Source organism: Panthera tigris, chromosome D4 (assembly GCF_018350195.1).
Source record: "Panthera tigris isolate Pti1 chromosome D4, P.tigris_Pti1_mat1.1, whole genome shotgun sequence".
NCBI lineage: Eukaryota > Metazoa > Chordata > Mammalia > Carnivora > Felidae > Panthera > Panthera tigris.
The window spans coordinates 68240336-68312424 of NC_056672.1; the positions used below are offsets into that span (position 1 = coordinate 68240336).

Consider the following 72089-nt stretch of genomic DNA (forward strand, 5'->3'; position numbering starts at 1 on the left):
TGTCCTTGGATTTGACCATAACTGAGTCACTGAAGGTCCGAGTGAGAGGAGAAGGCAAAAGCAGACAGACAGGCACTGAGGACATTGCCATCCCAGACCTGTGTTGTGTAAACAAGCTGTCTGCTTCACAGCCAAGGAATGAGCCCGGACGTGGGTCGGAATTGGAGACTTGACAGCTAATGCCCACAGCCTTTGACTGTGGAGTACTGTGTTCAAATGGGGCACATTGCCCACAACCAGGACACGGGGGAGAGGCAGGATGGTGGGGAAAGAATGCGGCTTTGGAATCAGACACAACTGCTCCCTGCCGCTTACTCAGCTTTGTGACCCTGGATAAAAGTCGCCTGTTCTTTCTGAGGCTCAGTTTCCCTGTCTGTGAAATTGACACGATGGACCTCAAATGCTTCAGGACAGGCTAGCACATACATACAGCTAATATTTCCCCCCCTTGTTCCCTCTACGTGGAGGAGAGAAATCTGTGATCTCTCCAAATGAATTAATTAAATGGTAGTCAGTAGCCACCATTTCTTGAGCTCCTTTTCCTGAGGCACTTTGTTCTTGCAACACCGTGAGATAGATGGTATTCCCATTTTATAGATCTGGGCACTGAGACTCAGGGATTATAGCAGAGATAGTGACTTTGCTCTTTCTACTGCCCTGTCACTGAAGACAGAAAGAAATAAAGCAAAAAGAACTAAACAAAGGAACATACGGGCGCGGGGAGGGGTAAATGTCAAGTCTGAAAGTCTGGAAAGTACAGTCTTTAACCCCAGTCTAGCCTTGGATATTAGAATTTTCATTATGGTCTACTTGCCCGCCTGTATTATTCATTTGTATGTTCATGCATCAACGTATCTATGAGTAATGAGTTAGCAAACATTTACTATGAATTTCTTAGGTCCTAGAGCCTTGCTAGTTTCAAAATGTGGTTCCCAGGCTGGAAGCCTCAACGTGGCCCGGGAGTTTGTTAAAAATGCAGAATCTCAGGGCTCACCCCAGGTCCACTGAGTGGGAATCTGCACTTTGGCAAGATCCCCAGGTGATCGATAGCATACACTCAGGATTGAAAATCACGCTACTGACGCTTCCACCCTGGCATAAACATTTATGGAGGCCCCTCCTCTTCCCAGGACCCCCGTCTTCCTAGTCCACACAAGGAACAGCGGGGCGGTCTCAGAGCAGGCTTTGTCCTGAGCTTCAGTGCCTCTGTGATTGCGTACAGCCTGGGTTATCCCACCACACCGGATACGTGGGGTATACCCTTGGCCCTGACGGAATGGGAGGTGCCACAAAAAGGCTGCCACCTTAGAAAGTGTTTGGGGGCCCCTTATCCCCTTTTTATCCGCTGCACCCAGCTTGTGGCCACAGGGCTTCAGCTGATGTTGGAGCAGCAGTATCCGAAACCCGAGACCTCTCCACGTGCTTTCCAGATACTTCTCATATCACCGCAGCACCCACAATTAACCCACCATTAACCTTAGCATCAAAGTTGTCCACACAATTATTAGGCTGGAGTAGGGATTCCATGACCGTAGGATAACTCTGCCCCCTCTGTCCAACTGTGGACAGAGATCGTCTGTGGGGATTCTAGAGTCATAAAATATGGAAAATGGAAACAGCCATCACTCACTTCCTGTCCCATTTGAAAGAAGTTGGCTATTTAATAGGCACCAACTGAAGATTAGGCAGAGGGGCCAGGCACGCATTAAGTTCGTTCCCATGAACACTCGGGAAGTTCTGACGATATTTCCCATCGTGGAGCATCTGGCACATGCCAAGCTCCGGGAGGAGTGATGGCACAACCCTTGTGACATTCTCATGATACCTTTGGGTAGGCAGCATCATTCCCATTTTCAGCAGAGCGAACTGAGGCTTGGAGAGACTACGTAACTTGACCAAAGTCACAGAGGCAATGAATGGTAGTGCAGGGCTACATTCATGCATTCTTCAAAACTTGGTGTGGGAATTTAAATCAGGGAAACCATGCACTTTTCACAACCAGGAGTGGGAACTGACATTCAAATGAAAGAAAACATCATCAATGAGCCTCTGGAATGTATTCCATAGGCTTTTATTCCCCTGTCCCTTCTGAGATGGAGGGAGGGGAAGGGGTAGGAAGGATGGGCAGAGTTAGTCAAACCTGGGGTTTGGGGATGAGCTTGGATACACTCATGTCCTGATTCCAGTATATTCAGAGCCATCCCACCACTGAGCTTCCTCACTTCAGCGCACCCTGGTTGAACTCACTTTGGACCAAGAAAGTGGCTGGTGCTGGATGAACTCACCATCTTAGTGTTTGCCCCACCTCCCACTCTCAGCCAGCAAGTGCTAATGGCAGAAGTGCTCATGGCTAAAGCCTCTCCTGATTACCTGGCATGTGGCACAGGCAGCCCGACAGACCAGTATGGAGGCCTCACCACCTGTTTCCCAGCTGGGCTCTGCCTCCCTCGAGAGCCTGGCTTGGAAGCTTAGAGCCTTGTGTAGGACGAACGGAACTGTACTGAGGGCCTAAGCCTCACAGTGAAGGGCTGGCATCTTATTAACTAAACAAGCACGAAAGAGTTGCTGATTTCACATGAAGCTGCTGTATGTACTCTTCCTCTGGGAGTGCGTAGAGTAAACCCCAAGATGGAGGGTGGATCCCCCCCCCCCCCCACCATGGATCAGCTCTGTGATTTTTGTCCGAGTAACGTCTTTGAGTCTCAGGTGCTCTTGTTCAGTGGGACCTTCACATGAGATACACACTTCTTGTCTTGGTACAGGTTCTGACTGAGTGGGTGTTCAATCAATGGTTGCGATGATAGTTCCATTTCACTGCGTGAAGATTACTTGAATATAAGCATTTTATTGTATTCACTTATATTCATCACAACATTTTTCACTCGAAGTTGCAGAAATCCAACTTCAAACTAGCCTAAGCATAAATGAACAAACAAATGAAATTTTATGTATCTGGCAAGTTCAAGGATGATCTACCTTAGGGCTGGTTTCAGGGGTTGCAGCTGTGACATCAGAGCTCAGCATCTCTTTACCCCTTAACTCAGTGCCCTTCTGGGTATTGATTCTATCCTATGGACAGGGTCTGGACACCGAGACTCCAGATTCACATGTTTTCTAGTTTATTAACTTCCAATGCTCATGTATCATTCCAGGCAAGAATTTGTTTGGCCTTGCTTATATTAGACAAATACCCTGGACCAATCACTGGTGCTAAAGGCACAGAGCCCTGAGACTGGCTGATCTAGAGTCACATGACCAGCCCTGTGATCAGGAAGGAGATGCTGGCAGAGGTGGAGATGGTAACTCTAATGAGGTGACAAAGAACAAAGAAGGGAGCACTACCAAAGGCAGGGAGGGTGCTGGGCAGATGAGAAAAAAAGGCTATCCACCCCACCGCAAGAGCACTAGAGGAAGCAAGTACTCGCTCCTGCTTCTTCCTTACGTCTCACTATGAGTCAGTGTTAGTCCCGGGGCCGGTTGTTTCTAAAGTTGTTAAAGTGAACGCTGTTGGTTTAGAAATAAATATATCTTCCAAGCAAAGTACAATAACTGAGGGAGGAGCTGAGGGAAGGGGAGAAGCTGAGTTGTGCAAATCTGAACTGTAAGTAGAACCCCCCAGGCTATGTCTGTCACTTTGGTTTAGAACACGTGGAGCTCAGGGCAAAATTTCACTCAACCAGCTGGGTATCATATGGGTGTCCTTTGCTCTGCTTGTTTTTAGACCAGTGCCACGCACATCAGGATGGGTGGTATGCGGGATGCCTTCTCTCTTATTTTGAACGCCCTCTTTATTGGTTTTACTAAAACTTTCCAAAACAATGACAATAGCCAAACACCCAAAGCCAAGCCAATGTCACATGAATAGATCTTTGGCCCTATGAGCTTTCACCTTGCCTGCTCTTTCTTGGCCGACAGTCGTGTGCTGTGTTAGCATGAAGTTGGGCAGGTTGGGATTGGCTTTTGCAAGCCAATAAGGAAAAGGCCATTATGTTTCTTTTCTACCCTTGCCAGCCCTCTGTGGTGGCAGGAACCAAGGTCTTCCTTAGGAGCTTTTCCCTAATATTTCATTTGTTTGACAACTGCTCGTTGAACACCTGTTTTGTGTAATAGGCTTAGGAGATGAAGCGCACACGTGTAAGCCAGATGTGCATCGTCCTTCGTTTTCTTACTCTGCTTCTTCCAGTCCTCTCAGGTTTCCCCCCTGCCGATGTGAAGAAGGCTTCCGGCACCTCTTTACTCAGGATTCCTAAGGGGAGATGGAGGAGGGAGATTGCTTTGCACATCTCGGAGCAAACAAGTTACAACATTCTCCTGAAATATTTTCATTCCTCCATGTTGGTTCTGGTATGTGGCCATATGCTGGGGTCATGGGTTTTCTCTTTCCCTTTTCCCCAGCCTTGTTGGTCCCAGTTTCCTCCATCTCAATACCTGCTCCCTTCCCCCCCCGCCCTCCACACGCTCATCCCTTTCTCTTTTGTGAAGTAGAACTCTTCATCTCTGCCTCAGTTTTACCTCTAATCTTTTCTATGTAAATGACATCATAACAGAACATAACAAAAAGGTCCCAGTTTCCGGGATGTGCCCTCTTATAAAGCAGTATTAATCTGTTTATCAGGCCCCATTCAGAGCCCAAGGGCTATCGTGGTATTTCTCGAGTGTACTGGGAGCCCCTACCCCATGATGCTGGTTGAGAATTAAAATTCCTGGACCCTACCCCAGATAAACAGAAACAGAATCTCTCTGGAGAAAAGTCATGGTTCTCAACGCTGGCTGCATAGAAGAATCACCTGTGAAGCATTTTTAAAAATGGTCCCCAGGGATTCAGATATGTAGTCTGGATTTGCAATCGTTGGGGTAGAAATACCTGCATTGGTTACAAGCCACTGAAGTGACTCATACGCAGCTGAGCTTTGTATTGTGGGGATGCACGGGAGAAAAGATCATTTCCCACTGGAGTCAGAGGACAGTGGAGTGAGGAAAAAACTTCCTAGAGTAGGTGAGTGGTATTTGAAGTGGACCTGAGAAAATGGGTGGGGTTTTTATCAGCTGTGGACCAAAAGGGGAGAGCAGACGTTTCTAGTCACTACTGTTCAAACTCCAGGTTATTTAAAACAGAGGTGATGGCAGCCCAGCTTGGAGCATAGATTTAACCCTGAAATGGCATCGTCACCACCAGCTCCCTCAGAAGGTGCTGGGGCAGGAATGTGCACCAAATCAGCTGAGGCCAACACAGACAACAGTCACTGTGGAGATGGGCCGCTGATTGCCTTCCTCAACCTAATGCCTGTTTGCTTAACTAATAGCAGTGAGAGTCCCCATTAAGGGCTGTTAACACTCCAAAATGCCGTTTGTTGAGCCTGCCAAAGTGATAAGTGATGCTGGTATTTACTCTCGTTCTCAAGGCTGATGTTCAGAAGCTTAAAACACAATTTTGAAGTGGTTAGCTTTTAATGAAGAGACTAGTCAGGTCTACAAATACGCCAGTGGTTTGGAAACAGAATCGCTAACACTAAAAGTCCACAAATGCTTGTTGGCTCATAAAGGATTTGCTTGATTATAACCACAAGGCACACAGGAACACACACAATACCTACTCAGACGCACACATTTCTTTGTATCAGCATACACTCTTAAGATCAGTGTTCTCTTATGCTCAGCTCTGAGCTTACAATTCAAGTGTTTCATTTCCCAGCTACATGAGTGAATTGCCCATACCTGTGTTCAACAAGGAAAGGAAACACCGGGATTGCAGGAGACATGAAATGAATGAGAGATTGCTTATTCCACACGCATATCCTCGTAACGTGAGCAAATGCTGGCTTTCCTTGCTTTTTCCCACTCTGACTCCAAATGTATGCCCATGGAATTTGCCAGTTATTGGGTCAAGGGGACCTCTCCTCTGGTGAAGTATAAAACCATTAAACAAATGTTTCCTCTATGTTTGTGAGCGGCCTGCCTGCCTCTGGAGTGGCACCAAACACATTCTTGTGCCTTGACAATGAAAGGTTGTCTGTGACTCCTCGTAGGATTTTAAGAATCAACCAGTAGACTTCTGCATGTTTTGAGAGCCCCAGAACCAAAACTGGAGAGGTGGCTTTAGGGGATGGTAATAAATAGTCACATAATTCGTGTCCAAACGAGGACTTCTTAAGAGTGAAAGGATATACTATCAATAATTACGCCAGGACTATACGTAGGACACTTGGTCTTCTCAGAAAAAAAAAAAAAAGATTATATTTATTGAGCTCCTACTGTATGCTAGGGATTTAAGTCATCATTTAATAATCCTTCTATTTAATCCTCAGAGTAACTTGATTTAATAGATATTGTTATTCCCATTTTATAGATGAAGAGATGAAGGCTCAAGAAACTCATGTAAAATGGCTCTTCAGTCATGTCCTGGTTAAAGCAGACATGAGTAGAGAGTTGGACTGAGGTCTGACTCCAAAGTGCCCAACTTTGCACTATACAGTTTGGATTCTCATCCTGTAGTTCAATGTCATCTTTTTCTCCTTCTCCTACTCCCTTCTCCCCCTGGCCCTCCCCCTCCTTGTTTTCCTTCGTCTCCTTCTTCTCCTTTTCTCCTTCTCCTTCTCCTTCTCCTTCTCCTTCTCCTTCAACAAACTGGGTTCTAAGGAGATCTATGTTGCTGGTTGGCTGCCATACATGTTCCTGAAGGCAAGGAGAAGACCAGTGGGGAGAGCCACATAAAGAGTGGCTTCATCTTCATGGTTAATATGTTGGCTAACTGAATAGGCTTTCATTTGGGGGAGGGCTTTTACTGCTTGAAAGAAAGAAGAGAGAGAGAAAGAGAAGGGAAAGGAGAAGAAGGAAGGAAGGAAGGAAGGTTTCTAAAATTGAGACCCCTTGTTTTGAAATGATAAAGCTGAGCTCCAGAGAGAGAAAGTTCCTTACCCAACATCCCATAGCAAATCGTAGAGGCAACAATGATCTGGAAAACCCATGTCTTTTGATTTTCACTTCATGTTCTTTTTGCTACGCTTTGCTATATAAGAAACACATTTTGAGAGGATATGTTGTTGGTTGAAGCTATTTCCATATTTTACCTCATTTTGACAGTGGCAGTGAAAGCTGTTTTTAAATATTGACCAAGAAAAGCGTTCGCAGATTTCAGATACACGATGGGGGAGTGTATATGTTGAATTTTGTTGTGTTTCTTGGTAAAAAGAAAGGTAGTGTTATTGAATTTTGTTTTTACTTACCATGGTCCTGGACTATCTAAGGAAAATTAAGTGATTATAGTTCCAGGTTGCAAAGTGGAGAAAGCTACATTCACTTTTCAGTAAAGTAGGATTGGGGGAATGGAGTTGAAAAGGAAGCCACAGTCAACAGTAGGCCAACCACGCCCCTGCAGTAATTGCTGCTGTGCATGTTGGACAGCGGTTATGCTCCTGAGCAATAAATAAGATGAGGCACTGGGGTAGCCAAGGGCATGGCATTTTCTTCTCCACCTTGAAATTATCTTCCTAGTCCTTGCTCCTGAGCCTTGACTATGGTGTCTTTGGGAAGTAGGAAGAAAAGCAGTTGATAAGCCCATTCTCCAGCAGATTTCTCCAGACTTTTCCAGATCCTTTGCAATTTGGGTTATAAGGTCAGATTCTGGGGCTCCTGAGCTCTGCTGCCCATCAGCTCTGAGCTCTGGGGGTGATGCTTTGCTCTGGGCTGAATCTTGGTAGAGCGCACAAACAGTGGCCTCCTGAATACATATCCAGAAATGAGATACCTTAAAAATCCTTGGTTTTATTCTTCTATAGTATGCATTTTAAGAAATTCAGGAGCCAATAGGTAAAGAAAGGTATTTCAGAACGGGAACAGATATAAAGAGTGGGAAAATCATGAATGAAGAAGTGTGAGGTGCAAAGGGGAGAAAAACAGATTATATATCCCCCAAAGAGATTATCTGTTACAACTACTTATTGAATGACATGAGGGACATGTGATTTCATGCCACTCTTGGGAACTTATCTATTTCCCAAAACCATGAAGAAAGAAATGTATGTGTATGTACTCTTATGCCACAGTGGAACTTGGCTGGCTCTATGGGCACTCCTCAAGAAAAATCGCCCTTGGAAAGTGATTCTGGCTGTGGTTGGGAGCCCCAGAACATCTCCCTGACCAGAGAGCTCTCTGGGATTTGCAGTGGTTCACTTACAAATACAGAAAACAGAATCCATAGTGATTCTTCAGGTGGAGACTGAGAATTCTAAAGAAAGTTCAATTCATTAAAACTACTTTAAGTGTTCAGGATTATGGAAAAAGGGCTCGGCAGAAAAAAGGAGGGAGTTTCATTCTCTGCTGCCTTATGGCTAACCTGTACTTTGGTTTCTCATTACTGACCTTAAGAGCAATTATATATATATATACATAAATAATATTATGTATATAATTTCCAAGAGGGCTCCAGGAAAATCTTGCAAGACAGTTGTGGAACAGATGAAAAATACTGGATTGAAAATCTGAAGACCTGCATTTGGGTCTTGATTTGGTTACTTACAAAATCACTAAGTCTTGGTTTCTTCCCCTATAAAAAGGATTATACCGACCTCACAGGATTGTTGTAAAAATTAAATGAGATAATGCATGTAGAGATGTGTTATAAAATAATTTCGTATTAGATATGAAAGACTCTGATATCTTTAAGAGAGAATCTGATCCATGTAATAAATGTTATATTCAGCCAGTGCAAACCTTGAAAACAGATCTAATATATAAATTTATAGACACACACTGTTACCTAGCCATGACTTACGACAACCTGGAAGGTCATCTTTCAAGACCAAAAGGTCAGAGCTGATGACAAGGAGAGAGTGGACTCTGTTTCTTTCCCAAGCATGAGAAAGTATAGGCTGCATCTTCTGGAAGGAAGATGTGCTCTTTCCACCCAACTGTGACTAAAGGCAAGCAATGAAAGTACCCTGATATTTGCACAGGCTTTTTACAAGGAGCATCTGGGAGTCAAGTTGACTTGCATTCTACTCAAAGCTTTAAATTATTACCCGTTAGCATTAATGCCTCTGTTTCCAATGAGGCTATTCAGTCCATGGAATAAGGAAAAACTCCCCTTTTGAAATAAAAACTTCAGTCCTGGGGTGCCTGGGTGGCTCAGTTGGCCAAGTATCTGACTCTTGATTTCTGCTCAGGTAATGATCTCATGGTTGTGAGACCGAGCCCTGTGTCGGGCTCTGAGCTGGGCACGGAACCTGCTTAAGATTCTCTGTGTCCCTCTCCCTCTGCGCCCCCTCCACTCTCTCTCTCTCTCCCTCCCTCTCTCAAAAAAAAAAAAAAAAGGAAAAAAAAAGAAAACCTCAGTCTTGCAGAGAAAATTCACTAAAATGGTACATTCATGTTTTGTTTTGTTTTGAATCATCCCAATAATAGGTGGATACTATTTTCAAGTGTGGATGATTAATCTGATGTTCCTTTAGTGCTGCCTAAGATTGAGGTCCTAATGGTGGCCCCACTTCTTGTACCATTGGCCTTTGAGGCGCAGAATCGTATTTCATCTTTTTAAAGGACCCAGAACTCTCAGGAGCTAGAGAGATGGTTTGCCTTTGTTTATTTGTGTGGTCAGGAGGAGTAACTGAAGATTCCTCCTTCCAGGAATTCAGATGCCTGGATTTCTGGAATGATGAAAGAACAGAAGAGGAGGGATTAGTGGGCTGCTTTCTCCTACTGATCCCGAGTCTTACTGACCTCTTGGAATGTGGCTCAAGGGCAGAGTAGAGGGTGCTTCTGCCTGGGGACGTGCAGACTCCACACTCTGCAAGTGGAAGGATTGAATGATCATATCTGTGTTATAAACTCGTGTTTCCTCAAAGCCCAGCATCTGGCACAGGGTAGGCACTCATTAAATATTGAATGATTGGATAGTAAGTGAAAGAAAGCTTTTCTTAATGTCCCTTAAAGATGACACCCCATGAGGGGAATAGAAGGCACTTCTGTTAATAGGAATGTGCACTGTGTTTGCATGTCTTTATTTCATTCCACTTTGACTCAACTAGAGAGAGAGGGAGAGAGAGGGAGAAAGTGATATGCATGTGATTCCTACTGAATGGAAAAGGAAGCAGAGGATCATAGTGTTCAAGCTCCTCCCTCCAGGTCACAGCTGGGCAGGTCTCAGTTTCAAACCTAGGTCTGTCTGAGAAGAAGGAAAGCCAGCACTCTCTCTACTCTGCTGTGCTGATCAATGCCCACAGTGTGGAAGCAAGGAGGTCCATATTCATGAAGATGGGAAGTGAAGTGGGGATGTAACTAGACATCCAGTGGAAGGGCAGTCACGGCATTTTCTAGTTGCTTTGAAATCTGGGTTCACACATCTGGCAAACAGGGTTTGTTTGTTTTGTTGTACCTGTAGATGAAATTTGAGTATCCTCAAGCTCTCTCACTGGTGTTTTGGCAGGTGTAAAAACATTTCTTGGCCACTTAATATACGTTTAGATGCTGTTAGAATATTCCATGTGTATCCTGTTGTATAATTCTCATAAAAACTCAGTAAGCTATTACGATCCCCCATTTTACAGCTGTACAAACTGAGGTTCAAAAGAATGAGTTATTTCATTGAGGTCATACACTGTAATTGACAGAGCCAATGTGTGAATCTAGAAATGTCTATCGGTTAAGTATTCTTTTTACTTCTTAGTTTGATGACATTGCAATTGACAGAAGAAAGAAGAAGAAGAAGAAGAAGAAGAAGAAGAAGAAAGAAGAAGAAGAAGAAAAAGGAGGAGGGGGAGGAGGAGAGGGGAGGGGGGAGAGGGAGAGGGAGAGGGAGAAGAAGGAAAAAAAGGAAAAAAGGATTCCAACTAATTCTTTAAGAAGCAGACAAACTGTGCCAGGAGTTAATCTATTCAATTTCTAGGAAAAACTGATCATTATTGACAGAATGAAAAATACTGACATTGTTGTGGTTGATCAATGCTGGTTCAGTTTTTAAGGTTCCTTCTCACATGTTCCCTCATTCAGCAAATATTTATTGAATGGTTCCTCTGTGCCCCCTGGTTCTCTAGGCCCCGAATACAACTGAAAAGAGAACGAAGTCCAGCTTGCCTCCTAGGTGGGGAGAAAGAGACAATACACTGTTTTCATTCTATTATTTGATTGCACAGCTGTATTAAGACACAATTCACGTATAAAACTTATCCATGGTGGGGGACCTGGATGGCTCAGTTGGTTAAGCCCCTGACTCTTGGTGTCAGCTTGGGTCATGATCTCACAGTTTGTGAGTTTGAGCCCTGCATCAGGCTCTATGCTGACAGCATGGAACCTGCGAAGGATTCTCTCTCTCCCTCCCTCCCTCTCTGCCCTTCCCCGACTTGTGCTCTCTCTCTAAATAAATAAGCATTAAAAAATATTTTTAAAAATTCACCCTTGGTTTTTAGTACATCACAGTGTTGTGCAGCTGTCATAGCTGTCTGAATCCCAGTCAAGTGGATATATAATTTGTCAGGAGTGATAAATGCTCCGAAGAGAAACAAGTGGGGTGAGGGTGAGTGTGCTGCTGGTCTACCTGCAGTGGTCAGGACAGGCCTGCTGGACAAAGGGATATTTGAGCAGAAACTTAAATGAGGTGCGGGAATGGGACATGGACATCTAGGCACAGAAAAGTCCAGGTAGAGGAAACAGTCCAAGACCCTGAGGCACAAGCACACCCTGTGCTCGTGGAAGGGTAGACAAATCAATGACTAAAGGCCAGAGGGCAAAAGAGAAGACAGTCTCATCCATGAGTTGTAAGGGACAGTGTGTCAAAGTACCTAGTGCAATGCTTGGTATACAACAGGTGCTCAATAAATGAGAACGGTGGTTATGATGGTCATTATCCCTGTTCTCGTCTTAACGATGAGGCACCTTGCTTCCCGAGCACAGGAGCTCTGACTCACCTTTGCATCCCCCCAGAGACAAGACCAATGCCTTGCACTTAATACACAGTCGTTAAACATCCATCTGCTTGGTGAAAAAATAGAATTTAATCTTTAAAATAATAATCTTTGTTTATTATGAGAATAGGCAGGAATAAGTGCCTGGATGGGCTGATAAATCATAAAGACAAGTTAATATTGGCAATACTGTTAAGTAGTTCTACCGAAGAGGCATGGGTTTCTCTAAGGCCTTCAAAGTTCCTATTTCCTTAAGAGATGGAGTGAAGACTTTTGTTTTGTTTAGTTTTGTTTCTTTCCCCAGCCCCGGGTTTGAAGGCAGCTTTGTGATGGGGTTTCTTTATAATTGGGCGAGGGGGTGTCTGGGTCAAAGTGACAGCTAACTTGTGTTGCTATTACAACACATTACATAAATAACTCTAGATAATTGCTACCATCCATCAATTTGGGGAGATCAGTGGTGAGGGACGCTGCCAGTTTCTTGGAATGAAAACTAAAGCTGCAAATAGCCCATAAAGTCACACTCGCTAATCAATGCCAGTGTTTTTAAGGGAGGGCAAATTGGTCTAGTCACCAATTCAACCTTGAGAAGGATTCCCCTGTGTATCCTTCGTATTGCTTTGCAAGACTTTGCCCAATCCTCACTTAGAATGTTTTTTTCTTCTCTTTCACCGACTTTTCTTTTTTTTTAATCACAGTATTATTCTTAGCTCTGTCTTCCCGTACGTTGCAACCTGAAGCCTTTGCTGAGTTGGCTGAGGACAGGTAAGATTTCTAATGGGTTTAGGTTAATCTGACCACTATAGGCAGCTGAACAGAAAGAGCATCCTGGCTCCTATGCAGATCTGGGGAGTTCTAAATGTGCAGCTTTTGTCTACACGGGTCGAGTTAACCTGATTCTTTTTGAATTCTGTATTTCATTCTGGGTTGGCAGAAGACTAAAAACCAACCAACAAACAAACATCAGATAGCAGCACTCAAGGAGTGTGACATTCGCAGACAGAAAGGATTCTCAATGATCTCCTCTTGCTCTTGACCCCAATCAATTTAGTACCCTGGGTTGTAAGCACCATGAGGCAGAGGCCACCTAACTCCAGGCCTGGGACAATGTGTCTGGCACAAAGTGGTAGAATAATCTTATTGAATTGACCCTGAAGTAATGAAGCCACACTTTTGGTGACTGAAAATGAAATTGAACAGGCAGCTCCCACAGCTAAGTCTCTTTTGAGCAGAGATAAATGGTCAACAGCTTGCTTTGCAATAACCCAGGAAACTCTGGAAACTCTTAGAATATAGGGCCCTCGATTACTTCCCATGTGAATGGACCACGAGGTCTTCTCAGGGGTGGTGATGGGGGCGAGTGTGTATGCTCAACAGGTGTGCGTTCCAAACACAACGAAGAACTTTCCATTGCTGGCACAGGGTCTAGTTTTCTTTCTCCATGAGGAGTTTGCCCCTTCTGTAAAAAATCCTCTTTCCATCAGAGCATCCCTTTAGGTGCGAGCCCCTTACATCAGGGCGAGATGCGGGGCCTGTGAATTCCCTTTTGCTTCACTTTCCCTGCTCTAAGTCTCGCAGTTTGTCCCGATAAATGTTGGATGTTCTTCAGGATGTTAGACTCTATTATATTAGTCAGAAGTACTTTTGTGAATAATTAGTAGGAAATTAAAGGATTCAAGGGTGATTTGGTGTTTCCAGAAATCTTTAGAAGTTCTTTGACCGGGGAAAAGAATAAGTAACTCTTGCTAAAAACCCTCAAGCCAAGGGACATTGTTCTTTTTCATGGAACATTGCTACTTACAAGCATGCCATAAAATGTGTCATACTTTTGGGTCAACAGACACAGAGCATTTAAATTTTCTTGGGCCAAACAAGATGTTGCCGGTGACAGTTTTACCTTTTCTAGGTGCCAGTGCAAAGGGCTGATCCCATCAGTAACTCTCCCTTCCTGGCAGGCAGCCTACGGTAACAGCAATGATAGTGTTAGCAAGACTATCTTCTCTTTGAATGGCACTCTATGCCTCCCGAAACTTCATTCGTTTGCATGATCCTTTGGCCTTCATCACAAGCCACAAGGATGGTTGAGGCAGGTGCTACGATGGTGATGAAAGAAGCCGAGGACCACAGGGTGTGTGGGAAGTGACTCAAGGCTTCATAGTTAAGTGGCAATGCCAGAACTCAGGTCTCCCTGTTCCCCAGCTGGCACCCTTTCTGCTCTAAGAGGGTCTCTGAGGAGGGGAGGGTCGTGTATTCTCAACTTTAATTTCTATTCAGTGCTTGGTTCAATCCAGAGAGAGATTCCCTGTGCTCCCAGGAGTCTGTAGTAGCATTTGCCCAACCCAGACCTAAACAAAACCAAGCCAAACCCGAACAAATAGAACAAGCAACATCTTGGCTGACCTTGTCAGGCCTGCTTGCTTTGGGGCTCAGTTCCCCAAAGCAGGCCTTGGCTCCATGACCATCACCGCTCATCTCAGGCTTGTCCTGTGCCCTCACTTTCCACGGTGAGCACTTCTGTCCCTGGGGCTGCCATCTACAGGGTCTGGCCTTAGAGCCCCTTTCTTCTGCTCGGCTAATTTGTCCTTGAAGTCATCACTTCTCTGCCGGGCTTCTCACTTTTGTGCCTTTCCTGCCAACTGTCCCTGCTCTACCTCAAGGCCTGCGACTTCTTTCATTTGATGAGACTTTTGGGCTTCTCGCTGTTCTTTTCTCCTCCTTGGTCCATCTTCTCAGCTTTCCAGCATCTTCCTAAACATACGCCTGCTTTCTGATTCCCATCAGGGGAGGTCGCAACCTATGGAGCGTGGCAATGGAGTCCCAGCCAGCCAACCTCACCACCCTGTCTTTCACCATTGCCCTGAATGGAAACCCCAGCCACACTGTCCTGGTCGTTGCCTTCATTATCTTAACTACACTCCCTGCCTCTGGTACTTGGCTCACACTATTCCCCATGTAGAAATCTAACAAATCAGCTTTCAAGGATTATCGCGAGTACTGTCACCTCCAAGAAAACTTCCAGTCACAGCTCCTCCAGAAAGGGAGTCTTCCCCCACCACTGACAGCTGATGCGAAGGCCTCTCTTGTATGCAATATTTACGAATCTATCTGCCCTCATTAGGCTGTGAATTCCGTGAAGCTTAAGACTGGCCCTTAGTCATCTTTGTATGCCCTGCATCTGGTGTGAAATAAACACGCAAAGGTTTTCTTTTAGCTGAATTTGGCCCTAGGTGAGTTATATTTTGATGGCTCGACTATCTATACCCTCTCCTCCATGATAGGGTTATCAGGGAATATTAAAATATCTGTAGCTGGCTTGTTGATATTTATTTGTCAAGGTTAGCAAGAGAATAAGGTAGGAAAATGGATACTGGACTTGGGGTGCCTACCCTTTGTGGGCCCTCGACTTTTGGGCAAGCCTGAAGGAAACACTGGCTGGAGGAAAAGGGGGCTAACTTGAGGGAGCTTCCAGGAAGGGGACTGGGGTAGTAATGTTTCCAAATACACATACCACTGGTGGCACTGGTGGCATTATTCTCAGAAAGGAAAGAGGTGGGGCCTTGGGACTGGAAACTATCTTCTAGTTCTGTGTTATCCCTTGGGCAACAACCTTGGACAAGCCTCTTAGCTCCTCTGAGTTTGGGGGTTAATTATGGCTCTTTCATAGATTTATTGTGGGAGTGGTCCTTAAAAACTTGGACTGGGCCTTTAAGTCAAGGAAAGACGTCGAAAATATTTAAGATGGAAAATGAGTTTGGTAAGTTGGTAGTAGCAAGATCAGACACTTTGAAAGGCTATTTATCTAAGAGAAGTAAAAACATATGTTCACAAAAGACTTGTAGAAGAATGTTTTCAGTGGCTTTATTTATAGTGGCACAGAACTGGGAACAACCCAAATGTCCATCAACGGGAGAATGGACAAACTATGGTATCTTCATACAATGGAATATTACTCAGTAATAAAAACTGAACTACTGATATATGAAACAACAAGGATTAATCTCAAAAACATGTCGAATGAAAGAAGCCAGACAAAAAGAAAGAGATACTGTAAGATTCTGCTTATATGAAATTGAAAATCACAGGTTGAATCTTTGCCGAAAGGTATGGGACGATGGTTGTCTATGGGGCTTCAGACGGGAATTGGCTGGTAGAGCTGAGGGAGTAGTCCAGGCTGCTGATAATGTTCTCATTCTTAATTGATGTGTTTATTTTGTGAGTGTCGGTGTTTGTTAAAACTCATCTAAGGTCTGTGTAGTTCAGCTTATGTTTGTCAATTAAACAAAAAATGAAAATCCTGAGAAACATTGTACAGAATCATTTTAGGCCAGACTTGGGAGCTGGTGGCATGGGGAATTCATACCATTGACAGTCAGTAGAGCCCCAGAAGCAACTCCTCTGCAACCTAGAAACATCAAGGGAAGTTTCTAAGAGAAGAAGACATTTGGGATGAGTTATGAAATATAGATAGGAATCTACCAGACGGACCAGGGATTAGAGTTTATTTCAGGAAGAGAGAAAGGAAGAGCCAGGGCCATGGATTGAAAAGAGTTAAAAGCATCTGAACCTGCAGGTGGGAGGTTGTGGTAGGGGAGCAGATCAGCACAGGAGGTGGAAGATGAGGTCACAAAGGCAGCTTGGGTGACCCAAGGGATGGCAATCTTAGCTGCACAACAGGGAAGGGGACACACAGGACCAGATCTCAGAGGAGATGTTTGCAGACAGAATTTGGAGAGAGTGGTCAGCATAAAAGGAACAGTTAAAAAATTTGGGAATGGATGAGCTGACTCAGAGAGTTAGAAAAGCACACAATATACAAGGTCAGCCAGGCTAGCCTTTGGCCAGGACTCAGTAGCTGAGAATGGACATGAAGTTGGCTTCGTGTGCAGACTGATGGAGAGAGAGAGATCATTCTTTCTTCCATGAAGTGTGCAGGGACAATCAAACGTGGTGGCCTTTCTTTCTGAGCTGTGTGATACTGCCTTTGTTCAGGAGTTATGCCGTGACAGAAGCTCGTACACTGCGTTATTCAGGCTGAATGGACAGAGACTGTGTCTCAGCACACGAGAAAAGAAGTCCCAGGAAAAGAACGACATCCTAAGATGACCAGCCGTTATGCTGCCTGGTGCCTCCTGATGCCTATTATGTAACTCCTCCATGCCTCAATTTTTCATTTGTAAGAAGAGAATATCACTACCACAGGACTCTTACGAGGATTCAGTGAGTTATATTTATAAAGAACCCAGAATGGTTCTTGGCACAGGATGAATGCTATATAAATGGTTTTTCACATAAATACATGTAAATTGTTAAATAAAAAGCAGGGTTCTCAATGAAAAGAGCTATAAAACAGAACTTCCCAAGTATTCTGGTGGTTAACCGGTAGAAGAAAATTTCCAAAGGAAGAACAAATTAAGTTTTGTAATTAATTCATATTGTGGAATAATTTTAGAATTATATGAAAGTTGCCAAGTACAGAGAGTTCCTCATCAAAATAGTGTTTTTCAGTCTGTGCCCAGTGCTAACAAAGTGCTAACCTGGGCTCAGGGATGGGAGTGGAGTGGGGAAGGAGTAACCATATGGTAACCACTCACCCAGTCTCTAATATCTGTTAGAGAGAAAAGCCGAGTTTATGTTTATGCATTCATTCAGTAACCACGGAGAGCCTCGTAGGTGGTCAGCACTGTGATAGGTGTTGAGGAGTCAGTGGTAAATTCCCTCATCCATCAAAGACTATGAGCACCTGCTGTGTTCCTGGTATTATGCCAGGCACTAGGGATGCCACAGTGAAACTCACTATCTATGCAGGTTGTTCTTATGAGAAACAGAAAAGAAAGAGAGATGCAGGTCAAGTGTGATGCGAGCTTCAAGGACAGAGGGTCATTTCTAATTGGGCTGAGGCTTCACAGACAGGGTAGTCTTTGGGAGACTGAGATGGGTAGTTGGAAAGCCTCACCTCCCTCCAATAAGGGCTGCTGGAAAAGATATGCAGCCTTCAAAAGGCTTCAGACCTTGTACCTAAACCTGAACTTTTGGTGATATTATGCTATATGGACTGGGGAGTAAGGGGATTAAATCAGTTTATTTCTTAGCACCCATGTTCCAGAAAGAAGGAGGTGGTGGGAAGGTGGGAGGGAAGGAGGCAGGGTGCCAGGGTGGGTGAGAGAGAAGAGAGAGGGAGACTAGGGGAGAGAAGAGAGAATGGAAATTAGGTTCTCTCTTCCCCTTAGGGAGAAGCAATGTCTGAAGGATGTCTAGAAGCCTGGTTCAGGCCTTGAACATTTTGTGACTCAAATCATCTATGGCTGCTGATTTCCAAGTTCTTCCTGCATGAACACAGAGACTTGTTCCTTAAAATGACCTAAAGACTGTCACAACGCACTCAAATCAGAAACCACTTTATTTTTAGTTACTTTCTCCCCTTCCTCCTGCAAGTGACTTCTTGTATCAGAGGAAGGCGGCACATAAACCCTGTGGCCAGCTGACCTTGTGCCCCTGGAGAGAGTGAATGCCCACAGCCAGGAGAAGGGTGGGCTCCTCTCTGTGACGCTCCTGCCCCCTCCTGGCCCCCCACTCTTACCTGCTCTTGCTAACTTCTCAGATACTCTGAACTTTCAAAGGACAGAGACAATGTTTGAGTAGTCCCTAGCACATGCCTGACACACGGCAGGTACTCAAATCCTCATAAATAATTGGCCAAAGGACCGTGGAAGCTTCACGTTCTTCCAGAACTGCGACGCGAGCCTCAGATTGTGTTGCTTCTATAAAGACTTACAAGGGCTATGTTATTCCAAGGCAGGCCCATCGTGGAAAACAAAGACCCAATAGGCCCTCTGATTCTCTCCAGTTCACTGACATGTCTCAACCTTTACCAGTGCCTATGTCTGGGACCAAAATTGTCATCTTCAACCCATTTTCCTAAACCTGCTTTTAATTTCTTTTTTTTTTAAAGGACACCACTTTCTTCTCAGATAATCAAATTTAAAAACTACGAGAGATTCTCAGCTTTTCTTTCCCTCCGCAAATGAATTGTTACCAACTCTGTGAATTCTGCCATTTCAATATTTCTCTAAAATACTCAAGCCCTTATCATCCACCTGAGAATAATCCCCATCCCCCCCAGGTGAGTGTCATGCCCCCAATCTTTCAGAGCAGTCCTGCTAACATGCACAATGGACTACGCCTCACTCTGGTTAACACCTCCCCAACCCCGCCTGAGGGTAATCCCTTGCCTTTCATTCAGGTCCAGGATTCAGAATCTGCACGCTCATGAACACAAGTCACAACTTGTTCATACCACTTTGCCCCATTGCCCCCATGCCCCAAATAACTGGTCAGTCATAACAAGTTATTTCTTAAAAACACCAGCCCCTCTCTTATTCTTTGCTGGTTGAATCTTCTCAAAGCTCTGGGCAGGGAGAGTGAGATTTGGCAAATCAACTCATTGTGCTGTTCCCACCACTACTTTTGACATGGAAAAGCCCCAAACTGGGTAAACTCACTGCCATTGAGATACCATTGAGGTCATTGTAGTGCGAACCATGTGAGCTCAATACAGTCAGAAATTTTGCATCTCTACCAAAAATAAAATAAAATAAAAAATAAATAAATAAAGGAAAAGAAAAATAAAGAAAGGAAAGGAAAGGAAAGGAAAGGAAAGGAAAACTGCAAGTTAACTTCAGCCCTTACAGAATTTAAAGTAATAGCCCAGTCACTAGGAAGCCAATCAAGGCTCAAAGCCCAGAACTGCACTGGGAGAACACCCAGTATGATCTAACACCTATTTCCAAATTATAGTTAATTTTTATGACACCATGGACCTTAAAATATGACGTATTTCCCTTTACTAAATACCAAATGCCTAAATACTTCTTTCCTATAAACTTTCATTATATCTTTCAAGTAAAACGTAGGAAAAAGGGACACAGAGAACAAGGATAGTTGAGACCTTTTGTCATCCAATCAGTTTCCCTGCCAGGATCATTGCGAGCTCGACTGGAGGGGTTCACCCAACCCCAAGGCAGGTGGATGTTGAGTAGGGTGTTTAGCCCAGCTCGCTGAACCTACAGGTAAGTGCAGCATGGTCAGGACCCTCTCTAAATAACCGGAAGATCACTGTTTTTTTGGCCTGTGAGACGTTAACCAGGTTTGTATCCAATCTTGAATCTTACTCTTACATTAATTTCTCATTTGAACTAGTTTTAACATCTTGTTAATTAAGGAGATGAATGAAATCTTTGACACTGTTTTATATGTGTAGGAAAGGCAAGCTTTTAGCTTTGCAAACATTATACTTTAACGATGTTCTTGACACACATGCTTTTGAAAATGGGAATGAGCTTCCATGTCAGATTTGTCTGGCCCAGCCTCACCTTGCATCCTCGCTTTGGTAGAAACTTCTCTGCCTACTCACACCCAAGTTATCACTGTCTACTCTGCTCTTACCTCCCTCTAAATATAACTTAGAGTAGAACACAACTACTTTGCCTTATGGGTATTTACATGTAGACCTTGCCCCCCATCCCTATCCACAAGGCTGTGAGCCTTTTGAAGACAAGAATTGAGTCTTCTTTCATTATATACCCCCTCAAGCATCTATCGACCCAAATGGGCATTCAGATTTTAGAATGAATGAGGGGTCAGCAGATAATGGATGAATAAATGAATAAATGAATTGGGCATGGCACTTGGAATACAAAGATGAATAAAATCAGTTGACCTGGTGAAGAGACGAGCTTGCATGGGGATAACCGGTCCTGAGCTCAGTTAGATATATGTGTGTCTTAGTTTTAATTTCAAATCCCCACATACTTGCATTTCCTTTGGCCTGGTCCCGTTGTTGTGTAGCTATGTACTTTTTTTTTCCCCATAGGGATGGCTGTTTGATGATTATTGTTTGAACAAGGCCAACTAATCAGTTATGTACACGGGATTTGGAAGCATTGATCTATATTCTTTGGAAAAGGGTACGTTGCTATTTAAAATGTAGCATAGGCCAAGTGTCATTACTAACATATCTCATAAGAAACCAGATGTTGCCAAGGTTTACCTCACTTCATTTAAGTACCAGTCACCATAAAATTATATTTTGTTCAATGTTTTTGGATTGAAGTTTAGTATCTGTTGTAATGCGATTATCTTATTATTTTAATTATTACTGGATTCTCAGGAAACTTTCTCCATGTTCCAAGTGGGGGCTAGGGACTCCTCACTTTGCTCCCACAGCTTCTATGTGTGTTCCGCCTGTCTCAGTATTGTGACCTGGAGTCGCTGGATGGTAGGAACCATGTTTTACTCATCGTTGGCCCCCAGCACCCAACACGGGGGCCTGGAACTAAGTAGGTGTTCAGTGATGGTTGGTTGATGAACAGGATGAGAGCAAAGAGCATGGGCTCTGGTCAAAACTCACTTTCGCTAATGATCATTTTCAAATAAGGATAATATTATGACTCCCATACAGAGAGAAAATAGCCATGTGCTCCAAATTTCATGTACCTCATTAGTCAGTGAGGGAACTGGGCAGATCTTAAAACCGGAAGAATCCAAAGAGCTGGCACACGTCTAGATGAGGAATATTGAAATGAATGTGCAAATGGAGGCAAAGTCTGCTTCTTTCACGGTCAGGAGAAAAGCCCGTTGAACCTCTGTAGATAGGACAGGATTTACATGTCTATAAACAAGGATTATTTTGCATTGCTATCAGTTATCTACAATTCCAGAGTTGTAAAATAGCTCCCCTGGAATCAGAACCAGATCACCTGGAAGGTGTCTTCTGGACAATATAGTTTCCCATTAAAGCACAAATTTTCCCCTGTGGTTCAACTCTCACCTGAGGACAGGTCCTGAGGTAGGGGCATCACGTTCAGAGAGAAGAGCACTCTCCGACATCTGGAGACTCGAAGCCCTATGTTTCTGTAATGGGAGGGAAATCCCTAGAAAGAAGAGTGTAGAGGTAGGTGGTAGCCAGACAGAATACATCTGGAAGGCCAAGATAAAAAGTATGGATTTAATCTAAAACTTTTAATTATATAATCATAGCAAATATATATACATACATATATATACATAAATATATGTGCAATACGTATATATATACATACATATATATACAATACGTATATATATACACATACATATATATACAATATGTGTATATATATATATATACACATACATATATTCATATATATGCATATATTTCAAGCATTCAGCCCTAATTTGTGTACCTTTATTCATAAATTAGGCACATACGTTATAGTACCCGAATACTTCTATGAGCATGAGTTTGGCCACTTCTTGGCTGTGTGACCACAGGCAAGTTACTGTACATAGCTGTGCCTCAGTTTCCCTGCCTCTAAAATATGATGGTGCCCCAGAGCTGCTGTGATGGGGCTTAGCAGAGTAAGTGCTCAGTAAATGTTAGCTTGAAAACATTCACAAATAGAAATTAAAATGAATGAGATATAACATAAATTGCTGACGTTTGTCTGTGCTCAGTGGATCAGCTTGAGCACCCACAGGTGTATGTGCACGTCGTTCCAGAGGTTATACCTAAGAGGCTTGTTAAGGTCTGTGGGTTGTAGAGATGGGGGTTGCAGCAGGGAGAAGGATCAGAGGCAGGGAGGCCAGGAGGCAGGGAGGCCAGCATTGTAGCACAGGAGAGAGCTGACATGGGTCTGGGCACATGGGGGGAGACGTGAGGATGGCTCACTGAGAACAATAGTGGAGGCACTTGTCTCATAACCTTTGGACATGGACTTGGTAGGCATGCCAGAATGAAGACTGAGAGAAGATCCTCAGTGGGAGAGGCGGATAGTGCCTAGAACAAGCTTTGGAGTTGGGAAAGCAGGAGGTGAAAAAGAAAAGAAACAGGCAGAAAAAGGCCAGAGCAGGAGGCTTGAGGGGCAGTGGGCTGGTCTCCCATTGTCCCCACGGCTTTGGGAGACACTGGCAGCTTATGATGCCTGCCGCTTGCATTAGTATTTATGACAGACTACAGTGGGCTAAAAGGGAGCAGATTTTGCTACCCCAAAATATGTCTCTTTGACATAAGGCTTTTTTGAGCTAAAGGCAGTTAAAACACAGCAGATTCAGGAAAAGGTCTTTTCCTCCCCATCAACCGCCTAAATTTGCATTGGAAAGGGGGCCTGTGCCAAGAAGAGAACGATTGATTACTAGAGATACCCCTTTTTTTCTTTTAAACCTAAGAAACTTATCTGCACCACAAGGCAACTTTGTTTTCCAAACATCTCTCCCTTCCTGTGAACGAATGGCCTTCCTCCCCTTTGACCCCAGACCCAGACCCAGACCAGTACCCTTTCCCTTGGCTTAGGATGTTATATAAGCCTCAGTTCCCTGGCTGCCCTTTGGATCTCATGTTTTTATAGGGCTCCTATATGTATGAAAATGTTTTTTCTCCTATCTGTCTTATGTCAATTTGATGACTAGATGAGCCCAAAGAATCTAGAAGGGTCTGAGGGAAAATGTTGTGCCCCTTCAGGGCCATGGTGTTAACTATTTCCAGGCCTGCTATTCTGCACAGAGACAAGGCTTGTTACTTTACAGACAGTAGTTTCTTTATATAGTCTTCCCGGGAAAACTTTAAGGGTTATTATCATCCCCATTTTACAGATGAGGAGTCAGAAGTTGAGTGGCTTGAACCAAAATGAGAAGCTTAGTACCAGGCCATTGCAAAGGAGGCGAGTTATAGGCCTCCTGTTACCCGTTACCCTCACCGGAAAGGGCCGTATATGTGTTTCATGTCCTGCCCTCCACTCCATGTCTTTTCATTGCAGAATCTTCTTACTTCGAGAGAACTGGAGAAAATCTACCTGGAAATAGGTAAGTTACAGATGAATGTAGTGCATAGATTTAGAATATGTTTGACCATTTTCCACTTTTCACACAGACCTACATCAGATGGTCCAACAGGAAATGAGAGGAAACTCTGGGACCTGCTTTAAGTAAGAGGCCAAAATGATATCTAAAGTGAGTGGCTTACCTCTCTATGACCTCAGAAAGTTGAGGAGCAATTTCCCACCCATCTTTGGTAAATGAATATTTAACATGTGGTAAGCCTGTGTCAATTGTGCTTTTAAAATGCTTACCTTCCCCTTATCTAAGGCTTCTGTTTGAGCTTCCTTGTAAAAGGCACCCAAGGTTTGTTGAATGAATGAGTGAATGACTAAGAATCTTTTTCGCCCCCCCCCCCCCCTTTAGTACCAAAGGTCAGTTTAAGCCAGGCCCTTGGCTGAGTCATCACGAACTCCTGGAATTACTCATAAACATGCAGTCTTACCATAGATTACACGTTTGCCAGAACCAGATCAGAGGTAGTCCTGTTGAATCTATTTCATTTAAGCATGGGAGGTGCAGTTAGGTTGTGCCTGTACATTGTTGAGTTCTATTCTGGATCATGACTGTGATGATGGCTCCCGGGATCGCCCCATTCACTAACTTGTGCAGAATTAAATCTCTTGCACAAACGTGTCTCACTGACAGGGGATAGATTAGCCTCTAAACAGCCTTTCTGGAGCACGTGGTGTGGACTCAGAAATGGTGATGCCGAGGTTCAGAGATGTTTTGAAGCCTCGCCAGTCTGTCCTTGGACCATAGAGCAGACGGGTGGCCCCTACACCACAGCAGGAGCGGCTTCTCTTTAAAAGGGGATATTGTTCTTTCTGTTCTCTAAAGAGGCAGCTCAAGCTCATTTGAGGTTACAGAGAAATCAGCTTCCTGATTTAGGGGAAATTGGAGCAGAGCATGTGAAATGAAAATCAATACTTGGGAGTTTTCATAGAGTCCTCCTTCTCCTCCTCCTCTTCCTCCTCCTCCTCCTCCTCCTCCTCCGGGCTAGGCACATGGCATTCTGGCAAGTTCAAGATGTTTTAAATTCAGGCTAATTCATTTGAAACAGCACGAGAGAGAGAGAGAGAGAAAAGCAACTAAATCCAAGTGTTGCAAACTCCTTTAGCAAATAATTGTGAAATAGCGTTGACTTTGCCAGTTCCTGTTTTCATTTTCCATAAATCTATTCTGGTATCATTTTATTCCCTTGAAGTAGATGTAGCAAGCTCTCAGTGATACCAAATAAGACAACAAGAGGGTAATCAGAACCTCTGCTACTTATTAAATAACAGCAGAACCCCAACTCCATGTTAAACCTAGAAAAATGCCCTTTTCAGGGAAAATTCAAAATGTTTTTTTTTTTTTTAATTTTTTAAGTGTTTATTTATTTTGGGGAGATAGAGAGGCAGAGTGGGTGGAGGGGCAGAGAGAGAGGGAGACACTGAATCCAAAGCAGCCTCCAGGCTCTGAGCTGTCAGCACACAGCTGGGTGCAGGGCTCGAACTCACAGACCGTGAGATCATGACCTGAGCCGAAGTCGGACCCTCAACCGACTCAGCCACGCAGGTGCCTTCAAAATGTTTTATTAAAGCGACAAAACTGCTTGCAAACGTCCCCGAGCCAGTGTTGACACGCATGCAGTGAGTAGGAATGATAAGCTGGAGAAGCTCAGGGGACACCAGGTCCCGGGAACTCGCAGCAGGGTGGGGTGGGTGAGCCTGCCAGTGTCCAGCGGCGGGAGCCCGGGTCGGTGACTTCGCTTCTCTGAGCCTGACGGCCCCGTTTGCGAAGGCCAATGGTGATAGTGGTCTCAGAAGGGTCTCCAGTTAGTCCCAAGGGCGGGGAGGGGCCTCCACCTAGTAGGAGTCAGAGCACAGCCGCTGTCCTTGTTGTGAAGGTGGGGGAGAGAAAGGATGAAGAAAAAGAAGCCGAAGCTTTGCTCTCGGGAGGCACGAAGCAAGGGAGTTTTAAAAACGGGAGGAAAATCCTATCAGAAGCAGATTGCTATGGAAGCAAAACAGCCCGCTATCTAAGTGAGGCTTTCGGGATAAAAATCTGACACCCAAATTCTTTCCGTGTGCTACTCCCAGTCCTGCCGAGCAGAACAAATGGAAGGCATTTACCTTTCACCAGTCCTCCCCCCGTGCCGGCTTTTGACGGGCCCGTCAGTTCAGGCCTCAGAGCCGGCCACAGGCAGCCTGGGCTGGCGGGATCCAATTTGTAGGCTCTTCCTGGCCTGTTGCTTCCTTACTGCAGGCCCACCTCGCCAGGCCTCGTGCTCCTCCCTCTGGCCCCTTTCAAGCGGAAAGGCACCTGGCGGTGGCCGTGCCGAGTGGGGAAACGCGGCCATCCATCTGTCACGTTCTTTCTTGTCATGCTGGGCTTTTGCAAGATCAGAATTAAAAGGGGATCAAAATGTCACTCCGGGGTCACCTGCCCTCATTCTTTTCGTTGGCCTAGTAGGAGCTCCAAAAGCCCGCTAGCGCAACGAGTGGAGGTCAGGCAAGCATTTGATGTCAAGAAAAGACAGTGTGGACTGGAACATCGCGTCTCAGCAGACTGCCTCGCCTGCAGAGCTCTGGGCAGTCCCAGAGAACAGTCTCAGCTGGCCAAGATCACAAAATGAGAATCATGCAGTTTTTTATCTCCCTCTCAAAGCTGCATCCCGTGGCTGTGCTTGCTCATGGCATCGCCGCTATCGCTCTCATCTCCCTGTTGCCTCGTAACTCCTGGTTCTGTGTTCTGGTCACTTTACCTCCCCCACTGCCCTCCGAGCCATTAGCTCCTTAAGGGGGGGGGGGGGCTGCGTATCTTGACTCCCTGTGACACCACGGGCTAACGTGGCCCCGGCACCAGCTGGCGCTCAGCGTCGATTCCCAGGATGCACGACTTGAAATGAATGCTGGATTCTGCTTTACAGCTTTTTATCCCAGGACTTTGGGTCCTCAATAACCTTTGAAAAGTCCCATTAAGCTCTTTCTAGAGGAACATAGAAACTTGTATTATAAAAGGTTCGGCCTCCAGCTCAGTCCATTCATGAAGATACAGCATATATCGTGGGCCTGGAAGGCCGTTAGAAATCTAGTCTCTTCGTGTTACCTGATGAAGGTGTGGACACCGGGAAAGGGGTGAGAACTGGCATTTGTGCAAGGAGGTGGCAGAGTCAGCATGGGAACTCGAACAGCCTGTTTCGTTGAAAAGGGCTTCCCATACCCTGGGAGGCAGGATGGTATAGTGGTTAAGTGTACAAACTCTAGCCATCAGGCTTTCGAGTTCAAATCTCGGCTTTGTCGCTTGTTAGCCGAGTGACCTTGGGCGAGTCATTAAGTCTGCCTGTGCCTCAGCTTTCTTGTCTGTAAAATGGGGATGACACTTGTCCCTACCTCCTAAAACACGCTGAAGAATGAAATGAGTTAATATCTCTAAAGTGTTTAGCAGTTTGAGAAGCAGTACCTGGCATGGAAGAAGCCCTATTACATGTTTATTAAAATTATTATATATTCCATAAGAATTCCAGCTCAATAGCCACTTCTGGGCTCTGTTCTGTGCCAGGAGCAGCATGTGGATGGGAGATTCCAGATGAACAAGTCACGGCTTTGGCTCCCAAGCTGCTTGCAAAATCCTTTTAATGGGGACACAGTGAAGGAATGATGGATGTGACCCAGCCTTGGGCTCAGAGAGAAGCGGCCTCTTAGAGAGGCCAAGGGCAGATGTCAAAGCTGTAGCTCTGCACATTCTACAGATGGAAGGTGAAGGCCCTGCGTGATAAATACCTGCTGCCCCTGCGACAGACCGGATTTTCTAAGGATGAAAGTGATAATACTTCCCATTCACATGCTTTTCCAGAACCTTACCATTTTCCCATCGAGAGGGACTCTGATTCCCCTCTGTTTGAATCTGGGCAGGGAACCCAACTTGCTCAGAAAGGACAGAATGCTGCAGAAGTGTGGCTGAGTGACTTCTGCGGCCAGGGCAATAAAGGTCGGCACTGGAGAGCGAGATGGATTTCTGTCTTTGAAACTGGGACGTTTGCCTCTGGAGTCCTTAGCTGACATTTAAGAAACGTGCGGCTACCATGCTGTGGGGAAGCCCAGGCCACAAGGACAGGACACGTGCAGGGTCTCTGGCTGACAACACCAGCTGAGGTCTTTGCCGACAGCCAGACATGTGAGTGGAGATGCTTCCAGATGATTCCGGTCCCTAGCTGCTGAGTCACCCCCGGCCTCTGAATTTTCCCATTTCAGTCTTCAGATACTGGGGAAGAGAGTCGAGCCTGCTCCCTCTCCAAATCTCCAATCCACAAAACGTGTGAGTATACTAACATGGTTATTTTAAGCCACTACGTGTTGGAGTGATTTGTTATGAAGGAACAATAAGCAGAGCCCTGCCCTCGGACCTTCGGCTATGACTTGTCTTTTAAGACTCCCAGCAACAGACAAGTCTGTCTCCAGAGATCTTAGAGGTAGAAAGCAGGCTTGCAGCACAGTTAATAGGATTTGTTTCTTCACGAGTCTAGAGAATCCCCCGTGATCAAAGGTGTTACAGCTGGAAAAGTTTCTAGAGCTGTTGTGCTTGCCGGCATCTGGCTGTGACAGCTCCGGAGGGAGTCACCACCAGCACCTCTAGCAGAGAGGGCCTGCGATTGGACCTTCTTCCTCGCAGCTCTTCTGAATGGGCACGGATCGCAATGGCTCGGGCAGGTGGAAGTGCCAGCTTAACACTGGAGCAATGGTAGATCCACCTGGAGGTATGGAATTGCCCTTGAAGGAGGGGAGGAACTCTCCATACGACTGGCAAGACAGTTCCCACGTTTTCCAGATCGACTCTGTTATTCTTCTTACTATCTGCTGTTTGCTCTATATTTAATGGCTACTATTTTGTTCAGTCCTCATGATCAGAAGGGGAAGTAGTTTGTCAGCCCCATCGCAGACATGTAGAAACTGAGGCTCGAAGACTAATTTGGGAGCATATGTATCCAATTAATGGGGAGGCATGGAGAAACCCGTGTCTTCTGATTCCACGTTGAGGTCTCTTGTCATCGTACTCTGCGAAGAATACCTGTTCTGGAGGGAAAAAAAAGTGATGTGTGTTCCAAGGGTGTTGGGAGAGTGCTTGTGAAAGGTGTCACATTCCTGCCTGTGTAGCTTTTCAGGTCATTCCCACCTACTGGAATTCTGCACATCATCTGTACAAGGAAGTTCGTTTCCTGCTCTGAGTGTTGGCTTTTTGTGGTTCTTCCCGGGAATGAGATGGAATCAGTGATTATTTGAAGTATCTGCCACTATCTGTGGTGCAAATAGTCCCTCCATGGCTGTCCTTAAACCGCCAAGTTGACGTCATTGACCAAGGGGTTGAGAAGGGATATGCATCTTCTGCTCTCGTGAGGCAGTACTAGCCGACTCCAGCAATAGATGAAGCCAATGCAAGTACAGAATTTTTGTGATGCTTTGTTTTCCCCAAAGCAGTCAAATGCTCCCCCCGACCCCCGCCACATTTTCAAATTATCAAAGACAGTAAGCAAAAGCAGTGCTGCTGTTCCCCAAGTCAGAAGGACAAGTCTATTTGTGAAGACCATTTCCTTTAAAGGGGCACCATTCTGGAGAGGTGACGGTCATCATCTCCAGACAACTCGTTGTGTCTTTCGCCAGTAATGCAGCGCCCATGACACAGGCACCAAATACTGATGCCTCGGCATGGCATGTTGGGGTTGGGGTGGAAGACAGCATTGTTGCAGGGCTGGGTAGTAGTAGCAGGAGACAAGCCCCGGAAAGGAACCCCACACGCTTCAACCTTGCTCCATAAGGCATTCGCGGCAGGCCTGAAGCTCAAGCGGTCTCCTCAGCTTCCGCCCTTCTGGGACTGTGACTAAAGCGTTGAAGGGAACAGGAGAGTGTGTGACTCTCTTAACGGGTAAGAACGCGCGGCCTTTCTTCTCTTACTGCCGTCTCCTCAGTGCCTCCATCCCTCTCTCTCCCTTAGATGTCTGGTAGCATGTCCTTCTACTCCTGTGGAAGAGCGGATGGAGAGAGGTGGGTGGGGACTTCAAGGGGGAGCTCTGGTCTGGATGGAAACCGAGATCTGAGGGGGTACTGGTGCGCAGAGAGCAGGTGCGGGTCCCCAGCGTGGGAGTGGACGGCTGGTGGGGATTTGCCCGCACTCTAGCAGCCAGCTGCGGGCCCGGAGCAGGTAGAGGTTGTTAGAATGGAGACAGGGTCTTTGATCTGGCTCCTGCCCTTCTCTCTGCCAACCTCCACCCACTTCCACAGACAGACCGGACTTCGCTCAATCCTTTCCACACCCGGAAATTCCCGCTTTCAGTAAATCTATCATCCCTCACTCTGTCCTGCCTTTGTAACTCCTGCTTACATTTGAGACTCAGTTGGGTTTCACCTCCCAGACAGAAGACACTTCTCCAGCTGCGGCACCCCCCCCCCCCCCACCATGGCACAGGCTGCTCTGGAAATGCCGCCCTGATCCTGGTCCCCAAGCTCCCGGGACAGTTAAGGCCTACACCAGCTCTAGCCTCATGTCCTCAGCTGCAAAACTAGGGGGTGGATAAGCACTTGACTTAGTCCAGAGTTCTGGGGCCGTCTTTGCCACCTGTGTGTCCCCACGCAGTGTCCAGCAACCAGCACAGCCTCTCCGTTCTGTTCTACTAGAAGTGCTTCAGGTCAAAGCAATTGATTTGCAGTCTTGCAAAAACACTTGCAGTGCAGTCTTGCCTACAGTGGCTCCAATTCGATGCTGACATCTTCGATAGAGCTGGCTTAATGGAGAAAAATGACTTTATTCCCTAAACAAGACAGACTTTGGTAGGGGCTGGGGTTTGTAGTGGGGGAACTTTTATTTACGTGTCACATTACTCTAATTCTGAGGAATTTAAGCATCCTTTTGGCTATGCTTTCCATTTCTACCCATCCCATTAATAAAGATTAATGAAAGGACTAGAATTTATTGAGGAAAACACATCAAAATGACAATTTTTAGTCCTTTCGCCTAGAATCGTGGCGTGCCCAATTCAGGCATCTCATAAAATTCCATCCATTTAAAACTGGTTATTAGGCTGTTAATACTTAGTTTTGGTTCTGCTTACTCTCTGGAAATGCTGTTTTCCAAAAGCATAAGTGTGACAGGAAATTTCTTCACTCCGTGTATCCCTAAGTAGTTTAAATATTATTTCATAACAGCAAATGGGCTTTTCTCTTCTTGGGCAGGCAGGCTAGGGCTGGCTTTCTTATCTGGGATATGGGTATGACAGCGTGTTTATTCCCAGGGTGCCAGAGAGGAACAACTGAGACCACGGGTGGGAGAACTCTTTCCAAGCTCCAAATGTCAAATGTAAGGAGGCTCCATGGCCAATGGTTGTCCTGGGCAGGCTTGCAGCTCTAGAAGCCCGTGTCCTTTTGTTCTCTGGTGAGAATGGGGTGACAATCAGACAGGACTGCGGGGGAACTAGGTCCTGGGATACAGACCCCGTTAGCACAGTTTAAGAATCTGAGATGGAAATGCTTACACAAGACCAAGGTTTCTCCATGTTCTTTATTTCTCCCTGCCTTTCACAACTTACTCTCACACGTGCCCCTTTACCCTCTGCTCAAGGAGCGACATTTCTGTGAGGCCAGTTCCTCAAACTCAAAATTCGAGGAATTTGCAAACAGTCATCTCCTGTGGCCCCTGCCACAAAGTTTTCTCCCATTCCACATCTTCCAGTACATCTGTGATCTTTGGGTCCCTTGGTGCACTGGAAAATTCTGAATGCCGCTGTAGTCTTATTTATACTTACCCGCAAACGTAAATGTTCCTCCGAGAAAAAAATACTCAAGGATGCCTCTTTTGTAAGGGATGGGTCTGTAAGAAATTTAAGACTTCAGGGGTCAGGGTGGTGGATTTTCAGTAGAGACTTCTAGATTTATGTCTTTTCAGTCGCGGCCTGAGGAGGTCCTGGCTGATTGATCCGCCAAGGAGAAAGAAATGCATGCACGTTTGTATCTCCTCCCAGTGACTGAGCCATCTTGGCCTTATCCCACCACTTCTGCTGCCAAATGAAATACAGTCCTTTGTGTGTTTCTTACCTGCACTAGAAAACCGGCACCACAGAAGAAACTCTGACCAAGTAGACCTTTCATTTAGAAGAACATGACCACTAGGTTATTGCAGAAAGGGTAGACCTCATTATTCAAAGCACCCAAGAGGCAGAATACTTGAAATGTCAAGCCATTTGTGTATTTCAGCAAATATTTTAATCTGACTAGTATAGGGGGTTCACTTTAATGCGACCAAGTATTTACTGATCAATTATTTTCTACTAAGCATTAAAATCAGAGAACCTAGAGTCGATTAGAGCTCCACACCACCAGTAGAAATACAAAATCTGACATCTGAATAGTGCTGTATGGGTCACTCTGCAAATGCCCATTTTTAAGTTTTCCCAGTCTCCTGGTAGGGCAGGCAAGTCTGTGCTTGTTTGTAGAAGACAAAGCACAAGGAAAAGCCTTGTGTTGCCTGAGGAGACACAAATAGTTTACTGACATAGTCCAAGCCAACTCACCTGGGTTCTTGCTCCTCAGGATTTCCCTAAGGCCAGGAGTTGTGTTCCTAGGAAACAAGGTCCTAGATGGTAGATGTTGAATTGAAACAGAGAAGGATAAGATCCAAGAGCCCTCAACATGAAACAGTGCAGAAAGTGCAAGGCCAGATGGTGGTCCGGGGAGGGAATGTAATACAGCAAGCACAGCACCATTGGGCATGGCTGTGGGCAGGTCCACTCTTGACAGACTGGTCAGAGGGGAGTCTTCTGCATGACTCGGCCTTTGGGTTATGTATGTGCCAGATGTTCTTAGGACACCCAACGTCTTGCCGGAAATCAAGAGCTTTGGACTTCTCAGAAACTCATCTGAGATACTGGAAGGTCGAGAGGTTATAGCCACTGAGGTTTCTGGCCTGGGAAGTCTTAAGATTTGCCAGTGGCTTTTGTTTCCCTGACCAGCTTTCACAGACACTGTGGTCATAATCTGACTGCTGGGCACTTTAGAATCCATTATCAAGAGCTACAGCAGACCTGTGAGAATCCATCCCTATAATGGAAACCTATGTAACATTGTGTGTCAACTATCCTCCAAATAATAAATAAAATTCACGCATTAAGAAAAAAAAAAAAAGAATCCACCCTCAAAATCTCAAGAGATTGCAAGAGAACGGATTGCTAAGTAGAGCAAAAATAGAGCTAACAGGCAGTCCACCCAGTTTTCTAGTAATTCTTCTTTCATTTACCTAAGAGCAAATTCTTGGATGAGCTCCTGCTGGTCCAGTGCCTACAGCACCCGGTGTATTCACATACATGCTGGGGTGTCCAATGCCATCTTGGTATGAGTAATCATTATTTTCTCTATTTGAGACTCTGAGGAGTTAGTGTTTGGCCCAAGGATAGCGGTGTTAAATTTTCTGAATCCAAAGCCTGTGCGTGGTCCATCACAGCAGTGGTCATTCCATGGCACCTGATGCAGTTCAAGAGAATCATCAATGTGATTTTGGGACACTTCAGTAGAGAAAGGCGGAGCCCTGAAGGACACCACCCTAACCTTGATTTAATTACAGTAGTTTTAGTTTTAATGTATGTTATACGCTGGATTTCATGTACAATTTGATTTGAGTCAAAGGTTCTGGACATTTAAAAAGTCCTGAAATTCATGACTCTTCACCTTTTAATCTAACATTTCCAAGTGAATAGGCCCAAGGACCTTAGATTATTTTCCTATCCACTGGATCCTTGAGTGGTTGGAGCTTTGGATCAGTTTTTGCAGATATCCCTGTGGTAAGGTGCCTCCGTTATTCATGGCAAACCAGCTCTGGGCCCTGAGACTGGGACTGCGTCCTGGTTGTCCTACTGAATCTTTGTGTGACCTTGAGCAAGTCACTTCTCTCTGACCTCACTTTCCTTATTCGACTGGATCAGCTTCTAGGCCTGACATTGGGAGAAAGGGTGAGGAGGCATGGAGATGGTTACAGTCTTCTGAAATATAGTACCTGTGCTTGCTGGCTGGAGGTCTGGCAGTCGGGTTCCCAGATTTAGCAAGGTAAAATATAGGCCACCCAGTTAAATTTCAATTTCAGATATACAACAAATACTTTTCAGTAGAAGTGTGTTCCATATTTGGGACATGATTACACTAAAAAGAATGTTGTGTATCTGAAATTCAAATTTATCTGAATATCCTGCATTTTTGGTAATACTACTTTGCAGGAATATTGTCCTCTCTATCCCTTTAGCAAAGAACTGGGGGGAAAACCCCAAAAAGCAAATAAACAAGCAAATGAACAAACAAAAAAAAACTTGTTAATTTTTGGTCTTGTTATCTGGGTGAAATCTTCCTTTTTGATCTTTCAACTTGTGACATCATGGCACCCCAAAAAATATTAAATACAGAAGGTAAAAATAATACTGTATCCAGTTTTTTTTAATTTAACATTTATTTACTTATTTGAGTTTAGGAAACACAATTCTGTGTCTGTATGCCACATTTTGTGATTGTCTCGAGAGATTTTTTTTTTTTCTGTATCTAATGACTCTTGACTTGAATAAGCCTATCTTCTCTCTGTACCAAACATGTTCTTTTGGCCCAAACCCACACCATTACAAGGAATTCTGCTGGCTGTCCGAGTTTCCTTCAGACTTTATTATTTGTGTTTTAATTCTCTCTCTCTCTCTCCCTCTCCCCCCAACACAAATACACACACACACACACACACACACACACACACTCACTCCAAACGTGCACTTTTTGCTTTTCAGCCAGTGATTGCATGTGGCTGGTGGTTTGGCGATTGTGAAATAGTCTTGAAATATCGGTGAGGAAAGTGTTCCCCCTGCATTGTGGTCCAACTCCCCACAGGAACTTCAAGTTTCTCTCTGTCTCCTCGTGCAGGAGGAAGCACCAACTTGGGGTGGCAGAGGCTGGCAAGACAGAGCTCCCTACTTTCTCCATGTGTTCCTGCCATTTTCTAAGTATCCTTTGAAAACATGATTTGGTCCCAATGGGAAATTGCATGCATCCTGGATAGAACCCATGGCACATCTGAGAACTGCCAAACTCATAGGTGGGAAGTCAGAGAGAAGCTAGCTGAGAGTCCGGCCGGAAGATGGCCCCTCAAGGCCGACCCTCTGACATCTTTGCAAAGAGATTTGAATGAAGAGGTGCTGTGTGGAGGAAGGTGCCATGTCCGGGAATCTGAAGACTTGCATTTTCTTCTTGACAAGCTGGCAGACTCAGGTCGGGGTCTCGGGGCTCATCTGGTCATTGAGGATCGGTTGAGCTGATCTCTGAGAGATGTTCCAGTCCTGCCTTTTTGTGATTCATTCATCCATCCATTCATTCGTTCACTGTGCAACAGTTTACTCATCTAAACACAGGCCTGGAAATAGTAAATTCTGCAGCTTGAGAACAGCAACAGACTGTGACACATACTTTTCCCTTTTCAATTCACCCAGAGAGACTTGACATGAGAAATCAAGATAAGTATCAAAATACACAGGCTTAACCAACTTTCATTTTATTCTATCCATACAGTGAATACTTATATATACTAAGCACCAGACTCTGCTCAGGGGACAGAGATGAAGCAGGCAGGGTCCCCGCACTGGGAAGCTGATTGTCCAAGGGGGAAGATAACCTGGGAGACCAGCAATCCCATACACTGTGGCCTTTGCAGGGGTGGAGGGAAGGGCAGAACCCTGAGGGAGAACAGAGGAAGAAGTGGTTCATTTACCTCTGCTTATTTCTCTTATGGAAGTGATATGTAGTGGGTGGCTCGGACCTTTGGGACAGCAAATAGAGGAAGTATATGCTATCAAAAATAGAGGAGCGAGGAGGAAATAAAAGTTCTCATCTAACAGAAGCACAAGAGGGGCCTGACAAGGACCAGGGATGAGTAACTTTCCCTGGTGCCTCTGAAGCTGGCGTATTTCTCCACTGTAGAACCAGGCTCAGGAAATGGAACCTTCCTCCTCAGTCAAGAAGGGCCACTTCCTAGATGTCCAAGGCAAAGCACTGGGTGCTTCTGTATCCTTCAGGAAAGAATATTCAGGGCTTCCCATGGGAGGAGGGGGAGGCTTCTCTCAGAGGTTTTGTGTTCCTCTTCAGGCCACCTGGTTTGGCTACTGCCACAGATGGGGACAGGCTGGGCCCATGAATGCCTTCTGTTCCCAGACTCCCCATCGAGGTGTGAGAACTCCCATTCAAATGTACGTCTCATATCAAGGCTACAGCAGCCCACGTGGAGGGGAAAGGCTGGCCTGGGAACAAAGAGCCATACTACCGTCTTGACACGGGGCTCCCAGATACCCCCCTATCGTGGGATGGGTGTGGTGTCTGTAATCATCCCTCATTTCAATTCCAAAGATTTCTCCAGTTCTACAACCTTCAACTCTTTATCCACAAGTCCAAACTCTTCTCCTGCCTGAGAGCTCACAGCATAATCCATCCATCCATCCATCCATCCATCCATCCATCCATCCATCCCTCATATGTTACACACAGTCCCTGGCACATTGTCAGCAGTCAGTAAATATTCAATAGTGTGTCAGTTATACCCCAGTTTAAAAAAAAAAAAAAAGAAGCTATGATGAAATCATACTGAATTAGGGTAGCCCCCAACTCAGTGACTGGTATCTTTATAAGAGAAAGAAAGGAGAGGGAGACTGGACACAGAGACACACGGACATGGAGACATACAGAAAGGGAAGAAGACAAAGCCACGGACATCAGAGGCAGAGATTGGAGTGATGCAGCTATAGGTCAAAGAATGCCAAGCATTGCCTGTAGCCACCAAGCTAGGAAGAGAAAGGAAGCAATTCTTACCCAGAGCTTTCAGAGGGGGCGTGGCAAAATAAAATAAACAAACATAAACAAATAATCGATGCAGACTGCATGCTGAATGCACATAATAAATGAATGGAGAAAACATAGAAAGTGATCATAGTCAGGTGTAGTGGGGGGCTTTTAGACTGGCATTTGAGCTGGGGTCACAGACTCTCAAGGCTCCCGCAGTACCCTTTTCCTGCCATAGAAACCAGAAAGGCATCTCACTAGGAAGGAGCGCGTGTACAGAGCGATGGATGTGCTAAGTCATAGGTCTGTTTAGGAGATAAGCTAGCACCTAGGTTTGAGTAAAATGTGAGGCTGGAGAGGTTGGTTGAGGACAAGTCAGGAGGGCATGCAGTAGTGTTTGTGTTTGATCTTATCAGTGAAACTACACGGATTATGATGTATGCTTTATTTCCATCAGAGCTCAAGAATCTCCTAGAAGCCTTGTAAATCTTATCTGGAACATTTTGAATTGTCTCTAATATTTATTTAAGTCATCCACAAATAATTCTGTATTTCTGCTGAACACCTCCAGGCTTTCCAAAGCTGGCTGTGCCCCCCACTTTGCTTTTCCCTCTGCTGATGCTAGACCACATTGTGATTGCCCCACACTATGGCCTCAATAGCTCTCGACCCCTGATGGAGTCAGATAGCTTTTTTGGAAACCTTCCTTGAGGTCATTACTTAAGTCAATTCTCAGATCTCCCATCCAAGGCAATTCCAGCAAGAAGTGTTTATGGTTCGGTGCAATATGGTGACCCCCAAATGACTACCATGACATTTAAGTTTTATTGCCCTACTTCCTACCTATCTCATACATTGGAGAAATTGAGAGGATCACAGGAATAAGGCTCATAAGCATCTGGGTGTTTTGGAGATTGGTAAGTCAGATTTGGAAGTTGATGGGCTTAGACACTACTGGACTATGTCCCCCCAAAACGTGTGTTGAAGTCCTTACTCCCAGTACCTTACAGAATGTGACCTTATTTGAAAATAGGGTCGTTGTGGATGCAATCGGTCAAGTTTAGATAAAGTCATACTGCATTAGAGTGGACCCTTAATGCAATATGACTGGTGTCCTTACAAGAAGATAATGTGAAGATACAAAGAGAATGTCGCCATGTGAGGACAGAGGCAGGGACTGGAGTGAGGAAGATGCAAGCCAAGGAGCACCGAGGGTTGCTGGCTGCCTCCAGAATATGGGAAGAGACAAGGAAGGATTCTACCCAGAGTCCAGAGAGTCCTGGTCCTTCTCACACCTGGATTTTAGCTTTCTACCCACCAGAACTATCAGAGAATAAATTTCCACTGGTAAAGCCACTGAGTTTATGGCACTCAAAGTAGCCATAGGTAACTAATGTGGACACATATTGCTGTTGGAGACTCAGAGTCTTCCGATCTTCTTGCCCCGGGAGCAGTGCTCTTGCTTGTGTGAGAGGCGGACTGCATCTCCTGGACAAGAAGGCCAGTGGTCTGTAAAGGGGCATTCTGAAGTATCTGTTAGCATGTCACTAGGTGTCCTGTGGGTGTTCAATAATGCCTTGTTTGAACCAGATTAAGCGATGGTTAAAGATTCATCAGAACAAGACTGGGGAGGGGGTGCCTGGGTGGCTCAGTTGGTTGGGCATCCGACTCTTGATTTCAGCTCAGGTCACGATCTCACGGTTCGTGGGTTTGAGCCCTGTGTCAGGCTCTGTGCTGATAGTGCAGAGCCTGCTTGGGGTCCTCTCTCTTCCTCTCTCTCTGTCCCCCGCTTCTCAAAAATAAACAAATACACTTAAAAAAATTAAATAATGGGGCATTCTGAAGTATCTGTTAGCATGTTGCTAGGTATCCCGTGGGTCCTCACTAATGCCTCGATAATGCCTTGTTAGAACCAGATTAAGTTATGGTTAAAGAGTCATTAGAACCAAGACATGGGGGAGGGGTGTCTGGGTGGGTCAGTCGGTTGAGCGCCGACTCTTGGTTTCTGCTCAGGTCATGATGTCACGGTCATGGGGTCAAGCCCCATGTCAGACTCCATGCTGAACATGGAGCCTGCTTGGGATATTCTCTCTCCCTCTCCCTCTGCCCCTCCTACATTCATGCACATGCACACATGCTCATTCTGTCTCAAAATAAATAAAATAAATGAAACTTAAAGAAAAAAAAAAAGAAGACTGAGGGGAATTCAAACTACAGAAAATATTCACCATGTCCCTTCTTCATAAAACTTTCCCTTTTTCATGGCCCTTGCCAGCACGCTTCCATTTGCAGTCATGGGTATGTGCTTGCAGCCTCAGGCCACGTGCATCCTTGCGAGCAGCCCTTTGTCCCCCAGCCGGTGTTGTTACATCCTATGACAGTGTCGGCCTCATATTTCATCCGGTTGTTATACCACAATCATTTCACCATTTCGCTCCTGTTGGTCATTAATTTGAAGGTTTTTTTCTTCTTTTTTTACTCACTCAGATAACATTGCAAAGAACATCTTTGTGTTTATATTTTTTCTCCAGGTTTATTGCGAAATAATTGACTGATGTCACTGCCTAAGTTTAAGGTGTCCAGCACGATGGTTTGATTTCCACGTGTTATGCAATGACCACGATGGCTTCCGCGGACTTCTGTATTCTCCTACAGATACAATGAAAAGAAATGGGTTTTATCAATTTTGATTCTTTTGGATTATCTCCTTTGAATAAGTTTCTAGGATAGATTTACTGGCTCAAAGACTACTTACAGGGTTAAGGATTTTGTCATATATTATTTTACTGTTTTCTAAAAGGGCAAAATCAAAATGCAGGGCTGTCAGAAAGTACCAACCAAATGGTGCTTCATTACATTTTTACTTTCTGAGGTTGAAAATGCATTTATTTCTGCTGTGGGATTGTCCTCGTGTATTTACCCGCTGCTGTATTGGGACCTAATTGTACTGGCTATCTATTTTTGGAAATAGCTTTCCTTTTATTATAATGAAATTTGCATTTTTAAACTCAATTAATCAAGTATTATTTTTTATCTGAAGTGTAGTTGGCATAAAATATTATTTTAGTTTCAGGTGTACAACATAGTGATGCAACAATCGTACACTTTATGAAATGTTCACCATGACATATGCAGTTACAAAACAGTTATTACGGTGCTATTGGCCATATTCCCAATGCTGCACTTTTCATCCTTGCGACTTAGCTTATAACTGGAAGTTTGTACCTCTTTATCCCTTTAACCTATTCTGCCTGCCTCCCCCCGCCCTCCCCTCTGGCAACCACTAGTGTGTTCTCCATATGTGTGAGTCTGTTTCTCTCTTTTTTGTTGTTGCTGTTTGTTTTGTTTTTTAGATTCCACACGTAAGTGAAATCACATGGTATTTGTCTTCCTCTGACTGATTTCACTTAACACAGTACCCTCCGGATCCATCCATGTAGTTGCAGATGGCAGGGTTTCATTCTTTTTTATGACTAAATAATATTCCATTGTGTACGTATACACACCACATCTTCTCTATCCATTCATATATCAGTGGGCACTTAGGTTGTTTCCGTAATTTGGCTATTATAAATAATGCCGCAATAAACCTAGGGGTGCATGTATCTTTTCAAATTGTGTTTTCATTTTCTTTGGGCAAATACCCACGTGTACATTATTGGATTGTATGCTACTTATTTTTTTAGATTTTTGAGGAGCCTCCATGCTGTTTTCCAGAATGGGTGCACCAATTTACATTTCCGTCAATGGCGCACAAGGGTTCCTTTTTCTCCACATCCTTGCCAGTACTTTGCTACCTCTTGTATTTTTAATGCTAGCCATTCTGATAGGCATGAGGTGGTATCTCATTGTGGTTTTGATTTGCATTTCCCTGATGATGAGTGATGTTGAGCATCTTTTCATGTGTCCGTTGGCCATCTGGATTATTCAATTAAACAATGGGCAGAGGACCTAAAGTGGCATTTTTCCACAGAAGACATACTAAGAGTATTTGTTTTTATTGAAGAGAGTTACATTTCATTGAAGAGAAGTTGTTATAGACTTGAACTTTTTCCTTTTTTTTATTAAAAAATTTTAAGTTTATTTATTTATTTTGAGAGACAGAGTGAGTGGGGGAGACAGAGAGAGAGAGGAAGACAGAGAATCCCAAGCAGGTTTCGTGCTGCCAGCACAGGGCCTGATGCAGGGCTCAAACCAATGAGACCGTAAGATCATGACCTGAGCTGAAACCAAGAGTCGGACACTTAACTGACTGAGCCACCCAGGCACCCCTGAATTTTTTCTTTTATTGGAAGTTATAATATTATTTACTATTTATCAAATAAATGTTCTTCCAAAATTGTGATTGAGTATTCTGTTTTACTTCTGTTATTTCTATGGCTCATTTTAATAGTTTACTTTTTTATCCATTTGGTGTTTATTTTTTCATATCACATAAGGTATAATCTAAATTATCTATAAATTGTGATCCAGTTACATAAAATAACTGATTAAATAATTTTTGATGATTACTTGATTATATATCAAATAATCTTATGTACCTTTTCTGTTATAAAAATTCATGTTCTTTACTTTTTGAGTATTTTAATTTTTTATTATTGCTACTTTGTGATTTGGTTTAACTCCTCGTAGGCCTTGCTTCTTCTATTTTTGCTCATTTTCCAGCATTTCCTTTCTTTCTTTTTTTAAGTTTCTTCATTTTTGAGAGAGAGAGAGAGCTCATGTGTGCTCTTGCGAGCAGGGGAAGGGCAGAGAGAGAAGGAGAGAGAGAAACCCAAGCCAGCTCCATACTGTCAGCCCAGAGTTCAATGCAGGGCTGGATCTCATGAACCATGAGATCATGACCTGAGCCAAAATCAAGAGTCAGAGGCTTAACTGATTGAGCCATCCAGGTGCCCCATATTTTTCTAGCATTTTCTTTTTTGTGTGTGTTCTCATGCAGTTAAATGAGCTTTAGATTCATTTGCCATGTTCTGAAAGAAGACTCTTTGATATTTGGGTAGGTGGGCACTTAAGATATACATCCATTATTGGGTAGGTCAGGATAGGCTGAACTTGAGTCATTTCTGATTAAGAGGGGTAGCTGAGTGGAAAGAGCTGGGCTTTCCAACTGGACCATCCCTCAGTATGAGTCCTGTCCTGCCACATGCTAGCTTGTCCAGGTGATTAACCACCCTGACACTTATTCCCCACTTAACCACACAGAGATAACAAGGCCTACCTCAGAAGGGTGCCATTCTAATTAAAAGAGAGAAGGGATGTGAAACACTCGGTACGATTCCTGCCAAATGTGGGCATTTGACTTTCATTGCCTTTTTATTCAATCTCAATCACAATTTGTAACTTCATCTGACCTTCTCAAACTTGCCCCCGATTTTTATGTATCATAAATGGATTCCTTTCTCCCGTTACACGTTCACAACTGTTTCTTGTTGACATGCAAGGACCCTAAAGATATTGCCCTTTCATCCGGTGCCCCATCCCTCTGTGAGGCTCTTGTATCACTATGGATGGTTCCTTTCAGGATCTTGTGGACTTTTCAGGTAGACACAGTGCTACCCTGTGCCTTATAGCTTCTGAAAGCCACAGCCATGTCCCGAAAGAGATGCTAGAATGCTTCAGTTCCTTGAGCCATGCTGAGATTGCCCCTGCCTATAGTCAGGAGCTGCTCTTGCTTTATTCCTGCAAGGCCTGCATTTTGGGTCTCTACTCTCTGACCCTCTCGACCAAAAGAACTACGTTCTTCCCTAGGAAGATTCCAGGTCTGAGCTTCCCCTCGGCACCGCCCACCCTGTTCTCAGCCAGAACCCAAGAAGCCTGTGGTGTTTCAGATTGGGAATCTCCTTTTGTCTTCCTGTGGACTTTCCACCTTTGCAAATGCATGTTTCCAGGCCAACAGGCCCCGGAGCAGAGAAACTGAGGTGACGGCTGGCTCAGGCACCTGGGACCTGAGCTCTCTTCTTGGCTGTGCTGCTACCTGACTATTGCTTTTTCATTTACTTACACCTCTCTCTCTCTCCCAAATAGGATTTGAAGTTGCTTTCTACTATAGGAAATACGCAGAAATAAATTACAAGCAGAGGAGAAAGAAAGCAGGAAAGTCAGGGCTGGAGAAAAAGCGGAGCTGGGAAACCACAAATAACAAACCCCTGTGCACTTGTATTTGACCAAATTTAACCTTGAGCTTCCCTGTCATCAGAAGAAACAGGAATCTCTGGGCAAGTTACTCTATCTCTAAATCTCAGCTTCGTTGTTGATAAAATGGAAATAAAAACACCTACACCAGAGGATTGTTCTGAGGATGACATAAAATGAGGATGCGAGGCCCTTAAGTTGAATGTGTAACGCACAGTATAGACTCTGCAAATGCTAGTTTTTATTCTTACGAGGAGTTTTCCCCAGAGCTTCCACTTGTAAGTCAGAGATCCATCGACTTTGGTACTGTAGCTGGTTGCCTCAACTGACTCAGCTCCAGAGTTTTATTATCCCTTTTCCGACACGGTTGAGGCTGAGAAATGATGATCTCTAGCTGACTACAGTACTGATCTGGTGGGTGGAGTGGGAGGGGGGCGTCTCTGCTTGCAACAGATGTGACGGCAACTAAAAGTAATGATCTTCCTTTGTGCCAAGATCCTTACTCCAATCCGCTCCCCAAGGTGCATCAGAATAGGCTGCTAGAGCTCCCAGGAACCTCGATGGCTCATCCGACACCCTCTCTTCTCAGAGTTGGAGTGGGAAAGGTTGAACTTCCCAGCATTACCCAGCTAGACTTTGATGCTCTAATTCTAGTTCTTTCTCTTAAAGGGCTCATTCATGAGAAGGACCAACATGGAATACGAGTAAAGAAAAAAAAAAATGCCATTTTATTTATAGTTTGGGGAAGTGAGAGTCCACTTGAGTTTGGACCGTTCAGTTCATTGTCATTACTTCCAGTGGCTGGTACGATGTCCCATCCTTCTCTGCCCTGCTGGGCCTGGAAAGTCAGGCCTGTGCTGTCCGAGAGGCTCATTGTTACAGCTCACATCCTCTGGAAATGGTGACCTTGTGCAATTTCTTGCTGGTGTGGAGGGTGTAGGGCTGTGCTTATTTATATTTATATTTATTTATAATATAATATAATATATTTGTATTTATATTTATATTTATATTTATATTTATATTTATATTTATATTTATATTTATATTTATATAATATAATATATAATATATTTATATTTATATTTATAGGGCTGTGCTTCCCTACGTGCTTGCATGCTTTAACAAGGGAGGATCAGGCGCATCTCGAGGCCACCTAAAGCTTCAGAGGAGCACGTCCTGAGTGCGCACGGGTGCCCCGGAATCTCCGTGGAGCACCGGCATATTTGGAGTGGCCGCATTTGACACTCTGAATCACGGGCCGCGTCCACTATGCAGGCAACCGAAGCTGCAAGATGTGATGAAAGAGGCTGGGCCCCTCCACTACCTATTCCTAGCGAGCGAAAGCCCACACACAGGGAAGAAAGGAGCAGTCAAAATGGTTATGATGAACTGATGCAGAAAGGGAATCCAGCTCCCAGCAAGCAGCAAAGTCCTTTTCATCCAGGCTGATTAGTGCCAAATGTATGTCTGGCACTTCCCATCTGACCCTCCTGCCGGCGGGGATGAGTGTTGTGGTGTTATCGGCCTCACCTTATGCACAAGGGGGCTGACGTCAAGGTCACAGTGATAGCCAGCTCAGGTTCCTGACTCCAAGCCCAGTGCTTTTTCCTTGATGCAGAGTCTCTCAAGACGGCCATCTACTCTTCTCGAAAAGGTAGGGGGGTCATAGAAACCCAACCCCCAAATGAAATCAGTGGCCTCCAGGCAAGTTTCATTTTCTCCAGCCCCTGGTGCGGCCACCGGACGATGACTTTGGTGTCAAACTGTGCGCCAGGGAGATGAACGCTGAGAGCCTCTGGGGCAGCGGCGATGCCACTTGATGATTTTAAAATAATTTATTTCTGAGGTCCGCACCAGCGGAATTTGTTTGTCTGGTGAGTTGTACTTCCTCTCTCTCCCTCTCCTATTTCCCTTTCTGGATGGGTCACTTGGGATGCTCGTCTCCACGCGCATCTGTGTGCTCTTGAGATCTGAAACCCAAGCCGGTGCCACCACCAGCTGCAGAAGCACGTCACTCACCGCCATTTTTGGAAACCAAAAATGACTGGTCACATAACTGTGATTAGATAAAGCTTGTAATTTGTGTTTGCTGTAGTCAGCGGCGCGGTATTTTGGGACAAACAGCCGCTCTCTACTACATATAGCTTGGAATTTGCGGCTTTTGTGCACCCCGCCATTGTATGATCAAGGAGGTAAAGGAGAAAGAGGGGAGAGAGAAGGGAGGAGGGCGGAGAGGTCAGGAAGCTGCCCTCAGCAGATAGGCAGACAACTAGGGAAGCTTGGAGCCAGAGGGCCCACAGGAAGTATGCAGGTGACCTGCCCTCAAGAGGGACCCGGTCAGGGGCACCTGGGAGGCTCAGTCGGTTAAGTGTCCAACTTCAGCTCAGGTCATGATCTTGTGATTCATGAGTTTGAGCCCCAGGTCGGCTCTGTGCTGACAGCTCAGAGCCTGGAGCCTGCTTCGGATCCTGTGTCTCCCTCTGTCTCTGCCCCTCACCTGCTCACACACACTCTTTCTCTCAAACATAAATAAACATTAAAAAAATTTTTTTTTTAAAAAGGGACCCAGTCAGATGTTGTCAGACTCTGGAAAGGGCACAGTCCTCCTTTCCTAACGGTGGAGCTACTTGACTCCCAGTCAGAGGCTTAGTCCGACCCCAGGCTCAAGGAGGAATCCTAATTTGAGACAGAACATGATTTAAGAAGCCCAAACCTACTTCTCCAGAGACTCAGCCTTTTATTTTTATTTACTGTTTTTAAAACTTATTTAATTATTTCGAGAGAGAGAGCAGGGGGAGGGACAGAGAGAGAGAGGGAGAGACAGAATCCCATGCAGGCTCTGAACTGTCAGTGCAGAGCCTAAGGCGGTGCTTGAACTCACAAACCGTGAGATCATGACCTGAGCAGAAATCAAGAGTTGGATGCTGAACTGACTGAGCCATCCAGGCGCCCTGAGATTCAGCCTTTTAATCTGGCTGATAGATATTCTCTGATTGAATGCTTCAGTTCTAATAGGCCAGCCTCCTTCCCTGCCCCCAGTTCTGGGAACAATATCCTTGCCTTTCTTCTGAGTCTCAGCTGCATAAAACTTCATTCATTCACCGGACATTGACCTAGGCCGGAACAAAGAAGGTATGTCCCAAAACAATCTCTCATTTTTAACCCCAGACAGGAGAGAGAAGTGTTGACCTAATCGGGCACCCCCATTTAACTCTGCCTTATCAGCTATCCTGTCACAGCGGTTTTGGAGACACTGTTGCTTTACCGAGGGAGAAACTGAAGCCCAGAGGGACGAGGCGATCTATCTAGAGATACAGAACTGGTGGCAGCAGATCCAGGGTGGGACTCATGTCAGCCTGACTCCTAATCTAGAGCTGTTTCCACCGTTGCCTTGATTTTAGGACATCCAGATTACGGTCCCAAGTCATAAACCGAAATTGCCACAATTAATGTATATTCTTACTTGGCTATCATTTTCTTGGTGGGACACAAATAGATAGCAGATAAAGACCATGCCCTTAAAGCACTTACATGTGTGGGTGGCAGTAACGAATGCAGAGAAAGTTAGGCTAGAATGTAGAAAATGCCAAGTGGCCCCCCGAAAGGAGCAGAAATTTGTTGGGAGGTCTTGTATCTGGGTAACATGAGATCACTTTCTGTAGGGAGCAGGCACTCGAGCCAACTCTTGAAGGATCTGGACAGAGCGGGGATTGAGAGAAGAGAGCAAAAGCTCGCTTTCAGCTGGGGGCACTGGGGCCTGGGGTGGGAAGTTTGGGCTGGGTAAGAATGGGGAGAAGAGGCATTTCAGACAAAGGAGTGAGAGTAAGTGCAGGTGAGAGGTTTGCAGTGCTTGGTTCGGGGAAAGGCTGTGGTTGTCCAGAATGGCCGAGAAGGATTGGAACAGGGAGGTGGAATCCTTCATGCAAGTGTGTGTGACCAACAGAAGCACACTGACCAGGGAACTCTCTGGAATGGGTGGGTCTTGATAACCTTGCTCATCTCAGATATACCTTCTGGATTCATCTTTGGGCCCCATCTCGCAGGCAGCCTCTAGAGTACAGTGAGTAGGGCCAAAATTCCTGCCCTTGGCTCTGTCTTTACTGAATTTTCAGCTTTATCCATGCTCTGTTTCCATGATACCAAATATCTTAATAAAATATGACAAAGACACAGAGCTGTTTGGGTTATATCAGGGAGAACATCTGGATATTTGGAAACATCTGGACAGTTTGCCAAAAAAACACAAAAAACAAAAAACTTTGTATCTGAGTGTTTGGTATTATGGTACAGAGACAAAGTCTGAATCATCAGCATGTCTTTTAGAGTTTGAAAAATACATTCCTTTGAGAAGAGAAGGAATTGTCACCCAGAAACCCTACTTCTGCCTCTTTTCCACTTTCATCTTCACTGTTTGTGTGGATACGATAAGGAAGTACTCCTGGAATATTATGGAACTGGATGGTTCACCTCCTAGACTTAGATCTCTGAGAAGAAAGAGAAAAGGATATCTTCTCTGTTTATTTAAAATCCAGTTCATTGATTCTACCTGAATTAAGGCCCTTCTTTTTTTTTTTATGTTTATTTTTGAGAGAGAGAGAGAGGGAGAGAGAGAGAGAGACACAGAGTGTGAGTGGGGGAGGGGCAGAGAGAGAGGGAGACACAGAATGTGAAGCACATTCTGTGAGCTTCAGCTCAGAGCCTAGATGTGGGGCTCGAACTCATGAACTGTAAGATCATGACCTGAGACAAAGTCGGACACTTAACCAACAGTCATCCAGGCACCACCCCCCCCAAGGCCCTTCTTAGTCTGAGGTCCTGTGCATGACTTAAGAACAGAGGGATGGCCAGGATGCAGTCCTTACAGGAGCCCGTGGTCCCATAACCAAATGATCTCAACACTGTGATTGGTTGGAGCTAATAAAGGTGTGTGCAGAAGGCTTAGAGTGGGCAGACAAGAACGTTTTGGGCAGGTGAGAAGGGGAAAGTGGGGGAAAGATTCAGAGGTGGAGTAATTTTTGCCTAGAGCCTTCAGGGGTGGAAGGAGCTCTCCAACAGAGAAAGGGGAAGAAGGCGTCCCAGGCAGGGGAGATGGCAGCAGCACTGGTGGAGGCGCCAGTCAGTGAAGAACACCGAGGGAAATGTGGAAACATCTGGACCGTTTGCCAAAAACACACAGAAACCCAAAAAGCTTTGTATCTGGTGTTTGGTATTTACAGTACAAAGTCTGAGGCTTAATTTGCAGTGAATGAAGTCCGAGAAGTGGTTATGGGGGTGGTGTACTGACTAGGAGAGACCATAAGAGAACATTCTAGGGCGCCTGGGAATTTTCTATGTCTTGACCTGGTGGTGTTCAGATGGCTCCTGAGCAGACTGTCAGAGGGCCGTGGTGAAAGAGAAGCTCAGAGAGGTAGACAAGGGTGTAGAATGGAAGGCACCATGTATTATAAAGGGCTGGCCTTATCCTGTGGGTCACGGGAAGCCCCCAAACCTCAAAACACCCCTGCTCTTATTTCCTACAGCTGAGCATATACCAACCTAGGACCTCTCAGATACATGACCAAGAGAAAAAAGTGCACATGTCCACCAAAGACAAGTTCTAGAATGTTCACAGCACCTTTATTCATATGAGCCCCAAACTAGAAGCAATCAAATGTCTATCAGAAGAATGGCTACACATCTTGCAATATTTCCATAAAACAGAGTACTTCATGGCAATAAAAAAGTGAATAAAGTAATGATACTCGGCAGCAAATGGATGAATCTCATAGACATTACGTTGAGCAAAAGAGGCCATTTATATGTCATTTCATTTATATGAAGTCCAAGAACAAGAGACTCTATTTGTAGTGATTGAAGTCTGAGCAGTGGTTACGGGGGTGGCGCACCGACTAGAAGAGAGTGTAAGAGAACATTCTAGGGGGCATGGGAGTGTTCTATGTCTTGACCTGATGGTAGTTATGTGGGTGTATACATATGTAAAGATTCAATGGGCTGTACAGTGAGATTAGTATACTTACCGAATGTTTGAACTTAATAAAAAAGTAAAACAAAACTAACAAAACGTTAAAAAGAAACTCTAAAGAGAAATCCAGAAAATCAGGTTGTAATGTGTGCCATTGTGACCCAGTCTGCTTCCAAGAAATCCCTTTCCCTATGACAGACCCTCCAGTCACCCAGTAATGTGTACCTTCTATGGGAGTTGGTTAGAGACAAAGTACTTCTGGGCTGCTGAGAACAAAACAGCCAGTAACTGAACAGAAAGGCAGCAAAGTGAAGCAAACTTTTGGCAACGTTCACTCAGCACCTCACCCTCTCTGCCTCTTGCACGACAAAGCCCCATGTGTTACTTGTACACTCTTGACTATATATTCATCTCTTAGTCTGAACCAATCCTCTTGCAGCCTGTTAAGTATGAATTCAAATTTCCTTCATCTTCAAGAACAGACAAACAAACAAAATCCTTCTTTGGCCCTGCCTTCTTTCCAGCCTTCTCTCTCATCTCCCTCTTCCTCTCCTAAGCCAGACTTTCAAAAGAGCTTTCCAAACCCACTGGTTCCACTCTCTCATGTGACATTCACTCTTCAAATCAATGGATGTCTCCTCTCCTTGCCTTTGAGCCTCACCTTACTTGGCCTCTCCGTTGCCTTGGGCATTGGTGATAACGTCCTCCAGACTGAAAATGTCTCTCTGCCTTGATTTTTGTAAGAGCCAACTCTTCCTGTGAGCAGAATGGTTATCATACCCACCTCCATGAATGCTTGTAATGGAAAGAATAACTTGGAAGCCCAAGTGGATGGAAGGGCAGGCCAGCTGGACCACCTCCAGGGGCACCAATCCATTGCAGGCCAAATTTCCTGGGAATGAATGGGAATATGGTGCCAGTTTATTTAGAAACTCTGGGTAACACTACATAATTGGCAAAATGTAAATTGGTCCCTCTCTCACCCAAGTACAAAACGCCTTTGAGTGGAAGTTAAAAAAAAAAAAAAAAAAAAAAAAAAAAAAAAAGCCTTGCTAGCAATTGCCTAGTTTAGCTGCCTGTTTCTGTGGCCTGCTCAGGCAAGACCTGTCAGCCGAGACTCTGAAACTGAAGAGTATGTAGGTGTATTCTTTGCTAGCGATTCATTTTACTCTCCAAATGTAAACCTTTATTAGTCCTCCCAAGATGTTAGTTCGATTCAGAAAATCGCTAAAGACAAGTGAAGGGAGTTTCAGAACCACAGAAAAATGCGAAATGTCTCTTTTGAATGTCCTTTGGCCATGGGGGTGAATTCTCAGGAGAACCCGTTTCTGAATGTAATCCATATTGAGAGAAAATAAATTTCTCACCATCTCCATTAAATGAATGCTGAACGAGTATTTAAAGAATATTGTTTTAAACGGTCACAAAGTATGATCCCGCCGGCCCCCATGCACCACTGCAGGAAGATGGATTAAATCTGAGAGGACTTTGCCATGAGGTGGAAAAAATCATGCCAAGAATACCTGGAGGAGAAAGGGGACCAGCTCAGTTCGCACTGGAAGGGCAGCTGTGATTGGCAGAAGGGCCAAGAAAAATCAGGTTTGTGGAAAACCGGCTTGAGAGCAGTGTTTCTTAACCTTGATTGCACTCTGGGATCACCTGAGCGGACTTAAAAAATGCTCATGGCCTGGGTCCCACTGCCAGATCTGAATGTAATTGGTCCAGGGTGTGGACTGAGGTGTGGGATCTTTTACAAGCTCCCCAGCTGATTATATTGTGCAGCCAGATGGAGAATTCCTGCTTTAGAGAACAGTCCAATTGCCGGGAAGCAGGCCTTTTCCCAAAGAAGATCAATGATCAGTGGTTCTCAAAGCGCATTCCCCAGACCAGCAGCATCGGTGTCACCTGGGGACTTGTTAGAAATGCAGATTCTTGGGCTCTACTCCAGACCTACTGAATCAGAAACTCTGGGGGTGGGGAGACCCGGCGATCTGTATTGTCAGTCCCCCCAGGGCTTCTGATGCACTGAAGTCTAAGAACCACCGATCCCAGGAAAGGTAGCCTTCAAGAGGCCCTGAGGAGGAAAGCCACATCATGGTGGCCCAGGGACTAAGGCCACCTTCAGAGACTGGAGGGGGTGGGGTGGGGGGAGAGGAGCAACGGGCAGCAACCAGGATGGACTTTCTCTGAGGACGGACTTCACGCACAAGGGGAACATTTGAGGGAAACAAAGGCAGGATCCAGGAAGGTCAGACTTAGGCACAGAGTGATGCCAAACAGGTCCTCTTCCCAATCCAGGGGCTGCCATTGCCTTTCTGTCCCACGTTCCTCACACCTAGAGCAGTGCCCTCAGCTAAAAGGCTGACTCGGGATGTGACACAATAAGGTACCTCATCTCCCCCCTGGCTCGGAGGCTCTGGGCTGCTGCAGGGGTCTGGGCAACAGGGCTAGGGTCTCCCCTCGCAGTGGAAAGAGCAGAGCCCCTGTCTCGATTGCACAGGACGTGCCTTCTGCACTTGTTCCATGCCAAGTGCAAGCCAGGGAGGGCGTCTTTGCTTTCTGGCTTGCTTTCACTTCTGCTTTCCACTCTGACTCACGCCCAGCACGGTGGCTCCAAGACAGTCGTCCCTTCCTCGTAGGAGTCAGAGCCCGGGAATGAATGCCTTTATGGGGAGCACAGGGAAGGCAGACCCTGCAGCAGAGAAGATGCGTTGTCTGGCTTACCCAATTTCGTTCCATTTAGCAAATATTTCCGGTGTGCCTGCTGTGAGCTGGGCCATGGACCAGCCGCTGGGGACACAGACCCGGCCCTTGGGAAGCTTTCAGTCAGGCTGGTGGAGGAGAAAAATCCACATTTCAACGTCTTCCGCTTAAGAGATGCAATATTTAGGGCAATTCTTTAGGTTTATATCCAGACCAGGACATGTTTGATAGTAAAAGCATGAGCTACTAACAGTTATTCCAGAACACCAGGCATACATCAGGACTCTCCTGCCCATCCAGGAGGCGTGGCCACGCTAGCCATACTCTGAAGAGGTTGCAGCTGGGTCGGTGGTGTTGGCCCTCTACAGCCTGGGGCCACACCCCACCTGGCGCGCTCTCCCTCTGTGGCTCCATCCCATACCAGCACCTAGAATGATCACCAACCCTGCACAGAGCACCACGTGACTTCTGTGAAGACCCAGGCATGGCTCTGATGCTCAGATATAATGCCCAGGCTTCTGCTTTGGCCACCGTCACAAGCTCTGCTTGATAATTCTGATTGTACAACATTGGTCGGGGTATAAGCGTCTCAGATCTTCCTCTGTCTCCTCCATAAAGCAGTATTCCAGTTTTATAGAGGTTTGTTGGCTCTGGAGGAGCCATTTAGACCTGTTTTAGACAAGACATCTTTTCTCCTCCTAAGGTGGTAGTTTAATGCTTACATTTCAATTACACTCTACCGTTCGTGAAGATGTCCCACTGATTTTGGACTTCAGCTTCCCCACTCAATGTCCACGCACGGCGATGTGAGAACATCATTAAAGGTGACCTAAAATGATTTCTCTAGCTCCAATCAGCATCTCTTAAGCGCTATGTTCCAGGCACCGAACAGCACATTCAGGTTCTTTTATCTTCAGCCTTAAAATCACGTGGAGTGTAGGTGATGCTAGATGTATTTTACATATGCCCCAAGTTCCACAGCTCAGAAACAGTGAGATGATTTTACCCCCAGAGCAGGTGAGAGTGTGAGGCTGGCCTCAGGAAGAAATCGGGGGATCCAGGTATAGGACTAGGGTGCGGCGAGCTAGGCCATCAGGCAGAGTGCAGGGTCAGATCCTATTTTCATTTAAAATTTTGATATTTTGTTCATGGATTTATTGTTTTGCATTAACTTTGAGTTTTAAAGGGACTTTATTAAGATGCTAGTTTTATCTTTATTAGTGAGTTTTGACACCCTTCCCCCTAAATTTCATGCCTGAGGCCAGTCCTTCTACTTGTCTTATCCAAGTCCTGGCCCTGTGACGATTTGACTTGATATGCAATAGCCACTCACTGCCTGCGTCCCTTCTCACCCTCCCTGTTCCCCCATCCCCAGGTCAGTGCGGGTCGTATTAGTAAACTGCACAGTCAGGCCCCAGGCCCTCTGTGCTCCAGTGGTTTACACAGGCTCCCCCCACCCCACCCCCTATAGCCCCGGTTTGTGCCCAGTCCCCTCCTCCACCCACTTCCTGGTCCGTGCTACAGGTTGAAGAATGACCTGAAGGCAAGGATGTGGACCTTTTTAGCCTGCACAGCCTTTCAGAGGGAAAAAAATAATGCACACATGCCTGTGGGCTTGTAAAATGCTAATAAAAGCCTCTAGAGGTTATTTCTCCTTGGCAAAGCCCTTCTTGACCTGTGGCCTTCAACTGTCTACCACCTCCATCCCAGCCAGGACCCAGAACGCATGCCATAATTAACATGTGTTGGACACTTATTAGGCACCAGGCACCATATAAGATCTTTACGTATGTTCACCCAGTTAACCTCCCAAATAAGCCTATCAAAGATTACTGTGAACTCCACTTTATAAATGAGAAAATTAGGGCACAGAGAGACTACGTAATCTTTGCAACGTCATGCAGCTAGTAGGTGGCAGAGCTGTGGTTTGAACTGGGCAGGCTGGCTAGAGCCCACCCCCTGCCCGCTCCTGGTTCTGTCTGCTCCTGTGGGAGATGAGTCCTTAGAACGGTTGAGCAGAACCTGAGAATTGCTTTATGAGTTGGGGTGGGTTTGCATGACTCTAAGCAGGTGGGGGGAACTGCAATGTCTCTCTCGGATACAGGCTGAATCATGTCCCCCTCCCCCATTTATCTGGTGAGGTCCTAACCCTCAGCATCTCAGAATGTGACTGTATTTGGAGATAGTATTTAAGGAGGTAATTTAAGTTAAAATGAGGCCATTAGCATGGGTCCAATGTGACCGGTGTGCTTATAAGAAGAGGAAGTCTGGACACGGGCAGGTGCCGAGAGAAGACTGTGTGAAGACGTAGAGAGGATGGCCATCCACAAACCAAGGACAGATGCCTCAGAAGAAACGAACCCTGTTGATGCCTCGTTCTTAGACTTCCAGCCTCCAGAACTGTGAGAAAATGAATTTCTGTCGTTTAAGCCACCCAGACTCTGGGACTTCTTTGTTATGGAAGCCCTAACAATCCTCCAAAGTATATATTCAAGGTGAGATACAGAGACACCACTTACCCGTGCTCGGGATACACAACCTGGCTGAATCTTGCTGGCACATTTGAGCTGCTGTCAGTGCCCCTCTAAGGAGCAAATGGAGAAAACAGTCGTAGGTGGTCACATTTCTACTTCTGGCATGCACATTCTCTGCCCCTTTCTACCACTGTCATTGCCCCCCTCCCCACCACCCTTGCCTGGGTAACTGTGCCATTGATCAGCCTGCCCCTCCTCCTCCCGCACATTTCATCTAAAGCTTCCAGTTTAACCTTCTGAAAAACATAGCTCTGATCACGTATGTCATACTGCTGCTCTAAAACCTCCTATGGCTCCCCATTTCTTAAAGGAAAAGCCTAGCTCCTCTGCTCGCTTTGATCTACACATCAGCGCTCAGCAGGACCTACCAGCATCCCTTTCTAAACCCATCACTGGAAATCAAAGGAAACTACCTGCTATTCCCCACATGTTCCTCCTGCTTTCCTGCCCCATACTTTTGCTCGCCCTGTCCCCTCCACCTCGAGTATCCTTCTTTCCCTTTGCATGTTTAAATCCTATTGATTTCCCAGGCCCAGCTCCCTGACGCCTTTGCACCCCTCCAGTCCCTGCCCATTCCTTTTCTCAAATCCCACCACACCATCTCTCATGGCTCCAAAGTTCTTTGCACCGTACATTATGGTTACTTATTCATGTACTCCATCCCAGGCCCTTCTCATATTTGCAGACCTCCAGGGAGTTTTCTGGAAGGAAGGCAGCATGGTGGCTTAGGAAGGGAAAGAGCTGGTGAACCCATGTGTTCACTCCATTCTCAGCCACTTGTTAACCACAGTGGGAAATGGACCCTTATCTCTACGGTCTGAGTGGCCAGCACATGGGAAGGAGTTCAGGAAATAATCAGTGAGCAACTTAGTGAGCAACTCATCTCATCTCTCTGAGCCTTAGTTTCCCCATCAGTAAAATGGGGATGAACATAATGATGATGATAATAATAATAGCTTATGGAATAACATTTGTGAGCAGTATCGTGTGAAGAAGAAATTTCTTTATAGACAGCCTTTGAGTATCCTGCTAGAAAGCAGACGTGTCTCCATCAAGCAAACCGTTCATTTCCCCTAAAGCCCTAATGCTCCGCTAGGTTTTCTAGTTGAACCAATAACAAATGCATGATGTGCTCAGTTACTCTGCTAGGTGCTATTACCCGTTCCCTCATTTAATCCTCCCAAAAGCCTCAGCAGGGAAATGCAGCTATTGTCCTCTCACTGCAGAAAATTAGAGCTCTGGCCTGATCTGGATCCGAGTCTCCATCTCAGGAAGTCGTCTGGGCCCAGGGACCCGGGCAGGATGGGAAGGAGGAGAGGGAAACTGAGACTTGATGGGTTGACCGGACGGCACGTCCAGCTGGGGAGTCAAGACGGATCACCAGGATTTATTGATTTCTCGGGACCGTTGACTCCCCAGCCGGGACTGGACATGGTCTTGTATCTCGGCCTTTGTGGGCCTGGCCAGTGACTGAGAATTTGGAATTCCTGGGCCTGAGCTGGCAGTGGTCTCCCTGAGCCAGGAGTGGGGTAGCTCTGATGAGTGGATAATTAGGACTCTTCTTTCAGCTGGAGATAAAGTCCAGAGCCGCACTCCAGCCATTATCCTGCCAACCCTAATAGAGCCAGATTGATGGATACAGCGCGGAGGGAATTTGGAACATTCTTGTGCACACTATATCACACTCAATAACCGCCCGTGCACAATGTGGGACTTTTATAAGCCATTACAAAATCCATTTTGAAACATCTCTGGGTGCGACAGCCAGCTGCAAAGCATCTGAAGTATCCCTGACATTTGGGCTTTGGTGGAGCCTGTGAGAACATAAGGGCCGGAGAGCAATCTTGCGCACACACAAGCCAAGAGAACTCCGTCGTAAGGGAAACAGATGCGGCTACAACCCACTGTACAACTTACACTGTATTTCGGCAAACGCACTAATCCTTCTTGTTAGACAAGAACAGAAACCCCCCAAATGCTTTCCATATGTCCCATTGTCTTCCTAGCTCTTTAATTCTATCTCAAAAGCCCCCAACTTAGCAACCTTCATATTAATGCTAAACATATTACATCAGTTCTAACATTGATATGTTTAATATGAATACAATTAAAGTTGCTTCAACATAATCCTGGTAAGATAAACAGCACTGCTATTATTATAAACATCTCTGCAAGGTCTCTTGTAAAATATTATCAATACTAATAGAAGCACCCCCTCCTCACCCCCCAACCCAGATACTCGGACTAAACAATGCCACTGCCTCCCTACTCATGACAAATACGTCCAGTGATTTAAACATCGGTGCATCTAATGTAAACACCATTATAGCTAATGTAAAACAGTTACCCGGCCCGGCAAATCCTCCACCAGAAAGTTACTGAAGAGAAAGAGCAGTTTCCTCGGCAAGAATGCGTTACAGCCTGCTGGTGACATTTGCAATAGATTACTTAAGCCCATAAAGAAATGAAAATTGCAGGCCCATTTTGAGCCAGAAATGATGAAATTGGAGAGCCCGGGCTAAGTACGGTATGGCACAGGCCGGCTTCTGCCCAGGCTCTGCGGGCCCCGCATGGGTTGGAATGCGTCCGCCTTGAGTGTGCATACGTGGCCTCAGACACATCACGTCTTCTCGGTCTTGCTTCCAGGCCATCGTCCCCACACACACAGGCACAAAGCACTAGACTGGCCTTCTCAGAGCTCCAGTGCTCACGAGGGCTGGCGGGGGCCAAGTGGGAGCACACGGGGGGTGTTTCTCCCTGGAAAGGCCTTGCCCGGCCTGCGGGGCAGCGGGGCAATGCCGTGATCTCCACCTCAAACTGGAGAGCTATTCTTTCCCTGAGATGACAGAAGAAGCCGGGGCTTCAGGGAGGCGAGCTAGATACTTCTCCAGAGTCACCCGATTCTTAGCTCACCCGGTACCCCTAAAAGGAGCAGCTGGAGACCCCCAAGACAACCCCTGACCATGTTCACAAGAAGCCCTTGTTTGTTCTTGCCTGTTTTCCCCTTTTTACCTGCTTCCATGATTTATTAGTCCTGAGCTCTCCTCTTCTCCTTTGCTCCCATTTCCAGAATCTTGATGCATGTGGTTCTAATGATTCTATAGTGTTCCTTTTTTTTTTCTCCCAATTTGTGATGCCCACTCACTAAGTACCCTGACTCCTTTTGCTCTGGCTTTGGGGGCTTCTGAAGGGTAATCCCCCAAAGAGGTAGTTCAAACTTCCAACCCACACCCTGTTGCAGAAGGTGTCAGTGCTGCATGGTGAGCCCATGGTCTGGATTTCCCACTGCCTCTTCGGGGTCTACCGAGAACATTTCCAAAAGGGAGTAATGCCTTTGGGGCTAGGCTCTATGACTTCTTCTATAATGTCCCCAGAATAATAAGTTTCCATTGTGACTCAGAGAAAGGAAAAGGAAATTGCTCACTTATTTGTCTCCCAAATATTTCAACCAAAATTAACCACCTTACCCTGAGATAACTTTCGTGAAAAATGTAGGTATTCTTTTCTATTGATGACAGAACTTGTCAATTATCAAGGAATTCTCATTTTTCTTGGTGTGACTGTTAGAACAAGCATGTGCATGTGTCCTTTAAAACCATCACGTGCTCAAGTATTCATCTGGCGCTTAGAGTCAGCTCAGTGTTTCTGATCTCAGTACTGTCGATATTGGGGTCAGATCATTCTTTGTTGGGGGGGGGGTTCTGTGCATTGTAAGATATTTAGTTGCATCTCATATGATGCTATTAGCACTCCCTGGTTGTGACAACCAAAAATGTCTCCAAACATGGGCAAATATCTCTGAGGAGGCAGAAGCAATCTGTCTGTCTGTCTCTCTCTCTCTCTCTCACACACACACACACACACACTGAGTCAGTCGGATGAATCAAGGCATCTGACAAATGAATAAAGACAAATTCAGATGCAAATGTGTAGCCTGTGTGGTCTTAGGCAAGGAACTTAATCCATCTGAGCCTCAGTTTCCTCATCCATACAGTGGGCTTGATGACATCCATGTACCAGGGATGCGAGAAACCGCCTAGGTCTTACATATGGACATCTGTGATGTCAGATGTACAGCGACTGCCATTCTGATTTGCACCCTAAATCAAGCATGTCCTCCCTGAGGAAGCCCGTGGAGGCCTGGAGCATGGACGGGGTGTTCTCATTTCCCCAGAGTCTGGAAAGAGGGAGAGCTGGGACTCCATCCCAGCCAAACATCATATTATTAACGCTGGGCAGCTCTTTCCTAATAAAACCCCAAACCATGTAAACACTAGTATAGTTTTCAATTTGTAGTCAGATTAGATGCCAGGAGTGTTTGGTTCCATTTCATTTTATTTTATTTTATTTTTTTTAAGTGAAATCTTTACAGTGGATTTGAAAGAAAGCTATTTTCTGCCTCTCTGGAGAAGTGTAAGTTTTGGAAAGTGATTTTCCCCTGGAATGTTTCAGCTTCAATCAGGGTGGATGGAAAAAAAAAAAAAAAAGCAGCTAGTTAAGTCACATGATAGAATTTCTGGATCCAGATTCATCAACTCATTTAGGAAGTGCCCTATGGAGTGAAATATGCACAAAAAGGAGGCATTGTGTCATTCTAAAAGCTATTTTATGTCCTTGGAAAAGCAGGTGGGTGTTTATATTCCTACTCTTTTGAGTGTTCTGTTTTAAGTATCGCACACTGCAAATGCTGTATCTCCAAAGTCACCCCAGAAAAAGATCTTTCTTTTGGGAGGGGGCACAATTCTCAACTTCCCACATGCTCTTGTCTGTTGAAGTGCAGAATTCACAGCATTACTGTGACTCTTGGTGCCAGAAGAAAAGGGCCCACATCCATTAAACATCTCCCATTAGACACTGGGCATCCAAGGACGGAAGGCTAAGTTTCTTACCCCGAGGGGCCCGCAGGCTGGCAGAGGCCGTGAGGGGACAGACCCTGAGGGAGGACAGACCCTGAGGGACCTGTAGCCTGTTCTTCATTTTTCCTGTGACAAGGAATTAGGTTTCAGGAGGCTGTTTGGAATGGAGGAGTAGTTCTTATTCTTGAAGCTCTGGGAGCAGCTGGGCTCTGAGCTCCACTGAGACCCCCCAGGGGGCGTGGCACACAGTTCCGGTCGCAGGGGAGCCTGAGACCAGTCTCCCTGTGTGCTTGATAGCACATTGTTAAATGGTGGAGGATCTGAAAGGGGACGGGAGAGACGTGTAGGAGTGGCTGATCCAGAGCCCTTGTCACCGTCCCTGGAAAGGACTGGCAGAAGGGAGAACAGGCTGTTTCCTGGCCCGGGGCCGGTCTCCCAGAAAGTGATGAAACACCCTGCAGGGTCTTGGCCTCCCCCGCGAGCTCACACCGCATCCATTCTCAAGCACACTGGTAGTCAGTCCACGGACATCTGGAGCCCTAGTCTGTGTTTGGACTAAAGGCCTCTTCCCATTCCCACCGGCCCTGGGTCAGGTCTTCAATTCCTCTGATCCTGGTTATCATCACCATGCAGAGGGCTCCATCCACATCTCCGGCCAAGACCTGCCAGAGAAGCGGCGGGCTCCAGAGAAGCAGCAGGCCAAGGTATCCGTCGGCCTCCTGGAAATCTCTGCTTGGAAGCCCCTTAGGCACCTTCGCCTCCACGGGGAAGCCTCTTCTGACCGCCCCCCGCCCCCCAGCAGAGATGGAGGTTCCTCCACTTGCCATCATACTGGGTAACCCCCTTGAGCGCGCACCGGCCTGTCCTACGGTTCATCTGTTTGCACGTGTCTCCATACGACTGTCAGCACCTAGAAGGCAGTTGCCACGTCTGATCGACTTCCACCTCCTCAAGGCTTGGCCGACTGTGTGCTCAGTGAATTCTTCTGAGGCAAAGCATCTCCACTGATTAGGGCCCCTGAAAAGAAGACGGTGCCACGGGGAGGGATCTTATACTTGCCAAGGAGCACGTGCCAGTGTGTGAACTTAAGGAAATTTGTGAAATGAAAGTTGTCACATGTGAACAGTGACAACTTTCAGCTGCTTCTCTGTGACAAGGAGGCTCACAAAACGTGGCCTGCATTCCTCCCTCTACCCCACGCCTTTCCAAATGCCCCGGGGGACCCAGGTCGATGGTGGATGGCTTGCCAGGGAGACAGTGGGCCCAGAGCAAGACGGCCTCTCTGGATTCATGTTCACTACTGCTTAATCACCTCTGCACTTTCCCCAGGACCTAACGCAGAACAAGCAGAGGAAGGGGGTTAGTGGGCATTCGTGCTGTTTGGGAAGATGGACTCCCGGCTTTGACATGGTGGCTGAGAAAAAATGTGACAGAAGCAAGGAAGGAATCCTAGAGTGAAAACACTCCTGAGCCAAGAGGAGCAGCCAGTCTTTACCCCACAGCGGGGCAGGGGAAGTTGACTGATTTGCTAATGTTTCCAGGAGAGGCAGTTGGGACATGAGTGATAGCGAGTGGGAGTAAGGAGCCTGAAGTTCCCGCCAGCTGTGCCAGACCCAGAGTCAGGACCCATCGGGCAGGGGTGAGAGAAGAGGTCTTTCAAACCAGGATCTGGCAGAACATCCAGAGAAATTATTTGGAGATACTCAGTGGTCCCACTTAAGAATTTAACTCCAGTGAGGAAGGCCTCAAACCAGTCTTTGCAAAGCAGAATTTTGTAGGAAGGTGGCTCTTCTGGGTTTGCTCACCCTCTGCACCACACCCCTACATGCGATTGCCAGGAGAGCGATACCGATTATAGCAGTTCTTTAGGTGTGGGTGTGGAGAGAGGACCTCTATCTAGAATTAGGAAGCCAGCAGAAAGGTTTTGCTAGGAAGTCTGAATTCACACTGTGGGGTAAAAACTAAGTATGATCTTCTATAACAAACACCTGTATAGTATTTGCTATGGGCTGAGAACTCTTCGAAGTGCTTTACAAAGATTAATTCATTGAATTTTCAAAACATCTTTGCAAGATATGTTCTATTAGCACGTTCCTCCTACAGATGAGGAAACTGAGGAACAGGGAGTTGGAGCTCACCCACTTGTTAAGTGGCAGAGACAGGATTTGAACCCAGGAAAACTGCCCCAGCATCCATGCAGTTGTCAGTGACTATACCATGCTTCCTCATACCCATAGTAGTCATGGATACTTAATATAGTTTTAAAACGGAATTTAGGTACTATTTTCCAAATTCCACCCCCTCATACTGGAGGGAACTGATAATAATACTTAGCTAGGTAAGCCTGGGTGTTTAGAATTTATGCAGGTCCTGGGCCACTTTTCCTTCTTATACAAAGTTGGTTGGTTGACCCTTCTCAGGGCCTCATCATTCTTACTCCGTGGGATCCCCACTCCTTTTATGTGAGCCTCTTTATTATTAGATTCTGAAAATGGGAAGTCAGCCGACACGATACTCTACACGTAAAACCTGAAAGACTCCACCAAAAGGCTGCTAGAAATGATACATGAATTCAGCAAAGTCGCAGGATACAAAATCAATGTACAGAAATCGGTTGCATTCCTATACACCAATAATGAAGCAACAGAAAGAGAAATCAAGAAATCAATCCCATTTACAATTGTGCCAAGAACCGTAAAATACCTAGGAATAAACCTAACCAAAGATGTAAAAGATCTGTATGCTGAAAACTACAGAAAACTTATGAAGGAAATTGAAGAAGACATAACGAAATGGAAAAACATTCCATGCTCATGGATTGGAAGAATAAATATTGTTAAAATGTCCATACTACCCAAAGCAATCTACATATTCAATGCAATCCCAATCAAAATTTCACCGGCACTCTTCTCAAAGCTAGAACAAACAATCCTAAAATTTGTATGGAACCACAAAAGACCTCAAATAGCCAAAGTAATGCTGAAAAGGAAAACCAAAGTGGGAGGCATCACAGTCCCAGACTTTAGCCTCTACTACAAAGCTGTAATCATCAAGACAGCATGGTATTGGCATAAAAACAGACACATAGACCAATGGAATAGAATAGAGACTCCAGAATTGGACCCACAAAAGTATGGTCAACTAATCTTTGACAAAGCAGGAAAGAGTATCCAGTGGAAAAAAGACAGTCTCTTTAGCAAATGGTTCTGGGAGAACTGGACAGCAACTGGACAGAAGAATGAAACTAGACCACTTCCTTGCACCATACACAAAAATAAACTCAAAATGGGTGGAAGACCTAAATGTGAGACAGGAAATCATCAAAACCCTAGAGGAGAAAGCAGGCAACAACCTCTTTGATCTCAGCCACAGGTTCTTGCTCGACACATCTCCAAAGGCAAGGGAATTGAAAGCAAAAATGAACCATTGGGACCTCATGAAGATAAAAAGCTTCTGCACTGCAAAGGAAACAATCCACAAAACTAAAAGGCAACTGACAGAATGGGAAAAGATATTCGCAAATGACATATCGGATAAAGGGTTAGTATCCAAAATCCATAAAGAACTTACCAAACTCAACACCCCAAAAACAAATAATCTAGTGAAGAAATGGGAAGAAGGCATGAATAGACACTTTTCCAAAGAAGACATCCAGATGGCCAACAGACACATGAAAACATGCTCGACATCACTCATCATCAGGGAAATACAAATCAAAACCAACTGAGATACCACCTCACACCAGTCAGAGTGGCTAAAATCAACAACTCAGGAAACAACAGATGCTGGTGCAGATGTGGAGAAACGGGAACCCTCTTGCACAGTTGGTGGGAATGCAAATTGGTGCAGCTACTCTGGAAAACGGTGTGGAGGTTCCCCAAAAAATTAAAAATAGAACTACCCTAAGACCCAACAATAGCACTACTAGGAATTTATCCAAAGAATACAGGAGTGTTGATTCATAGGGACACATGCACCCCAATGTTTATAGCAGTACCTTCAACAATAGCCAAATTATGGAAAGAGCCTAAATGTCCATCAACTGACAAATGGATAAAGAGGATCTAGTTTATATATACAATGGAATACTACTTGGCAATGAGAAAGAATGAAATCATGCCATTTGCAGCAACGTGGATGGAACTGGAAGCTATTGTGCTAAGTGAAATAAGTCAACCAGAGAAAGACAGATATCATATGTTTTCACTCATATGTGGAACTTGAGAAACTTAACAGAAGACCATGGGGGAAGGGAAGGGGAAAAACAAGTTACAAACAGAGATGGAGGGAGGCAAACATAAGAGACTCTTAAATACAGAAAACAAACTAAGGGTTGATGGGGGCTGGGTGAGGGAGAGGGGAAAATGGGTGATGGGCATTGAGGAGGGCACTTTTAGGATGAACACTGGGTGTTGTATGTAAGCGATGAACCACGGGAATCTACCCCCCAAACCAAGAGCACATTGTATAGACTGTATGTTAGCCAACTTGACAATAAATTTATATTTAAAAAAAAGAGAGAAAAGAAAATGGGAAGTCTGCTAATCTGCCCGCAGATTACTCTAAATACCACATCAGTTGTCAATAGTATTCCTAAGATCTGTTTTCTCCAATTACTCTAAAAAATACCTACTCCATGCTACTAAAATAACGGGTTTTCTTTGTGTTTTCACAACCTTGGAACTTGATGCTTTTCTTCAGTCACGACATTCCGTATCTCTGCTGACTGTGTCTGTCTTCCACGCACGGCCGTTCCCTCTGGACAGCCATCACTTTCTTGGTTCTGGAGCCAAGCACCAGTGGTGACCCTGGGGCCACAGCGTGCAGAGGAGCAGGTACGTGCAGAGCCAAGGAGAGTTGGGGACCACTGGGGACCCAGGGGGCACCTCCGTGCCTGTCAGTCATCATACCTGCTCGTGACTGACTTCTGAAAGCAATAGCTGCTGCTTTTCTTTGGTCTTCCACATCCCACGCAAGTTCCTCTTTGGGCCAATTTGTACTAGAATCATACAGCGAAGGGGATTCTGGGAAATCTAGTTCCAGCCTCCCTCAGTTGGCACAGTGAATGAAACACACACTGTGCCCCTGCGAGTTCTTTCTGTCAGCCACATTGGTGACTGCTGTTTTGGAAGGAGGTGATGGAGAAGTCAATAATCTTGACTTGATAAGGGTGGCTGGAAGGGTGACTTGAGGATAGCTTCCTCAGCTAAGATAGCTCAATGCACTGACCCCACCCAGACCCCGATGTGGCTGGCCCAGAGAGTGGGACCACAACCTTTGAAATCTATTAGCTGGAATGCACCCCCCCACTTTTGTTTTCTAGAAAGTGCTGTAATACACATTTCTGTGACTAAGAGTTAATGAGAAACTTATTTTGAGCCTCTGAGTGTTGAATCAATGCTTTTATCAAGTGACCCATCTTTCTATGAAGGTACATGCCAGCTCTTTTTCAGCCAGGATCTCTAATTTAAATGAAGCAGAGTAAACGAACACTTGCCCAGTGGGTGGGGTTTACATTATTACAGTTGTATCCTGTCCACAAAACTGGAGCTCGTCCAGGACTTGTCAGTGCTTCAACAGAAGTGAAAGCAGGATCCTTCAGTGTCTGTGCTGGGTACTTGGGTGAGCACCAAGTATCTCCAGGTCGTAAAGCCAGGCGCCATCCAGGAGGGACGCGCTAACAGGGCTTAGCATGTGTTCTCTAGAATGGGAGGCTGGTATTTGACTTCCACCGGTGTAGAAATGATATGACTGAAAGCCCCTGGCTGGTGCCAGAGTGGCCCCTCTCCCACTGGAGGCACCCACACCCCAGAAGCAGACCTGCTACAGGTACAGGGAGAGGTTTTTAACTAGACTCAGTTGCAGTGTTATTTTCTGAACAGGTATTTTTTCCTCCTAATTGTTAAAATGAGAGCATTCTTGTGAATTAAGGTAACTGGAAGATTTATTATGCAGGAATGCCTGAAAGGTTAGGAGACCCATCTGATTACCCCCCCCCCCCCATGCCCCTTGCCAGCCGGGAAGGCAAGTAAAGAACTTCTCACTGAGGCCTTGTTAATGGAAAGTGGTGGGAAAGAATAATGGTTTGCTGTTGTACACATCAGGATCTGCTCAACAAGTAAAACAGTGACCCGGTACAGCTTTGTTCAGCATGGTGCTGAACAAAGGAGGGAGTGCTCCTTCTGGATGATTATGAAACATCCGGGCAGGTAATCTGAACTCTCTGAGCTTTAATTTCCCAGTGATGGTGTGGATGATGATAGTGAATACTTCATGAGCACCTTCTGCGTATTTTAAATGAGACCGAGCCAGGCACTTAGTAGGTACTCAATAAAACAAGGAAGCTGAACAGTGACCTCACCTCCTTGCATGGGTAAGGGGGCCCCCCAGCTGAGACACAATGACTTACCAAGTTCAGGACGAAGCTCGACGATCATCAGTGCTTGTCATGGTGACTAAACATCAGTAGACGGCTCATGTGCAAACTACAACATGCATTCTGAACCACTGCTCCCTGCTAACAGTCTTCTTTCTCACCAGGGTCCAGGTTTAAACGGGGAAGTCACCCTGGCTGCTGTGCTCGGTGCTCTGGGAGAGCTTTTGTGGAAAACAAGTAGACATGAGAGCACGGCTCCTAATTGTGGAGGACCCGTTTACACCTGCTTTCGTGGCAGGCCCACCTGGTCCAAGCGGGGAGGCCTGGAGTGCTGGGGCAGGGCGGCGGGCTGAGACACGGACCCCTTGAGCTAAGGTTCCTCGGTGGGCTCCACTCCTTGGCTGACTGCCTGGGGGCAGTATAGTGCAGTGGCAAAGGGTGCGGGCTTGCAATTCCAACTACCTGCCTGGCTGGTGTCCCAGCTGTGCTCTGTGATTTTGAGCAAGGGACTTAACATCTCTGTGCCCGGCTTTCTCTCCCACGTGGGGCTATTGTGAGGATGAAATGAGATTGCTCTCCTTTTTCTCCATTTTCTCTTCTTTGTCTACCTTCTCAATTTTCTACAGTGCTTCCCTTGGTCTTCCAGAGGCCTAGCTCCCTTCAAACACTCCCCCTCTCCCTCTCTCCTGTAGGGGGCTCCCCTTACTTTGATCCCCTGCCCCAGCCTGTCTGGTCTGGCTCCCCTCTTGGTTGGTCTGTGTTTTCCTCCGCTGCTGCCCTCCCCTCCTCCCCAACGCCTCTCATGCATCCCTCCTCTGGGTGCTTTCTGTCCCTTTCCACTTCTTTCCTCTTTCCCTGTCTCCCCGTTCTGGGCACATAGACACTTGCCTCCCATTCTCCTTGGCCATCCGGCTGCATCTCCTGGCTGCCACTAGACCAGCTGCCAGAGGAGAGGCAGGAACGAAGACAGGAAGGAGAGCCAGGGGGAGGGGATGCCAGCCCCCCTGGGAAGGACGAACTGTCTCAGGAAACCCATGCCTCTGTATCCTTCTGTGTCCACTTTAGCTGGAGTACCACCTGTCTATGGGGGAATATCCTGCTACCCTGGGCACTCAATCAACTAAGTGACACACACACAAATAAAATACAAATATTAAAAATGAAAAGAAAAGCAGAGCTTCACCATCTCCCTCCCCCAGGCTGGGAAAAACCATCCTCACGTTTTGGCTCCCCACCCCCCGCTCTTTCCTTGCTTCCTGTATTTAGCTGATGTTCTCCTAGCAGTGAGAATGGCTTTTTGTGTGTGTGTGTGCACAAGCCAGGAGACAGGTCATTTAGGAGAGCTGGAGGCCAGGACCATGGCTTCAATTCCCAGCCCTCCTTTGTCTGGCGCTTGCCCCCAAAACAGGCATGGCAAATTTTGATTGTAATGCGCTTGAACCTGTACGTGTAGATATAGAGACAGGTGAGGTCTGCTGGCTGCCCATCAGGCAAGGTGAGAGAGAAGTGGTGGGAATATTAAGTGTGAGGAGATGTGAGGAAGTCCACGCGAATTTGCTGGTACAGAGGAAGGCTTCAGAAACGCTAGTTTCCTTTCCCTTTCACTGTAGACACAATGGAGAATCAGGACTCACAAGTTCATGGCATTTTCAAGGTGCAAAGTGCCCTCTTCTCACCTGACACAGAAATCTACCCCCTCTGTGGGCCCCTGAGACCTGCAGGGGCAGGGATTGGTCTCCCTCCACTGACTGGAAGCAGGCCACCATTCCCCCTGCACCTGTGATGAGCTGTCATTGCTGGAGGTCCCCTATTTCTGTCCCCTATTGCTCCCCCAGTCCTACTGTCAAACCCCATTCATTTTCCAGAGCCACCTAGAAGAGCCCTGCTTGTTTCTCCCTTGTGGTAGCTCCCCTGAAAGCTGGGGCCACTTTGAGTGACTTTTTGGTGTTCCTTCTCCAGAGTAGACATCCCCAGTGTCTAAGTCACGTCTTAAGTGACTCAGTTTCCTGACCCCTCATTTTCTCGGTGTCTGAAAGGTAACGTGATGTGATGGAAATGTCGGAAGAGACAGAGCTGTGCGGGGCAAGCCGTGTGACTCTGGCCAAGCCACCTGTCTGCCTCTGTGTCTTAGACTTTTCATCTGCATGGTGGGGGGATCAATGAGATAAGCGCTAAGCACAGTGCCGGGCCCACAGGAGATTGGCGATCCTTGATTTCCTGATGATGCTCTTTTGGACATAGATGGCTTGCCTACATCACTCTTGAAGTGTTACTTAGAGGCCAAAGTGGCCAATTCCAGGAAGCCTACACTGGAGCCCAGTAGTGGACACCACTTGCCTCTGCCATTTTGGACATATTACTCCAACAACTAGCAGTCTGGGGTGGTTTTGGTCTACAGCATCACATGCTCCCTGTCCTAGCCCCTAGTTGGCAGGGGTGTGGGGCACAAGTGATCTTTCAACTACTCTATTCATAGAACCATTTCTAAGTAGAAGTTTCCCTTTTGTTAGACTTAATTCTGTTCCCCGTAGAACAGAATATTCCCAGCACAGTTTGCATCCACCCTCCCCTTTTCCCTTTCTGAAGCCATTGGGTGGGATGGGGACAGTTACCAGTGTTTGTGTGGCAAGCAGGATTGCAGACGAGGTGCTGGGTCAGGCTCTCCTCCTGGGAAGGGAGAGAGTGCTTAATTCTATAAACTGAGGCGAGGATGAGTTCCAGACGTGACAGTACTAACAACAGGCCACAGAAAAATCAACCATAGGTGAAGGGAACATGATCATCCTCATCCAAGGTTTCCATTTCTAGTTATTTCTATTTGTATGTGTATCTGGCACCACTGAGCGTTTGCCAGGTAGTAGCGGGTACCATAGCTTTAAGATGAAAAAGATGACAGAAGATGGGGCACCTGGGTGGCTCAGTTGGTTAAACGCCTGACTCTTGATTTTGGCTCAGGTCATGAACTCACCCTCATGGGATAGAGCCCCAGGTTGGTCTCTGTGCTGAGCATGGAGCCTGCCTGGGATTCTCTCTCTCCCTTTCTCTCTGTTCCTCCCCCACTTGTGCATATTCTCTCTCTCTCTCTCTTTCTCAAAAAGAAAAAAACAAAAGTAAAGATGACAGAAGAATTTAGCATTGGCAAGACTCCACACCTTGACTTCCTTGTGTCTGTAGTGAAGAAAAGGTGTCAGTGATTCAGTGGCAGCCCTTGAGTACCTGGGTCCCCCGAGGAATCAGTTCTCTGGAAAAAGTGAGGACTTTCTGGTCAAGGGAGATCCTGCAAGTTTCTCCAAGGAGTGACACCTAGATCCTTAAAGGAAGAACTGTCCCTCTCCAGGCCCGAATTATTTGTCTTCACATATTCTCTTTCTGTTCTGACCTTCATTTACATACTTTTTAATGTGAGAGGTCATAAGGAATTCATGCAGCGATCTTTGTTTTTTCAATTATGTCATCCCACAAAGAGCTCTCTGTGTTCCTACAAGATCTTTATGATGATCACTTTAAAATATGAATATAATATTACTTCATACAGATGAACTGTACTGTATTAGGTTTCTATTGCTGCCACAAACATTACTGTGAATTTAACAGCTTAAAACAATATAAATGAATTATTTCACAGTTGTATAGGTCAGAACTCTGGGCCTCACAGGCTGAAATCAAGTGTCAGTGGCTTGGACTCTTATTAGGAGGCCTTGAGGGAGAATTTGCTCCCAAGTTCATCCAGGTTATTAGCAGACTTCGATTGCTTGTCCTTACAGGGCGGAGGTCCCATGTGCTAGCCAGTTGTTAGCTGAGTCCAACCCTTACCATCCAGAGGCTTCCTTCTGGTTCTTGCCATTCAGAGCCTGCAATGGTGCATCAAATCCTTTTTGTCCTTGGAATCTCTCTGACTTCTCTTCTGCCACATTCATCTGTTCCAGTTACAGAAAGTTCTCTGCTTTTAAGGGCTCATATGGCCCTAAATCCATCTAGATAATCCAGGATAATCTCTATATTGTACAATCTGCAACCTTAATTATACCTGCAAAGTAGGTCCCTTTTTTCATGTCATGTACTGTATGCATAGGCTCCAGGATGAGGATGTGGGTGTTTTGCGGGGGGGGGGGGGGGTCATTATTCTGTTTACCACACATGTAAGGTAAGCATTACCTAGTGCTGGATATCGAGAGGGTTTGTAGGTGTTTTATTATTTCTCTGTTTACTTTGTAGATACCACTGCAATGAATGCTCCTGCCATTTCGATTTTGCTTCCATAGACTAGCCTCTTAGATAAATGATGGAGGGATTACTGGTCAAAACTATGGCCATCTTTACAACTTGATATTTATTTCCCAAAGAGTTGCACCTATATATACTGCTAGTGACTTGAGATTTCATCTGTTCGCCTCTAACTTTTTCCTAGCTGGGTGTCTGCATCAGCCATAAAAAGAGATGATGGGGGGTTCCACTAACTACACATTTTTATCTTCCAAATAAATTGTAAACGAACAATGAAGAAACACTTTTGCAGACAGGGACTGTTATTGTTCCTTATCCCACAGTGCTGTGTCGGGACACTGAGATCCCAGCTGAAGGTGGCTGCGTGCTGGGTCCATTGTGTGCCCGCTGGTGATGGCGAGTTGTGTACATCTCCTTCTCACCTTGCATTCAGTGACCTCAAGTTGGTAGCTTAAATCCGCCATGGTGGGAATATTTATACCATGGAAACTGGCAAATGCTAAGCAACAATGTTAGTGTTTTTTCTTGAGAGCTACTGGTTGTTGTGGAGTTGATGTGTTTTTTTTTTGTTTTTTGGGGGTTTTTTTTGGTTTTCAGTTCTCCTTGGGGTTCTATAAATTCATTTCTGGTGTCAAATAGATTTTGGAGGGCACAATTTGGAAAGGAATAAGAAAGTTGCAAAAAAGGAGGACAGTACTTTCAGAAAACAGCCTGGCGTAGAGGAACAAGTACAGATATGGAAATGAGACCGATCTTGTTTCAAATATTGGTTCCCCAAAACTATTAGCTTTGGTATTTGAGGCAAGTTGCCAAACTTCTGTAAATCTTAGTTTCTTTACCTGAAAATGGAGAAATTCATACCTACCTCATAGAATGGTTGGGGAAGATTAAACAGTATACTGATATAAGTAATATAGAAAATATACAAACAAAATATGTAGGTTATGATAAGTATAAATCCCTGAAGTGGTTGCCAACTTACTCTTATGTCTACCAAATAAATGGCTCTATTATGTGTTACCACTCCCAAAACACCGTGCTGCCTTACATTTGGACTGCATTTGCAACATCCAGAGAAGCAATGCTGAATGCACTCACCAACAATAAAGCCTCATATTCCCGTTATCTTGCTGCAGATGCTCAGGGAGATTTATAAATTGAGGACCAGGATGCATGCCTAACTTACGTCAATCCTTGGGTGCTATTTGAATCTGTATTTTCTAGAAGTATTTTTCTATATTTTACAAGCAATCATTCATTTGACAAGGATTTATTGGGCTGCTACCTCTGTGGTGGTAATAATAACCCTTTTAATTTCCACAGCACTTGAGAGCTTACAAAGCAAGTTTATACCTATGATTTTATTAAAACCTCATAATGATGGACAAGTTAGATATTGTTATCCCCATTTTAGAGATGAGGAAACTGGGCTCAGAGAACAGAAGCCACTTTCCCAAGGTAGCCCAGCTATTAACACGATGAGAGACACCAATCATTCTTCCACGATGAGTAAGAAAAAGTGCACCCATCCACTGCGAGAAAGCAAAGCCACTTGACTGGTTAGTTAGCCCGGTTGTCTCAATTACTTTGTAATGACGCTTTATACTGTATCACATAATTGCTGTTCACAAAAAGAATTCACAAAATACTTCTTCGTGTATTATCTCAACTGATCCCCACCAAAAACTATGAGATCCAAGAAGGAAATACGTGGCTAAGAGGGAAGAGAGAGGACATTAACAGAGTACCTACTATGTACCCAGAATAGGTCATACATATCAATACAAGTTGGATTTCCTAGAATGTTGAGTCAGAGGCAAAGCTCATATGGTGATGTTTCATTGAGGAGTGTAATCCAGGGAAGCAGAAGTGAAGAAAAAAAGGGAAATGAGACAAAAAAAGAAGAAGAAAATATAAGATGACACTTTATTGAGCTGGCTACTGCTTCTCAAGAAAGCAGCATAGGTTGCTTGGCCAAGTGGGAAATCTCCGAAAGGCTTATGGAATCACTGTGACTTGGCCCATTCTTTTCTGTGTCCTGACTGTAATGATGGACAAAATCCATCCCGAGGGCATTAACTCTTCCACATTTCTGGGCTGTGTTACTTAACCTCTCTGGGCAGTCACTGGGAAAGGCCAGAAGCTTCATGGGTCGGGTCAAGTTAGTCCTGGGAGCTGCAGCTACAGTGGCTCTTATTAGGGTGGGCGCAATATAAGCTAAGCTGATGCCTGGCCCCTGCTCTAGGAGGGGGAGAAGGAGGCAGTATTAGGGGACGGTGTGACAGATGGTGGCAGTGGGGGTTTGGGGGGGGGCGCTTTGTGACCGTGTGTATGATGTTAGCTTTTGCTGGGGGACAGGCAGGATTGGGCCATGCAATAAGTCTGAAGCATGAATTGTCTCATCTCATGTGTACCATACTCCTGAGAGATAGATGTTGCTCTTTCCAGTTTTTCCCCTGAGACTCACTGGGGTGAGAGATGGGATGAGAGACTGAGTACAGGTCTATATGTCTGCAAAATCTGTGCTCTTTCATCTTAACTTAGCAAAGTATGAATTGCTATACTTCTTGATTTTTATTAATTTTTTTGTCAAGAGAAAATGTGAGAATTAGGCATATCTATTTCATCTGTATTCCAAAGTCACAGAAAAACAGAGTGGTTATCACACTAGTTCCTCTAAGTAGAAAGGGTATCTCTGGATGCCAGCTTGCTCCTGATCCTTGTCAGGACTACG

At 45.5% G+C, this 72089-nt stretch overlaps 1 long non-coding RNA gene across 3 annotated transcripts; it reads left to right on the forward strand.

Moving 5' to 3' along the window:
• The first annotated feature begins 16472 nt into the window (after positions 1 to 16472).
• On the forward strand, positions 16473 to 35591 carry LOC122233193. 3 transcript variants are annotated; one of them, XR_006210691.1, is made up of 5 exons: positions 16473 to 17111; positions 18122 to 19014; positions 20764 to 20857; positions 23687 to 23732; positions 34661 to 35591. It is a non-coding gene; the product is annotated as an uncharacterized LOC122233193 (long non-coding RNA). The 3 variants fall into 3 exon arrangements; XR_006210693.1 differs by lacking the exon at positions 20764 to 20857; XR_006210692.1 differs by lacking the exon at positions 18122 to 19014.
• Positions 35592 to 72089: the final 36498 nt, after the last annotated feature.